General features: G+C 42.1%; 1 protein-coding gene and 1 non-coding gene across 2 annotated transcripts; both read right to left on the reverse strand.

Annotated features, from left to right (window-relative positions):
- Positions 1-10,873: 10,873 nt before the first annotated feature.
- LOC131239988 (4-coumarate--CoA ligase-like 9) lies at positions 10,874-52,570 on the reverse strand. The gene is made up of 6 exons (XM_058237958.1): positions 51,439-52,570; positions 32,159-32,348; positions 31,857-32,002; positions 31,374-31,441; positions 31,010-31,112; positions 10,874-11,244 (listed from the first exon to the last, which is right to left on the reverse strand). The coding sequence occupies exons 1-6, from the start codon at positions 52,459-52,461 to the stop codon at positions 11,116-11,118; spliced, it is 1,659 nt and encodes a 552-aa protein (XP_058093941.1). The 5' UTR covers positions 52,462-52,570; the 3' UTR covers positions 10,874-11,115.
- Positions 52,571-60,039: 7,469 nt separating this feature from the next.
- On the reverse strand, positions 60,040-60,146 carry LOC131241879 (small nucleolar RNA R71). The gene has a single exon (XR_009169445.1). It is a non-coding gene; the product is annotated as a small nucleolar RNA R71 (small nucleolar RNA).
- Positions 60,147-72,089: the final 11,943 nt, after the last annotated feature.

Genomic DNA, 72,089 nt, shown 5'->3' on the forward strand with positions numbered 1-72,089 from the left:
ATACTCTTCAACATTTTCATGCTCTTTCCAATACAATACACAATCATTTATACATACATGTATGGGGATGTAACCAAAGCCCAAGTCTCGCATCAAGGATTTTGCCTCATAATAAGACTTAAGTAATGTCTCACCATCCAGTAATGCTTCTTTCAACAAGTCAAGCAACATGTTAAACGATTTGTTACTCTAATGATTTATTGTCTTCAAATGAAGTAACCTTGTAAGAAAATTTAACTTAGAGAAGTTCTCACACCTCAGATAAAGTAGACGTTGCGTATCCCTCAACAACCTACTAAACTTTTCTGATTCGACATCACCCATAGGAGGAATCTCTTGGCTACTACTTGTCACTGTAAAATCAGTATTCGCAATTGTTCCCCTGAACACATCCCCTATGATATCTTGCATTTCGTCAATGTCTTCATCCTCGTCATCCGACACAATTGGGTCAGCAAGGACTTCAGTGGCCTCAACTCTTTGGTGGAACTCTTCACCATAATGGATCCACCAAGTGTAAACCTGGTCAATCCTAACTATGAACAAATCGTTTTTTACTTTGTTTAAAGTCTTATGAACCATGTTCTTGTATTTTCGACATGGACACCTAATCCTATTGCCTGAATTTGCCCGATTTCGCATAAATTCCATGAACTCTTGAATCCCTTATTTATACTCTAGGCCAAACTTGTTCTTAGCTCGCATCCAACTCTTATCCATCTCTACAATGAAAAGATTAGAGTCAGCTTATGGAAATAGGTTTAAGATTAGGTTAGGGTTATAGGTTTAGGATTAGGTGTAGGTTTAGGTTTAGGTGTAGGGTTTAGGGATTCGGGTTCGGGTTCGGGTTCGAGATCAGGTTTAGGTCTAGGTTTAATTGTTTAGGTGTAGGTGTAGGTTTAGGTTTAGGGTTTGAGAATAGGTTTAGGTTTAGGTTTAAGTTTAAGTGTAAGGTTTAGGGATTCAGATTTGGGTTTGGGTTCGGGATCGGGTTTAGGATTAGGTTTTCAAGTTTAGGTTTAGGTTTAGGTTAGGGTTATAGGTTTATGATTAGGTGTAGGTTTAGGTTAAGTGAATTAAGTTTAGGTTATAGGTTTAGGAATTCGGAGTTGTGGATTTGGTTGATTTTTCCTTGAGTGCCTAGCGTCAAAGCCAACTTAATGGATGTACTCAATGTCACACAGACACGATGATGGGTCCAAAAATGGTTGGGTGTTTCACCCACTACCGTTAGATTGTAGAGGATTTCAGTCCATGGTATGGGAAATGTGTTGCTAGGAGCTCCTACTTTACACGTGGCACGTGCCTCTGCCCAAAGGATGGGATACAGTGCAGATTGGTCATATCTCTAAAACCAGGTCGATCAGACCGGTGTGGATTAGGTGAGACGGCTGGACTGACGAAGATGGTGCAACCCTTATTATGGGCCCACATTATTATATGTATTGTATCCATGCTTAGAACTAATCATCAAGTGAAGTATACCATAGGAAATAGCGGTGAGTCCTTCATCTCCTTCAAGTCATTGGATTAAGGAATATCTTTTTTTTATTAGTGTAATTTCTTTTGTTTACGCTCAAGTCACCTATGTCGTAGATGCTGAATTATCATTTTTTAAAAAGATTTTTATTATTATTAATGTAATATAATTCATTCTACCTTCACATTACATAAATTATTTTATCTCTATTATCATGTGGATTTTTTTCCTTCATAAATTATCAGAATTTTTTCACATGTGATTAAATAAACAATTAAACTACTTAGCTCACATATATAGATAACTATTTATGGCCTATTTATTTATTTTAGTGCTGACATCATACATGTATATCAACGACTGAATTTTAAGCAAAACAATTATAACCTCAAATTATATTTTTTAAATTGCTTCAAAAGATTTTTTTTTTAATAAAACATGTTTGATTGATTTTTTGTTTTTTAAAAAATCAATTTGTTAAGAAAAAATAAATAAAAGATTTTTTATTTTATTTTAGAATGGGATTTTGGCTCAGGTCGTGGCCATAAGTGAGTCAGGTGTGCCGTGTGCGGGTCTTGTTTGTTGTGGTCCCATACGTGGAGAAGAGGGAGAGAGTAGTAGAGGAGAGACACACAAAGAGAGAGAGAGAGAGAGAGAGAGAGAGAGAGAGAGAGAGAATAAAGGAAAATGGGAGTTGGGTGTGGCGGGCGAGCTGGGCAATAGACGGGTCAACCGGTCAGGTGTAGGTACAGAGAGTAAGATGAAATTCAAAGAATAGGAGCTGAGGAGAGGAAGAGATGAGGCACTCAATCGGGTGTTTAGGGTAAATGAGAGAGAGAGGATGAGAGGAGGGTGCTCGCCACTCAGTTGGGAACTAGGTAGGGTTACAAATTTAGAAGTTAGAGGGTTTTTTTTTTTAAATTTTTACTACATGTATATTTGACCGAGCCAAGATTTGAGCTGAGCCAAACTAGGCTGGCATACAACTCAGGTTCAGTTTGATTTTTAAACAAGCTAGGATTTGTAGCCTCGCTCAACCTAGATAGGTTGTTCGAGTTAAACCAAGTCGAGGTAAATCGAGTAAACCAAGTGATCTAACCAAGCTGACTTGGTTTATGTTCAGCTCTACATCTAGAGAGACACTTACAAATCCTTGACTAGCAAAGAAGGAAATATAAGATATAAAAGACGCATTGCTCATATGCAATAAATAAAATAATAAATACTTTTTCACTCTTCTCATCCTACATTAAGATTTTTATTTTTAGTTTTTGAAAAAGTGGTGAATATTAGAGAAAACTCTTCTTCTGAGAGAAATCCTCTTTCCTTCCCTTCTCACCGACTTGCTAGCATAAAGGAAAATCCTTTTAGGCTTCTAGGAGTAAATACTCGTCTCTTTATCATTTGTACCATACCTTGGAGATACAAACCATAGGGAAAAGACATTTTTATTCTTAGAAAAATTACCATAAAGATATTTACACATAATGGTTACCCTTAGTAGTTGCCCCAACAAAGCCTGGCCTACCTTTGTCTGCTTAGAATCTCTCTCTCTCTCTCTCTCTCTCTCTCTCTCTCTCTCTCTCTCTCTCTCTAATAGAGAGGATCCAAGGAAAGGATGTTTTAAAACCCCGGCTAGACTGGTTAGACCAGTTTCGACTAGAATGATCAGTGTCCTTTCTAGCAGGGTACTGGGGATCCATTTATGGAATTGGACCTCCTCAATCACACGTGTTGTCCTGTTCAACCTTCTAAATTGAGGAATTGGATTGGCTAGTGTACCACACACCAGTGATATAGCTAGTGTGGGAACATGTTGTGCGAATACGAGCGTTGATGCTCATTGAGCTCCGAGTTTTACCAATAATTCAAAGGAGAGATCAAAGTTACATGGGCCTTGAGATGATGTATTTATTATATCCACATTGTTTATCCATTTTTTTTGAGATATAAATCTCAGGTACACCACACCACAGGAAAACGGTAGTAATTGAATGTCCACCATTAAAAACCTCCTAGGGCCCACTGTAATTTTTATTTGACATCCAACCTATTGATTAGGTCAAATGACCTGGATGAAGGGGAAAAAAACAAATATTATCTTGATCCAAAGCTTTTGTAGCCCTTGAGAATTTTTTAATGGTGGTCAGTCAACCAACACAATTTTCTGTGATGGGTCCACTTGAGATTTAGATCTATCTCTTTTTTCAGTCTCACAACATAAAATGATCTGAAAAAATGGATGGATGGCGTAGATGAAACAGATACGTAATGGTGGGCCCCACCATGTGCATTGACAAATCCACCAAAAAATCCCCAAATTCCTATTTTAGACAATCCACCCAAAAATCCCCAAATCTCTAAATCATCATTGAGATTGAGAGAGGTTGAGAGAGAGAGAGAAGGCGTGCATGGGTAGGGCTTCGGCAACAAGAGCGTGGGTGGAGAGAGAGAGAGAGAGAGAGAGAGAGAGAGAGAGAGAGAGAGAGAGAGAGATGGGTGCTGGAGTCATTTCGGCTTAAAACATAACATTATTACTGACGAAACTACACCAAAAATAAAAATTACAACTCAACATCCATGATCAACCACAAAAAGTGAAAAATATGTCCACCGTTCATTTTGTCCAAGCTCCTTTATTGATGATACGAGTCGTCGGTAAAACTTCTTTTATCGACAATATTGTATAACGTCGGCAAAAATAGCCTCTCCGTCATCAGAAAGGAGGATCTTTTACTGACGAACCAAATTGTTCATCAGGAAAAAATACATTTACCGATGAAATAATCGTCGGGAAAATATTTGGTCGTGGCGGGAATCTTTTGCCGGCGACATATGATTTCGTCAGGGAAAGTTCCTTTACTGACGATATTGTGTAACGTCGGTAAAAATAACCTCTCCGTCATCGCAAAGGACACCAAGGGACCTTTTGCCGACGAACTATTTGGTTCGTTGGGAAATATTATGTATTGTCATTTTCATCGACAATATATAATATCATCGGGAAAAGTTTCCAGGCCGTCGTTGTAAATGGTGGGGGGAACAAAGTTTGTCATGGCGGAAATCTTTTGCTGACTAAATATAATTTCATCAGGGAAAGTCATACGTACCGATGAAATCAAGTTCATCAGAAATAAGTTTGTCGGTATAAAGCCAATTTCTTGTAGTGACTCTACCAAACTATGAGGATCATATTCAACTTATTCCAATAATTTAACAAGATGGACAACCATACACCCATTCACAACAATTTAATTTCACATGTGTCAGCATGAATCATGAAATTCAGCGATGTAGCGGAAATCAAGTACAACTAATTTAGCAATTCAACACTTTGACAACATTTCACTCCTATGCCCAACATATTTTACATGTAACAAGGTTCAACAACAATTCAGCAACATTTGGGGAAATTGAATGCTTACACCCTAATTAAACATGCAAACCAGCATTCCACACATTCGGGGGTGTTCGGGACCTAAACCCCTTCCCACGTTTTCAGAAAATCCTAAGTCTATAGTCCCAATCATGCAGTCCAAAAATCCAGCAACATGCAAGGATAATACACCATACACATTCACTAAAATCTAAGCTAGGCACGATAATCGACCACCCAAAGGTAATGGTCTGCACCTATTGTTGACTGGAGGCCTTTGCAATCATCCTAACGTTGTCGAGTCCACAAACTCGAAATGTCGGGGCTTGCATTACATGGAGTTGTGGTAAGGTGCATGTATGTGGCTAGAGGCTAGAGAGGGATGGATTAGAATCCGAATCTTACCTTGAATCGGATGGGGTTTGTTCCTATGGCGATCAGGTCGGGATTCCTGGCAATAGGGGGGGCGTAGGTGCAGGGAATTTCAGTCCCCAAGCACCACACACCACTCTCTCTCTCTCTCTCTCCTTCTCTCTCTGCTTCTCTCTCTCTGCTTCTCTCTCTCTGTCCTTTTTCTCTCTCCTCTCTCTCTCTCTCCTTCTCTCAGCTACTGGATTTTTTTTGGGAGTGAGAGAGGTTTAAATGCTATATATCTTATGGAATTAAATCATTTGGCCCTATGTTTCACTAATTGCCTCTAGCAGCCCTGTGAGGCCCATCTCTGGTTGTTGGGGCTGCCTTGATAGCCCCCTAGCCCATCTAATTTGTGGAATAAGTGCCCCATGGCCCGATGAAGGGCTGGGTAAAGTTTGAATACAAGCGGATGCGGGGTATTGTCACAATGGGCCGATTTGCGATCAACAGTCACCGATCCTCGATCAAGGGTCAGATTTTGTAGGCGAGTGCAGGGAAATATTTCTAGCCTTTGGTGTAAATTTAGAAGAGATCCGATGGCTGAAATGTCCAAACTCACTGACTCAAGAATCGGTGCCAATTGATTTGAAATTTTTAGCTATTTATTCCCAAGCGGGGTGACTCGCATTTTCCAAGTGCCGACTAGAGGGCACGATTTGTCCATTTCTGGGCACCGTCCGAGCCTGACATCCGCGATGGACCACAAGCCCAGTGAGGCCCTTGGCCTCCCCAAGTTTCAAAATTTTTTGTCCTACCTCAGGCGGTGCATGGGTCGTACAGGCAGCTGCTAAGTACTATTGGACTGATCGGCTCTACGGTCTGTGCTCAGCCCGAATGTAGTAGGATTGCAACCCATTAGTGGCTTAATTCGGATTAATTTACCAGTAATACATCCGCATGTGTGACTGATTCATACGGTCCTGCGCCAATTTGCACGTGGGCGGCTTAGGACATTGTTCCGATTTGGGCTGGGTGTTACACTTATTCAATCAAGATTCCTCCCTAATGATTATAAGCAGGTATTATTCCAGCAATACCAAAATTGCCAATGGGGGAATAAACCGTCACAAATTACACTGAGAAATTACAATAGTTGGTAATGTGGAATGACCTGTTGGAAATCGAATCACAGAAGGTAGCATGGTTTATAGGTGGGTTATGATTGACAATTCATGACCGAGTTTAGATGCATCTGGTCAGGACCATGGATGAAGCGGTTCAGTTGGCAAGTGGTGTGAAAACACAGCTTGCAAGAGTCCCTACTTGGCCTTATCCTTCGACTCAGCCCCCTATGATGGGTCTCATGTAGGATTTAACGCTTGCACGGGAAAAGAAACTAGTAGGAGGACGTCCTTAACCTCCTGTAACCGCAAACCATGACACGGGGAGCGGTCCATCTAGGCCTCAACATATGACACCCATTACAGTGGGTTCGAGTAAGATTCTAAATCCTTATTATCAGCCAAGGCCGAACACTTGTTACCGATGCGACCAACCAGACCACCTATCAAACAATTGCCCTCAACGCCTCATAACCCACTTAACCATTAACGAATGGGGCAGTGAAGGAGATCCAACAGAAGAAGACCCTGGATTTGATGAAGATGAACAAGCCATTGAAGAAGGAGCTAGTATGAAGAATAGTTGGCCAAGGATCATGGTGAATCCTTGGTCGTGAGACGATTATGGTACACTCCACGAAAGGAGTTACATCCACAGTGGCACAATATATTTCATACAAGGTGTACCATCAATGACAAGGTCTGTGATTTAATCATAGACAATAGCAGTAGTAAGAACATCATCTCGAAAGTGATGGTGGATAAGTTGTGACTACTTATGACAAAGCATCATTCCCCTTACTTGATTGGCTAGATAAAAAAAAAAAGCCGTGAACGAAACTAAGGTAACCGGACAATGCACTGTCTTGTTTTCAATTGGTAAATATGATAAGGATCAAGTACTTTGCGATGTGGTCGACATGGAAGCATACCATATGTTACTCGGTCGACTATAGCAGTCAGACCATGATGCGACCCACCAAGGATGAGACAATGTTTACGTCTTCGTCAAGTGTGGTAGAAAGATGGTTCTTGTTTTTATGGTACTAAAGAACCACCCTAAAGCTTCTAAAGTGGAGGGGAGTTCCCTCCTAGCCATCTGGGATTTCATGGAGGAATTCAAGGAAACCGGCGAGGTGTACATCATAGTGGTAAAGGGTAAGGAATAGAAGTCCTTAAACATTCCCCCAAGTTTAAGGCCATTGATGAACAAATTCAAGAAAATTTTGCCCGATGAGTTACCTGATGGATTGTCCCTCATGCGGGACCTCATCCCATAGGCTAGCTTGCCCAACCACCTCACTATTAATGAGTCTGAAAGATTGTGCGATACTTAAGGGGTGGGTGGAGGAATTGATCTATAAGGATCTTTTGAGAGAGAGCAAGCTCATGTGCCATGTTAGCATTGTTAACACCTAAGAAGGATGAGAACTAGTGCATGTGTGTTAACAGCCGAATAATTAACAAGATTACTATCAAATATCGGTTCCCAATACCACGGTTGGATGACATGCTCAATATGCTAGAAGGTGCCAAGGTGTTCTCTAAACTAGATTTGAGGAGATGGTACCATCAGATTCGTATTCGGTCTGGTGATGAGTGGAAAATGACATTCAAGACTAGAGTTGTATGAGTGGTTGGTCATGCCCTTCGGTTTATTGAACGCACCAAGTACTTTTATGTGTCTGATGAATCAAGTGTTGAAGCTGTTCATTGGCCAATTTGTGGTAGTATATTTTGATGACATCCTGATATATAACCGGGATGAGATGGAGCACATGGAATATCTCAGGGAGGTGCGTATGCTATTGGAGCTGAAAGTTTTTAACAAGTTGTACCTCAACTTGAAGAAGTGCAGTTTTTTAATGGACAACCTATTATTCTTAGGATTTGTAGGTATCCGTATGAATGATGAAAAGGTGCGAGTCATCATGGAATGGTCAATCCCGATGAACATTCATGAAGTAAGGAATTTCCACGAGTTGACGACCTTCTATCATTAACTCGTGGGAATTTCAACACTATAGTCAAATACGTTTCAGTGGACCAATGAAGCTGACAAAGAGCTTTGCTGAAATCAAGCATCGATTATCCATAACACTGATTTTGATTCTTCTCAGTTTTGACAAGCTGTTTGAGGATGAGTGTGACGCATCATATGTCGGAATTAGAGGAGTCTTATCATAGGAAGGCAGGCCAGTAGCCTTTTATAGAGAGAAACTCGGCGAGGCCCAAAAGAAGTAGTCAACATATGATCTTGAGCTTTACGCAGTTGTTCAAGTGCTGCGACATTGATAGCATTATCTAATTCAAAGAGACTTTGTTTTCTACACTGACCATCAAGCCTTAAAGTTAATTAATAATCAAGATAACATGAATCATGTGCAGACTAGATGGGTTGTGTTTTTTCAGAAATTCATGTTCATTTTGAAACACAAGTTAGGGCAGAAGAACAAGATAGCTGATACACTTAGCCACCGTGATCACTACTACTTACAGTGAGCAATGGTGTGGTCGGCTTCGACTATCTTAAGGACATGTATGCCAATGACGAGGACTTTAAGAATGCATGGATGAGATGCCAAGAGAGTCATCCTAGTTACCTATATATGTAAGGTGGTTTCCTTTTCAAAGGGAATTGACTGTACATCCCCCAAAGTTCTCTAAGGGAGCATATTATTTAAGAGGATGTGGCGTTGGTGGATATCTTGGGCGAGATAAGATGCGGGCACTTGTAGAGGAGCGGTATTACTGGTTGCAATTGGTACATGACATGAGTAAAGTAGTGCAGCGCTCTCATATTTTTCAAACATATAATGGGTTGTCTCAGAATATGAGCCTCTATAACCCATTACCTATGCCTGATGACTCTCAGGAGGACTTATCTGTGGACTTCGTGCTTAGTATCCCACAAACACAACATGGCATGTATTCGATGTTCGTGGTAGTAGATCATTTCTCAAAGATGCCACACTTTATCCCATGTAAGAAGATCCTCGATGCAACACATGTGGTGAATCTATTATTAAAAGAGGTCATGCGGCTACACGGGGTTCCCAAGACAATTACTTCTATTCGTAACATGAAGTTCATTAGCCACTTCTAGCGGACTTTGTCGAATCGGTTCGGTACACAACTTCACTTAAGTAGTGCTTACCATCCATAGACCGATGAATAAACTGAAGTTATGAATTGTACATTGGGAAACCTCCTTCAATGTATTTCAGGTGACAAACCAATGTAATGGGATTTAGCATTGTCTCAAGCGAATTTGCATTTAACAACATAGTGAACCGGTCAACAGGGAAGTCCCCATCCAGATTGTTTATGGTCAAGTGCCTTGCCACACACTCTTGACTTGGTCCCTTTACCCAAGCTCCCGGGCATGAGTATTGCAGGAGAACATATGGTGGACCGAATCGTGGGCATTCATGTGGATATGCAAGCCAAGTTGCATGCCTCAAACGACAAGTACAAGGAGCAAGCTGACAAGCATCGGTGACAAAAGGTGTTCGAGGTAGGCGACATATATGCAAGGAGAGATTTCCAACTAGGACATATGAAGAATAAGAAGACTGGACTAGTACCGATCCTCCGAAAGATCAATAACAATGCTTAGGAAGACATGGAGATTTTGAGTACTTTCAAGTTGCGGACTTGACCGACTATCATGAATTGAAGTGAGATGAGAACTGGAAGACGATTTTTTTTTAAGTGGAGGGGATTGACGTAGAGCTGGTCGCAGACACTTTTATGGCCAAGATGGACCAGAGAAGGCCTTATCGGAGATGGAAGTGATCAAGACTGTCAGAACCTTAAAGCAGTCATATCTCGCAAACTAGAATGAGTTATTCAACATACAATATATGATTTTGGGGTAGGAGAAGCTACATTAGCCAACCAACCTGCTACGTCGGGTTTCCCATGCTAGATTTGAGAGATTCAATCAAATCGGCGGTCGAAACTCCATTTTAATTTCATTTTTACTGTTTATAGTAAGTTTTAATTTGATCATAACTCTTGATCCTTTAAGCTTTAGGAGTCGTGCCCAACATGAAAAGGGCATAGAAAAATTAGAAGAATAACATGGTTCGGTCAAATTGGACACTTACTATTTTTGGCCAAAAACCATAAAGTCTAGTAGAAATCATGGCCATCCATAAATAGAAGTTTACTATTTATAATAAGTCACGTTTCTAGGGAGTTCGAGTTAGAGTTGGATTTTGAAACTTCTTCCTAGGTTAGATATCACTATTGAAAGGATTGTAAATTTGTTTTTATCATCAATTATTTATTAGAATTTATTTCTAATTTTCTATTTTTCCTCGTGGATTTGAGGAATCTCTGTGAGGAGTCCAAAGAAGCTCCATGGATTTGGAGTAATTATCTCTTGAGGAAGATGGTAATCCACCTCATCACATCCATCCCTGCGTCAACCACACGCACCCTAAACCATTTTTTTTTTTTTAATGAAGAAAGCACCACAAAAAGTTTTTTTTTTTTTTTTATAAATTCTTTTAACAGAAAACTCTCTCACTCATATACCCTATAAATAGCAATGAAAAGCTATCTAGAATTTCAATTCCAGCAAAACCCTACAAATAGCACTGTTCTTCTGTCATTTTCTAGATACCAACAAGCGATACCCAGTTAGGATAGGTTACTCAACACCAAACTCTTGCCACAGATGTATTTTCTGAAATTGAAAAGCTTAAAAGCCACTTTAAAAAATTCAGTTTAATTGCAGTATTAAACAAAGGAAATATCATAAACAGTAGAATTATTTATAATTTTGAGGGCGCAGAGGCTGAGGTTGCAAGCTTTACCAAATCCTTCCTTAGAATTTTGCCAGCCGCAGTCTTGGGTATGGAATCAATAAATGAAACTCGCCGTATTTTCTTGTATGGTGCAACCTACACCAACCAATAACAACATCAGCCATCTAAATTATTCTAACCTCACTTTAGTGACCTGGACTCAGTGAGTTAACCCTCTGAGTCAGCCAATTGAGATAACACAATGCTGAGTTACACTGACACAAATCATTAAAGAGGAATGATATGGTGGTTGGAGGCCAGCTAAGATGATGATCATGCAGCCACATCTATATGTACATGTGGTACACATGTCTATAATAATCTGGATAGTCCATCCAATGGGCCCAATTGGGATGGCCACAATCCAAATCAATCAATGATTGCGTTCCACAAATGAATGGTAATGCTCAATCAAGCATCACGTTGGGCGTTCAATTACCACTATTTCTTGTGGTGTAGTCAACCTGAGATATAAATCTTCTTCTCTTTTAAGCTCATACCTTAAAATGAGCTGGAAAAATAGATGGACAAAGTGGATTTAAAACACATACATCACGTTGGGCCCCACAGTCACAGATCCACCAATCCCACTGCTGCTAGCCCGATTTAAGAGAAAAGTCCAACTCATCAACTATGCCCAGGCTTTGGTACTCAGTCAATTATTTCCAGCCCAACTATATTCAAGGGTCTTTATGATGCCTGGCTTTGAAACCACGTTAAATGCATAAAATAGGGAAGAATTTGAGATTTAAGTATGTTTTGGAAATGTTTCTTGCATGATTTTAAAAATTATTTTATTTTATTTTAGAAAGATGATCTACGCATGAGGAACCTATAGTTGTTATTGGTGTATTTATGAGAGTTGGTTGCAATTGATTCATATGATAACTTATTTGAAATGAAAAAGAAATCCATTTTTTAGTAAAAAAAATAACAATTTTCTGCAAATTTCTGACAAAAGAGAGTTGAGTGGATCTCTTTGGCTGTGACTTAGTCCAACCTACACTGGTCGAGTGATTCCCAATTCATCAGTACCAATTTGGTATTGTTAAAATTTTTAGTTTTGATACATCCGTACGTTGCTTGCAGTGTTTTTAGTACTTCTAGTTAATAAATGAATTTTATATAATAAAAAATTTTGATAATTTATCATCAAGCTTATTTTCATCCTACAAAATTTCATTGATTTGCACAAAAATTATTAAAATTCTTGTAGTACAAACTGTTTTAAGCTGATGATTTTCTGAACAATTTTAAAACATCTCAAAATCGGCATCATTTGACTTGTTGTATTTTATACTTTCTTTATTCTTTTCCAGAAACAAAACCCATTAAGTTTTACTTTGGTTTTGAATAATCTCAATCAAAGTTATATTAAACAAAATACACTATTTTAATTTTAGTGTATTTAAGCTATTTATTACCGTCCATTTACAACCACGTGGAGCAACATCATTCACCTGCATGTTATGTGATGGGTGGAGTATGCATGCTCATAGTGTGCACCAAAAGTTGGTATTCACAGATCTCACCGGCGTGCACTATGTGTGTTGATACAGTGCACCTTTTCTTTTCTGGCATGGATGCCAATTAATATTCCTATGTATAAACTATATCCTAATCCGTGCTGTTCCGTTAGCTTCCGCGATCCTTTCGGTCAAATTCCGGCAACCTTCGCACCGTATTCGGTATTTGCGCACGATCCTAAGCCAGGTCCCGCGCACCGACGTCGGCTTGGTCCGAAAGTTATATCATGGCGACCGCGTCGTCGCCGCGGTTCCAACGCCGTGACTTGCGCACCGAACCGATACCCATGTAAGAGATGCCGATCAGCGTTTATTCCGAAGAAACACCGCGCGTTGCGGATTTCGAAGGAATCTCTACAATTAGTCCCATCAATCAACCATTAAAGCATCCCATACCTCAAGTACAACAACCCATCACCACCTTTTACTAAAGTCCACCATTCTTTCCACCTCACCACTCCTCTTTTCCAAATTTCAACAACAACCATACCTCTTTTTGCCATTTTCAACCCAAACCATCCCCCATCACTCCATCACCCTATCTCTCTCTCTCTCTCCCTTACAAGTCTCTCTCTCATTCAAACTCTCCCATAGCAAGTCCCATACGTATGGTCTTCCCATGGTGAGAAAATTTTATTTGTGAGGTCCACCTTTCCCACCCCTTCATCTCTCATCTCAACCATCCATTTCTCATCTTCCACCATCAAAGGGTAGCCCAAGGAGCTAAGGAAGCCTAGGGAGCAAGAAGATCTAGCGGTGGGTGTTTGGATAGGATAGTTTTGATGTTTTTAAGATGGGCCAAGTGAGGCCAACCGATCAATGGTTTGGATCTCGCTTTGGACCCTATGATGTGGCCAATGGCCCACTTGGATCATCATGATCATTCCATGATGGGGCCATTCTCCATGGACCCCATCATGATGTTTACTTTCTTGCATATTTAAGGTCATCTAGACCATTTGTTTTAGTGGAGAAAGGATCTCCACCGTTGGATTTCAATTCCATGGACCCCACATGTAATGGGATCCACTTGATGTATGATTTAGTGCAAGGGAGGGCCCATAGTGCCGGGGTCCCTCCATCACACTGTCCTCACTCTCTATCCCTCTCCCTTTTTATTTTATTTTTATTTTATTTTATTTTTATTTTTTATTTTGTTGTATGATGGTAAGGTTGTATGGCTACTTGAATGGACCCCACCATGTAGTAAGCATTTTATTTGAGTGGGGCCCACCTTATAAGTATAATACCCACGCCGTTCATCAGTGGTGGCCCACCTGAACAGGCCCACCTCAAATTGCAAAGACAGTCCAGCGTCCCTGGACGCTGGACGTTTAAATGGAAAACATAAATATCTTTTTTTAAAAGGCCTTGGAGTGGTCCACTCACGTAGGCCCCACCTTGATGTATATATTAAATCCATGCCGTTCATTCCTTTCCCAAGATGATTTTAGGCGTTTAGCCAGAAGATGAGACCATCAGACCTTCAGGCGGGCCATACCATAGCAAATGGTGGTTTTCACCATTGAAAACTTCCTTGATTGGTTGTACCTTGAAATATGTCCAATATTGGACTTGAACTGCTCGTGGTGAGCCATGGGAGAGCGCTGGATGGTGTGGATCCCCTGGATATGGACCCCACCTGCTAATTCCTTGAAAATCAAAAAAAAAATAAAAAAACAAAAAACTGCACACAGCAGCGTTGCTGCTGTGTCAGGAAGTGCAGCAGGCGCTGCCTGCGCACGCCAGCGAAGCGACCACCCACGCAGTAGTGGCCCCACCTTGATGTTTATATGTCATCTAACCCGTTCATCGGGTGGGCCACTACCTGACGTGGGCCCACCCCAAAAATCAGGTTGATCCAAGATTCAGGTGGCCCACACTGTAGGAAACAGTTGGATGGGACTTCTACCCTTGAAATTCTTTTGGGGTCCACAGAAGTTTCGGATCAGGGTGAAATTTGTTTTCACCCTTCATCTTGGCCCACGTGGCCTTATCAATGGGTTGGATGGAAAGCAAACATTATGGTGGGCCCCACATGAAGCCCACAGTGATGTAAGTGTTTTATCTTCACCGTCTGCTTGGACGGTGGAGCCCAACGTGACAGTGGACGTGGAGCCCACTGTGATAATTGTGTGGGCCCACTGTGATAATTGTGTGGGCCCACTGTGCTGCGTGCGTGTGTGTATGTGTATATATATATATAGATATATGTATATATATATATATATATAGATATATATAATATTATGGTTCATGTAATATTATATGTATATTATATACTATATTATATATATATATATATATATGTATATAAATATTGTACTTATTTATGTTGAGGCCCATGATTGAGGCCCACTTTGACATATAGGTAAGGCCCACCTCAGTTGCTTGTGGCCCATGAATGAGGCCCACTTTGATGTATAGGTAAGGTCCATGGGTCGAGGCCCATTTAACGTATTAGGAGCCCATGGGTTGAGGCCCATTTTATGCACGTATGGGGCCCAACTGGCGAGGCCCATTTGATACATATAAGGCCCATAAGATTAGGCCCATTTGATGCACTCTAAGGCCCACGGGTTATAGCCATTGCAATGTACATAAGGCCCATTGGTACGGCCCATTGATATGGCCCACTTAATGAATATAAGGCCCTTGTGATTTGGCCCATTTGACGTATTTAAGGCCCAATGGGATGTACCTAAGGTCCATTGCAATGTGTGATCCCAACATGATTTATGTAATGATGTTTACGACGGGTAGTACCTTAGGAGCAATGGCGGTTTGACGTCCCCATTGCAAGTATAGTGTTGGTTAAACGTCCGCATTATGACCTTCCCTTGGGCTCATACGTGTAATGTGTAGGCCGTTTAGGCCCATCTTCATTATAAATATCATCTATCCTATATAACTTGTTTAATTCCATGATTCATGATCATATGCATCATACGTATGCTTGATATGAGAAATGAGTGATAGCATATGCCTTTGGGCGGATTGTTTAGGGGCTCCCATACAGGGGTGTTGCCCTACATGAGCGCACGATACGCGCAGATTGCTGCATGATGGTAGTGTGATTCATGCATTTGCATTGTGTGATATTGTCACCGTACGCCCTAGCGACATCGGGGCCATAGCCTCCACAGACGCATCGTGGTTGGCGGGATTGGATACCGGAAATACTTTCTACATGGGGTGCGATAGATATCCTGGGTGAAAGTCCCTAAACCCTTATGGTACCAGGAGGTTGCTCCAACGTCTAGACCGAGTGGATGCATGAGCGCTGAGTGCCGATTACCAGACGGTTGCGCTTTCCACCGTGTCGTGGTCGGTTGGAAGGGGGTGCGGCCTTACCCGCCCGAGAGTAGGGGCAATGCTAGGCTGAGACCAGCTCGAGGAATGGGTCCGCTATCGACGAGCCGAGCCCGATATTGGCAGGCGGATAGTGAGGTCTTTTCCACTCACCTTATTGCGCGCGATGGGGCGGCAATCCGGCTTGGAGTGTACTAGACTTGATATTCCCGATTTGAGCCGTATTGACATGTGGACTTAGATGAGGATTTGTATGCTTGACTTGCATTTCGCATTGCATGGCCTTGGTATGGCCGACATCATTCTTTGCACCGCATGGCCTTGTACGGCTAATGGGATTCTTAGCATACATTAGCATTTTCCGCATTACTCCGATATCGCATGACTACATTATCACCTCGAGCATACACTTTCACCACCCTCTAAGCTTATGAACGACCGTTGCGTGCAGGTGACGTTGGATCTCAGCAGCGCTGAGGCTTTGACGCGTGGCTGATCTTCTTTTGGAGTTTTGGTCTATCTTCATTGTATTTCCCTTATGCTCATTGTACTTGGAAAGTTTTTGATTATAGTGGAAATGTGATGGAGTTTTTGGTTGTTGTTTGTGGGTTATGCCTTTGGTTATGCTTATTACGAATCAAACTGATGTACAAAATCCTCCTTGTAGCATCCCAGGATCGGAACCTGGCGAATGGGCGCTGGGAGCCGAGAATGGGGTTCTACGGAGGCTGTCGGCGCCGGATTCGGCGATCGGGAATTTTGTGAGCCCGGTTTCCGAGTTTGGGGCGTGACAGAAGTTGGTATCAGAGCATAACTCGGGAATAACCAAAAACAACATTACATGTCTGCTATGAATGATTTAAGTCCTAAGTTCGAGTAGCCTAGCGATCTTTTATTACCGACCCTTAACGAGTGTGCCTCCGAGAGTTTTCAAGGTTGATTAGGCACCTTTGCTCTTTCCTGTAGGACATGGCGCGCAGGAGAGTGACCCGATCGACTCCGGCTCCACCACCTGCGGCTCCCGCACTACCACCTACGATCCCTGCTCCTCCACCCGAGATCCCTACTGCCCCGCCTGAGGATGCCGCCCATCTACCAGGGATTCATGCTGCCCAGCCTATGGGTGCAGCTCCTCCACCAGAGACCAGTGCGGAGCCGACCGTATCTGTGAGTGCTTCCCAGTTACAGCAGATGCTGCAGGCTGTGACGGCCGCACTTCAGGGGCAGGGCAGACCCCCAGTCGTTTCTCCAGCACAGGCAGAGCAGGAGCGCTCGAGTGCCCTCCTTCGAGAGTTTCGACGCCTTGATCCCCCGCATTTCCAGGGTGAGCCAGACCCGACCGTAGCTGAGAGGTGGCGCGCTGACGTAGAGAAGATATTTGAGACGATGGGATGCGCGACCGAGCGGCGAGTCCGATTAGCCGTATTTCTTCTCCATGGTGAGGCTGAGCACTGGTGGATGTCAGTCTCTGGCTCAGCCCGATTTTGTTTGGACTTGGGAGGATTTTGTGGATCGGTTTGACCGACGTATTTTCCCGATCACATCCGACGTGCGAGCGTTGGAGTTTGAGGCCTTGTTCAGGGCGATATGACGGTGGCTCAATGCCGCTCGTTTTGTAGCGTCCCGATTTGCACCTTACTTAGTGGATGATGAGGAGCGGAGAGCCCGCCGATTCGAGGCCGGCTTACGTTACGGTCTTCGAGGCCGTGTTATTGGGCATGAGCTCCCTACCTTCGAGGAAGTGGTGCGGAAGGCCCATTTTGAGGCCGAGTGGGACGGTTCTCAGTCTGATCGAGGTCAGAGGAGGAAGAGGCAGGCTCCTTCCGGTGATACGCAGCAGGGTCGACCTCAGAGAGGCGCACAAGTCGCCCAGCCTTTCGAGCACCGAAGCACCCTCCAAGACCACCTCCGAGCAGTTCTCGCACTTGTTTTAGGTGCGGTGCGACAGACACCGTATGTGGGAGTGTCTCCCCCAGCAGCAGAGAGGTCCACAGCAGCCTCCACCACCGCAGAGCAGCAGAGACCCCCAAGAAGCAGCAGAGGCCCCCACAGAAGAGCCGACAGCCCCACCACCGAGACCACCTCAACAGCAGTCAGCACCAGCCTCCGAGGTCGCAGCAGCAGAGGCGCTAGCTGACCGCCTCGCGACCTCGCAGCAGCAAGATGCTCGAGGGGACAGCACCTCCCACCGGCTCAGCTCGATTCTATGCGGCCCACCAGGATCCCAGTCATCTGGAGGAGTCGCTGAGGGTATACTTCCGTATCCGCATGCATTGCACGTGTGTTGTTTGATTCTCGTGCATCGCATTCTTTCGTGGCCGAGAGTTTTTGCCGATTGATCGTTTACCGTGGAGTCTCGCTCATGAGGGGCCGATGATCGACTCCCTCGGGAAGACCGCATGTTGGGCCGATTTTGCTTGTCTTGCCCTCGTTGGGGGATATGTTTTTGCCTGCCGACCTGTTTGCTTTGCCTATGTCCGAGTTTGATGTCATCCTGGGCATGGATTGGCTTGCCGAGTATCACGCCATATTGGATTGTTCCGCGAGGACAGTGTATACCCGGCTTGCCGCAGTTTCAGTTTGTTGCCGAGCGCAGAGGAGAGCCGTTGTCTTGCTTTGATGTCTTGTGCCATAGAGGAGCCTTTAGCGGTGAGCGTCGACCAGTTGCCCGTGGTTTGCGATTTTCCCGATGTGTTTCAGAAGATCGGGATTACCGCCTCATCGACTCACCGAGTTTCGATTGATCTCATGCCCGGTATCGCGCCTATTTCAAAGGCCCCATATCGTATGGCACCATTGAAGTTGCGGGAACCACTTGGACGAGTTGCGTGAGTTAGGCTTTATTCGTCCGAGCAGTTCGTGGGGAGCGCTGTACTCTTCGTGAAGAAGAAGGATGGCTCGTTGAGGCTCTGCGTAGATTACCGCGAGCTCAATAAGGTCACGATCAAGAACAAGTATCCGCTCCCGAGGATTGATGATTTGTTCGATCAGCTGCAGGGTGCACAGTTCTTTTCGAAGATTGACTTGCGTTCCGGTTATCATCAGATTCGGGTCCGAGAGGAGGACATTCCGAAGACAGCATTCAGGACGCGTTATGGTCATTTCGAGTTTCAGGTCATGTCCTTCGGACTGACCAATGCGCCAGCAGTCTTCATGCAGTTGATGAACGAGGTCTTCCGCCCGTATCTCGATCAGTTTGTTGTAGTCTTCATCGACGACATTCTGATTTATTCGAGGACTCGTGAGGAGCATGAGCAGCATTTGGAGGTTACGTTGCAGACCCTCCGCGCACACCAGTTGTATGCGAAGCTGGAGAAGTGCGAGTTTTGGCAGGAGGAGGTGAAGTTCCTCGGTCACGTGGTGACGAGGGAGGGTGTCGCAGTGGACCCCTCGAAGGTTGAGGCAGTGCGTCAGTGGGGCCAGCCCACGACTGCGTCCGAGATCCGTAGTTTCCTTGGTTTAGCGGGCTACTATCGGCGTTTCATTGAGGGCTTCTCTCGTATTGCGGCCCTGTTGGGTTGACCCGGAAGGGCGCAGAGTTTATTTGGAGTGACGCCGCGAGCGAGCATTTATGGAGTTAAAGGACCGTCGACGTCCCGCTCCTGTCCTCACTCTTCCTCTGGGAGTGACGGATTTATTGTATTCACCGATGCCTCGCATATTGGTTTGGGTGCTGTCCTGATGCAGCACGGTAGACCTGTAGCCTTCGCGTCTCGCCAGCTCAAGATCCATGAGCTGAACTACCCCACGCATGATTTAGAGTTGGCTGCAGTTGTTTTCGCACTGAAGGTGTGGAGACACTATCTCTATGGGGTTAGGTTCGAGCTCTTTTCTGATCATAAGAGCTTGAAGTACCTCTTCTCTCAGTCTGAGTTGAATATGAGGCAGAGGCGTTGGATGGAACTCCTGAAGGACTATGACTTCGACCTCCAGTACCACCCGGGTAAGGCGAACGTGGTGGCGGATGCCCTCAGCCGTCAACCACGAGGCCTGGTGGCGCATATGATGATTCAGGAGTGGCGGATGCTCGAGGATATAGCAGAGTACGACTTTGAGTTTGGCTTGCAGTCTTCTATTGTGCAGTTATCGAGCTTGTCGATTCAACCCTCTCTTGTCGCAAGGGTGATCGAGGCTCAGCAGGCAGACGAGTCGTTACAGGATTACCGAGCAGAGGCAGCATCTGAGAGTCAGACGGATTGGCAGATTGGTACGGATGGTGGACTTCGCTTCAGAGGCCGATTATGTGTCCCGGATATTCCTGAGCTACGCCGAGATCTTATGACCGAGGCACATCGATCGCGGTTTTCTATCCATCCTGGCTCGACGAAGATGTACCGCGACATGAGGCGACAGTATTTTTGGGCGGGGATGAAGCGCCAGATCGCCAGCTTTGTGGCCGAGTGTGACACGTGCCAGCGTGTCAAGGCCGATCATCAGAGACCCCTCTATTGCTGCCGTTGAGTGTCCCGATGTGGAAGTGGGAGCACGTGTCGGCGATTTCATTATGGGCTTGCCGAGGACTCGGCGAGCGGTCATGACGCCATCTGGGTTGTCATTGATCGACTAACGAAGTCGGCACATTTTATTGCGATACGTGCGACTTGGCCTTTGGACCGGCTTGCGAGATTATTCATCGAGGATATTGTGAGACTGCATGGCGTTCCAGTCTCGATCATTTCTGACCGAGACCCGAGGTTCACGTCTCAGTTTTGGGGGAGCTTCCAGAGAGCGATGGGTTCTGATTTGCAGCTCAGCACCGCGTACCATCCGCAGACCGATGGCCAGATCGAGAGGGTCAACCAGATCCTTGAGGATATGCTTCGGGCCTGCGCGATTGATTTCGGGGGTAGCTGGGATGAGCATCTGCGATTGGCTGAGTTCGCATACAATAACAGTTATCAGGCGACCATTGGCATGACTCCTTTTGAGGCATTGTATGACAGACCATGCAGTTCTCCAAGTTGTTGGACCGAGGTCGGAGAGCGGCGTCTCCTAGGTCCCTAGCTTGTGCAGAAGACGTTAGAGGCTATCGATATCATCAGGCAGAGGATGTGCACAGCTCAGAGCAGACAGAAGAGTTTTGTTGATTGCCGGCGTCGTCTTTTGGAGTTTGCTATTGGGGATATAGTGTATCTCAAGGTCTCGCCATGAAGGGCGTGGTTCGATTTGGAGTGAAGAGCAAGCTTGCTCCAAGATTTATAGGACCTTTTGAGATCACTGGGCACGTTGGTGCCATGGCTTATCGGCTTGCCTTGCCATCTTAGTTGTCTGACATCCACAACGTTTTTCATGTCTCCATGTTGAGGAAGTGTGGGTCGAACATCATTCCTATTATTGAACTGTTAGAGGTTCGTGAGGACGCTTCCTATTTTGAGCAGCAGCCAGTATCCTTGATCGGAAGGAGCAGTCCTCCTGACTAAGGTCATTCCCCTTGGTGAAGGTTCGTGGGGTCACCATTCTCTTGAGGAGGCTTCGGGAGCGTGAGGTTGAGATTCGAGAGCGTTATCCCCATCTTTTTGATGATTGATTGTGTTGCATGTTGTATGTTATCTCTGATTTTATATAGTGATGTGATGTTTCTTCTCCCTCTTGAGTTCTGCCTAGTTGCGGTGATTGTGTAAATTTCGAGGACGAAATTTCTATTAGGAGGGGAGAGCTGTAAGACCCGTGTCCTAATCCGTGCTGTTCCGTTAGCTTCCGCGATCCTTTCGGTCAAATTCCGGCAACCTTCGCACCGTATTCGGTATTTGCGCACGATCCTAAGCCAGGTCCCGCGCACCGACGTCGGCTTGGTCCGAAAGTTATATCATGGCGACCGCGTCGTCGCCGCGGTTCCGACGCCGTGACTTGCGCACTGAACCGATACCCAGGTAAGAAGATGACGATCAGCGTTTATTCCGAAGAAACACCGCGCGTTGCGGATTTCGAGGAAATCTCTACAATTAGTCCCATCAATCAACCATTAAAGCATCCCATACCTCAAGTACAACAACCCATCACCACCTTTTACTAAAGTCCACCATTCTTTCCACCTCACCACTCCTCTTTTCCAAATTTCAACAACAACCATACCTCTTTTTGCCATTTTCAACCCAAACCATCCCCCATCACTCCATCACCCTATCTCTCTCTCTCTCTCCCTTACAAGTCTCTCTCTCATTCAAACTCTCCCATAGCAAGTCCCATACGTATGGTCTTCCCATGGTGAGAAAATTTTATTTGTGAGGTCCACCTTTCCCACCCCTTCATCTCTCATCTCAACCATCCATTTCTCATCTTCCACCATCAAAGGGTAGCCCAAGGAGCTAAGGAAGCCTAGGGAGCAAGAAGATCTAGCGGTGGGTGTTTGGATAGGATAGTTTTTGATGTTTTTAAGATGGGCCAAGTGAGGCCAACCGATCAATGGTTTGGATCTCGCTTTGGACCCTATGATGTGGCCAATGGCCCACTTGGATCATCATGATCATTCCATGATGGGGCCATTCTCCATGGACCCCATCATGATGTTTACTTTCTTGCATATTTAAGGTCATCTAGACCATTTGTTTTAGTGGAGAAAGGATCTCCACCGTTGGATTTCAATTCCATGGACCCCACATGTAATGGGATCCACTTGATGTATGATTTAGTGCAAGGGAGGGCCCATAGTGCCGGGGTCCCTCCATCACACGGTCTCACTCTCTATCCCTCTCCCTTTTTATTTTATTTTTATTTTATTTTATTTTTATTTTTATTTTGTTGTATGATGGTAAGGTTGTATGGCTACTTGAATGGACCCCACCATGTAGTAAGCATTTTATTTGAGTGGGGCCCACCTTATAAGTATAATACCCACGCCGTTCATCAGTGGTGGCCCACCTGAACAGGCCCACCTCAAATTGCAAAGACAGTCCAGCGTCCCTGGACGCTGGACGTTTAAATGGAAAACATAAATATTTTTTTTAAAAGGCCTTGGAGTGGTCCACTCACGTAGGCCCCACCTTGATGTATATATTAAATCCATGCCGTTCATTCCTTTCCCAAGATGATTTTAGGCGTTGAGCCAGAAGGTGGGATCCATCAGACCTTCAGGCGGGCCATACCATAGCAAATGGTGGTTTTCACCATTGAAAACTTCCTTGATTGGTTGTACCTTGAAATATGTCCAATATTGGACTTGAACTGCTCGTGGTGAGCCATGGGAGAGCGCTGGATGGTGTGGATCCCCTGGATATGGACCCCCACAATCTCAAAATCAAAAAAATAAAAAAAAATGCAACAAGCGCCGCCGCTGTGTCGAAGACCAAAGCCTCCTCTTTTTACCGTGCTTCCTTTCTTTGAAAAGGAATAGCTAGGGTGGCCCCACCTGATGTTTATACCATCTAACTGTTCATCGTGGGCCACTACTCGACGTGGGCCCACCCCAAATCACTTGATCCAAGACACGTGGCCCACATGTAGGAAAGCAAATTGGATGGGACCTCTACCCTTGAAATCTTTTTGGGGTCCAAGTTTTGGATCAGTGTGAAATTTGTTTTCACCCTTCATCTAGGCCCACCTCCTGAACAGATTGGATGGAAAGCAAACATTATGGTGGGCCCCACATGGACGTGATTCCACCGTCCATGTGGGGCCCACCGTGATAATTGTGTGGGCCCACCGTGTTTGTGCGTGCGTGTGTGTATGTGTATATATATATATAGATATATGTATATATATATATATATATAGATATATATAATATTATAGTTCATGTAATATTATATGTATATTATATACTATATTATATATATATATATATATATATATATATAAATATTGTACTTATTTATGTTGAGGCCCATGATTGAGGCCCACTTTGACATATAGGTAAGGCCCACCTCAGTTGCTTGTGGCCCATGAATGAGGCCCACTTTGATGTATAGGTAAGGTCCATGGGTCGAGGCCCATTTAACGTATTAGGAGCCCATGGGTTGAGGCCCATTTTATGCACGTATGGGGCCCAACTGGCGAGGCCCATTTGATACATATAAGGCCCATAAGATTAGGCCCATTTGATGCACTCTAAGGCCCACGGGTTATAGCCATTGCAATGTACATAAGGCCCATTGGTACGGCCCATTGATATGGCCCACTTAATGAATATAAGGCCCTTGTGATTTGGCCCATTTGACGTATTTAAGGCCCAATGGGATGTACCTAAGGTCCATTGCAATGTGTGATCCCAACATGATTTATGTAATGATGTTTACGACGGGTAGTACCTTAGGAGCAATGGCGGTTTGACGTCCCCATTGCAAGTATAGTGTTGGTTAAACGTCCGCATTATGACCTTCCCTTGGGCTCATACGTGTAATGTGTAGGCCGTTTAGGCCCATCTTCATTATAAATATCATCTATCCTATATAACTTGTTTAATTCCATGATTCATGATCATATGCATCATACGTATGCTTGATATGAGAAATGACTGGTCATAGCCTATGCCTTTGGGCAGATTGTTTAGGGGCTCCCATACAGGGGGTGTTGCCCTACATGAGCGCACGATACGCGCAGGATTGCTGTATGACTGGGTAGTGTGATTCATGCATTTGCATTGTGTGATATTGTCACTGTACGCCCTAGCGACATCAGGGCCATAGCCTCCACAGACGCATCGTGGTTGGCGGGATTGGATACCGGAAATACTGTTCTACATGGGGTGCGATAGATATCCCTGGGTGAAAGTCCCTAAACCCTTATGGTACCAGGAGGTTGCTCCAACGTCTAGACCGAGTGGATGCATGAGCGCTGAGTGCCGATTACCAGACGGTTGCGCTTTCCACTGTGTCGTGGTCGGTTGGAAGGGGGTGCGGCCTTACCCGCCCGAGAGTAGGGGGCAATGCTAGGCTGAGTCTGACCAGCTCGAGGAATGGGTCCGCTATTGACGAGCCGAGCCCGATATTGGCAGGCGGATAGTGAGGTCTTTTCCACTCACCTTATTGCGCGCGATGGGGCGGCAATCTGGCTTGGAGTGTACTAGACCCCGGTGATATTCCAGATTTGAGCCGTATTGACATGTGGACTTAGATGAGGATTTGTATGCTTGACTTGCATTTCGCATTGCATGGCCTTGGTATGGCCGACATCATTCTTTGCACCGCATGGCCTTGGTACGGCTAATGGGATTCTTAGCATACATTAGCATTTTCCGCATTACTCTGATACTGCATGACTACATTATCACCTTGAGCATACACTTTCACCACCCTCTAAGCTTTCTATAAGCTTATGCACGACCGTTGCGTGCAGGTGACGTTGGATCGCAGCAGCGCTGAGGCTTGGACGCGTGGCTGATCTTCTTTTGGAGTTTTGGTCTATCTTCATTGTATTTCCCTTATGCTCATTGTACTTGGAAGGTTTTTGATTATAGTGGAAATGTGATGGAGTTTTTGGTTGTTGTTTGTGGGTTATGCCTTTGGTTATGCTTATTACGAATCAAACTGATGTTGAAAACCCTCCTTGTAGCATCCCAGGATCGGAACCTGGCGAATGGGCGCCGGGAGATCTCACCGGCGTGCACTATGTGTGTTGATACAGTGCACCTTTTCTTTTCTGGCATGGATGCCAATTAATATTCCTATGTATTAACTATATAAATAAATTTGGTGTATATGTTGTTATCGGTAAAAATGGACAGACTAAAGAGAAGAGGTTAGCTCGGACATCTATGGGGGACGCGAGGTCGGCCAGTGCCGGTCATGACCAATGACCTAACCAATGGCTAAGGAAGAGAGGTCGATCGGCAGGTCTACCACCTACTCAATGATAAGAGGAGGCTCAAAGCTCATCCTAATACCTAGGTCAGGTCGGCATAGTACCCCCAGGTCAGGTCGGCCATAGACCTTAGCCTTAGCTAATTGCCTTAACTTTCTCAAGGTTCGACCACTCAATCTTATCTTCACCAGAGATCACGCGAAACGATTGAGAGATGTCCGCATGTCCGTTGAACGCACGCTTATAATTCACGAAACATCTCCACCCACATAATCAATTCTTACTATATAAATAGAGGGCTTATTTACGGTGAAAGGTACATAGAATCTCTCACCCAAAAGCCCTCGATATTACCAGACCTAGATTCCTAGCTTGACTTTGGCATTAGGAGGGTCCCTTGCTTTAGCCAAGGTCTCCTTTGTCTTCTTCATGTGCAGGTACTTGAAGGTATAAAAAGGGTGGACCGGATTTTTGCATCAATAGTTTGACGCCGTCTATGGGAACAACATCAAAGTTGTTCCTACTTTACCAAAAAACTACAATAGCGAAAGGAAAGAAAAAAGCTCTAGCTACCATTTTGCAGCCATCCCAGCTCTTCCTGGATCATCAGTCGAGAAGGGTGCCTAGCCCTACCAGTAGCGGGCCGACTCTACTCCCGCAGCACCCGCTCCTTGATCCCCCACCCGGGGTGGTCGATTAGTCTTTTTGGAGAACTAAGTCAAAGCCCTAAATAAAAGCATGGATCGACTCATGCAACTCTTGAAGAGACAAAATCCACTGCTTGGTTGCAATGCAGAAGAGGGTGCTACCACTGCACCACCTCAAGCACCGGTTAACTTGTAAAGAAACAAGCAACATCATGAGCTGCCAGCCCAAACTCTTTCCCACACTTCGGGAGCAGCCATGCTCGCAGACTCCAACCTACGCCACGCGCTAGAGAGGAAGAGCTGTGGAAAAGCACTCGAAGCAGTGTCTGAGAACGAGGGCCCTTGGGAGATAGAGCTTAGGAAACTTCGAAGGCAAATCAACGACATCAGACAAGCCTACCGTGCTCGAGTGCCGACCTCAGTAGAGGCCATTTTAGGAGAAACTGAGCCACCATTCACCAACGATATTATGGCACCTCTGCTTCCGCCCAGGTTGTGGATGCCGCAGATGACCCCCTACTCTGGAACCGCCGATCCGGTTGAGTATCTCGAGTCCTTCAAAGCCTAGATGGAGCTTCATGGCGCCTCGGGCCCCATAATATGCCGAGCATTCTCCCATACCTTATCAGGAGGTACTCGACAGTGGTTCAGGTAGCTGAAGCCGAGGTCTATTAGTTCCTTCTCGCAACTCAGCAAAACCTTCCTCACACAGTTTATCGGTGGAAGAGACAGAAGAAAGCCATTAGCACATCTTCTAACGATCAAACAGAGGGAGAACGAGCTATTAAGAGACCACCTCATCCGTTTCAATGCCGAAGCTGTCCAGGTCGATGATTATTCTGACCAAATAACTCTGATAGACATGGTGACTGGCCTCAAACAAGGAAAGTTCTTCTCTATTGGTAAGAACCCTCCGACTAGCATCGTAGACTTACTTAATCGAGTTAAAAAATATTCCGATCCCAAGGAGCTCTTTAGTTCACAAAGAGTTGCTCGAAGAGAAAATAACTCGATTGAGTATAAGAAGTGAAGGGAAAAAGGGGAGCATTTTGTCGTTAACGTCAAAAGAAAGAAAGAAGACGACCAAGACCGAGGCCAGCATACCAACAAGAAAGTCGCTTCCATTGGTACACTCCCTTGAACACCAAGCTAGAGCAAGTACTGGAAGAAGCTGAGTTGAGTAAGGAAACGTGAGACTGAGCTGAACTAATTAACCAAGCTCGGTAATAAGGCTCATCGGCCAACTCCGACCTCGATATCAAATATTGAGGGATGTATTGACAAGAAAACATGAGAGGGGGGTAGGGCTTTTACCATGGAATACTGACTACTTGAAGATCTACTACTCCTGAGGACTCAAGAAATCCTTCGACCAGGAGTGCATCGATTGACCGACCTACTCGATAAGGGTGACCTCCCTTTCTAAAAGGGAAAAAGGTACTCATGACAATACTGTCGTGCTTTTCACTTTTCGACAATTTCTACAATAAATGAACTTCCCCAGGTTAGGGGAAGAAAACTTCTTTCAAATTTTGACTATCCGAACTATAAAATCGACTATGAGGACTTCTTTTCCCTTAGTACAAGGGAAAAAAGTTCTCTACCATGAATTTTATTATGGAAGAGCTTCCCTAGATCGGGAAGAAAATCTCTTTTTCTATAATCCGAACTACACGAACTATTTAGGACTTCCTTTAGTGCAAGGAAAAATAATCCTCCTAAGTAAACTGCTCGACCTCTCATAAAGGGGTCATTGCAACTAGCACATTTGTTCGACAAAAGCAGAATTTTCCTAGTAAAAGGAAGAGCTCAAGAGCTCACCCCAACGCTCCTACTTAGATAAAATGCCTGACCTCACCAAAACCAATTTACTTTCCAAGCCCACTGTGTGAGCTCGAAAGTAGGGGGCTTACTGTTATGGGTAAAAATGGACTGACTAAATAGAAAAGGTTAGCTCAGATATTTCTGCAGGACACGAGGTTGGCTAGCGTCGGTCATGACCAACGAGCTCATTAATGGCTAAGGAAGAGAGGTCGGCAAGTTGGCAGGTTCGCCATTTGCCCAATGATACGAGGAGGTTCAAAACTCATTCAAGTACCCAGGTCAGGTCAGCATACTACCCCCAGGTCAAGTTGGCCAAGACCACCTCAGCCTAGGCAGGTCGACCTCGGCAGGTTTGGTCGACTATAGACCTTAGCCTCGGCTATCTGCATCAAATTTATCAGGGTTCGACTACTTGATCTTATCTTCACCAGAGATCACGCGAAACGGTTGAGAGACGTCCATCTGCTGAACGCACGCCTATAATTCAGGAAACGTCTCCACCCATGTAATCAACTCTTACGCTATAAATAGAGGGCCTATTTATGGTGAAAGGTATGGAGAATCTTACACCCAAAACTCCTCGATATTACTAGACCTAGATTCCTAGTTTGACTTTGGCATCGGAGGATCCCCCGTGATCTAGCTAGGGTCTCCTTTGTCTTTTTCTTGTGTAGGTACTTAAAGGTCTAAAAAGGATGGACCAGATTTTTGTATCAAAATATACCATCTCTAGCATCGAGTAGGCACCCATGGCCATTGATCTGAACACTTCATTAAGGGGCCAACTCTTAAATGGGCCATAAAAATTAAAAAAAATAAATAAATATAAATAAAATACACTTTTTGAGGAAATAATCGCAACACTCCAACCAATAGACTTTATTTATTTATTTAAATTGTTTTGTGGAGTGTTGGTACTAACTTTCCACTCCAAGACAGGCCTCAGGGAAGAAAGAAGAACGAAAGAAAATAGAATGAGCAAGATTTGAGTGAAAGGTTCACATACATGGGCACATGCATTGATGGTGGATAGAAATTGTTGAAGAAAAGCTTTCATACTCCTGCAGAGTGTGATGGATGACACACAGACACTAAGGAATTACTTAAAAATTGTGGAGTACATGCAACTTATTCAAATTAATCCACCTAATTACGTGTCACAGTCTAGATATATCATAAATACCACATTAGGCTTATTTGGGCATGTAGCTATCAGATTGGGAGACATTTTATTGGACGGTTAAAACTGCAAAGTATCATCCACAATCTATTCAGTTTAATTTGAGTTAATGTATATATGTTGTGCCTACAATTTCGAAGTGCCTACATATCAAGCATCATACGTGTGGGAGTTTACTGAGTTTGCTAGTTGGAGATTTCAAGTCACAACTGATCTCATATTTAACTTTACTAAGCAACAGTTTGACCAGGTGAGTGATGCAACCTGAGTTTTTGTGAGTCGAATTGAGTCGACTGTGTGCTTTGTGAGCGAGTACCATAGACAATATCATTAATTCACATGATTCATTTCTTCTTCTTTTCAAAGTATAATCATGGCGGACTCAGTTGGGACTAGTGGGCCACTAGGTTGACTCGATGCTGGAAACAGCGAGAACAAGGGGCGTCAAGAAATTATTCTTTTAGTAATATTGATAATTTAACAACAGGAAAACAACAATAACAAATGAAGTATTGTAGGCTCGCATCTACGGTGGATCCATCAGAATGACGAAGGGTTATGATCACCCAATATAGGGGAATTTTTTGGGCATCATGATCCATGGTATGACTATTGAAAAGATTGGAAGAATTGTCTTCTTATTCTTCCGTCTGCTGGAACCGGGATATCCTCTTGGAATCAGGGCTGCCCTCATGGTGTGCCAGGTCTGGGATTGGAAAACCGGTTCAGGCCTTGACTAAACCAGGACATGGCCGTCGTTTTCCCACCGGCCTATCTAATAAGTGACCCAGTCAAGTTGACTTCGAGCAAGTGGGTTGACCAGCCCAGCTAGCCCAGGCATTACAGATTATCGGTCATTAGAATTTTGTTTTGCTAGGGCCGAAATGAAAATGGTGCTGGTTTTGGCACTTCGCATGCATGCATGCATGCTTGTCATAGATTATGCGTACTTGATGCATGTATGCATATGAACAAGTAACTGCATACTTATGTTACGTAGAACAAGTTGCAGACTACTTTATGGAACGCAATGCTCGAAAGAAGTTAGGTTAGAAGGTTAAGCAGTCAAAATGGCCTAACACACATTATAGCTTTTAATAGTTATAACCTTGTAACTAGTTATTGAAATCACACATATTAGATATCTTTAAAAAATTATTGATGATTCACAATGGACATTTTAGAAAAAATCAGTTTGTGTAAAAAATCCATTTGAATTCAAACTTTAGTACTCTATTACGTTTTGAATTTTCTATTTAAATTTTTTATTCTTTTTAGAGTGTTTAACAAGTTTGAGTTTGGTTTTAATGTCTTGAATATTATTAGCAGAGTTCTACTATTTCAGGTCAAATCGGGACTCTCAACCATCTTTACTTATATAAACTACAATGAGAATGTTGTCAAAAACAATTCATTCATTATTATTAAATTTATTTTCCTTTTTAGAATTTTTTTTTTCAAAATCTGGATTGAAGGCTTATTGTAGAGAAGAAGATGTTGATCTTTTCTCTCCTTTTCTCCATGCATTTGCTACGAAGTTATGTACACATATACATACATTTGCATGCATTTATATATGTATGCATGTCCGCCTATGATTTATTATTATGTGTGCTTCGGTCATAGAGGAGACATGCCTGTTTGGTGACAAAATCCATGACTTGCTTATCGTCGAGGGTGCTTTGAGGTTTTCTCACCACAAAGGCCATGGGCACTTGTCCCGCTTCTTCATCTGGGTACCTGCCATTTCAAAGTATCATCACAGCCATCGAATATACAATTTCGGTGCAATCCAAAAAATGAGGCAAATGGTCCTAGTAAAAGGATAATGCGGCTCAGTAAAAGCTATTGACTGTGGTCTATTCATATGATGAGTGGACCCACTTTGATGGGCTCCACTAATCACCATCAGGCAATGCGGCCTTCCATTTACAAACAAGGAATGTGGTTGCTATCACATCGAGTTAGCACAAGAAAGAAGACTAATCAGATAATACTTACGGAATCACAGCCGCTTCAGTGATTTCTGGGTGTGATTGAAGCAAGTGCTCCAATTCTGCTGGAGGAACCTGATCGCCAGGAGTGGAGAAATTTAAAAGAAAGAAGACCTATAAAACGGTTTTAAGGATTGAGAATGATCAAGCACTAGATCATGATGTACACTAAAATGATCACCAGCAGATTGTGAGATCTTGTGGCCCATCTTGGTGAATGTTCATGATCAGACCATAACATGAATTGACAACATTGTTCTGTACACCAATAATCCAATGTGTTTTCCTCTCCATCATCTTCAGCCCCATCGAGTCGGCCGCTCATCTCCAAACTTAAAACAAACGGTCAAGTTTGCTGACTCCTTGAGTCAAATGAACCAAAGGCGAGTGAGAAGAGTATTATTGCTGACTCAGAAAAATTGAGTTGACTCAGCCAAGTTCTGAGTCGGGTTACCGAGTTTTTGAAGTATGGTATTTATGCTGTAATTACCTGGTAAGCCTTGTACTTAATTAATTCTTTCAACCTATCGACGACGAACAGAAATCCATCGTTGTCCATGTAACAAAGATCGCCAGTTTTCAACCACCCTTCGGAATCAAATGCTGCGGCCGTTGCCACTTCATCTCCAACATAACCTGCACTAAAAATCACAGAAATCTAAATATAAATCGACTGATATTACTGAAGTTATACCCAGCTCCCAACTAGTTCAAAACACGGACCAAAGCAATGAAGATCTGGTCAATAGGCCCCACGTAATGAAAGAAAAATCAGTGGAAGTTTATACTAACCTCTGGTGATTGTAGGGCCTCTAACCCAAAGCTCTCCTTGCTTGCATGGAGGCAAAGCAATGCCGGTTGCAGGATCCATGATCTTCACTTCCATGTAGGCTGAAAGCCGCCCCACCGAACCATAGTGCTGGGTTTCTTCCGGTGAGGTTGGCCGGAAAATTGGTCCAGTCGTCTCCGTCATTCCATACCCCTTTATCAAAATTCAATAACCATCACCATCATCGGGGTCTTAGACATTCATTTTCCACAATAATTAAAACGATCATTCCATCTGGACGATATATTTTGCATGCCCCACTCTTCATAAATAAAAGAAAAAAAGAAAAAGAAAAAGACAACAATTAACCGGATAATACGCGATAACTCTGTCCTCCTCTTCTGTAACTGATGTGGAGCGTGTTGCAGACACTTTCATGGCAAAGATGGACCAGAGAAGGCTTGATTGGAGGTCAAAATGATCCAGACCATTAGAACCTTAAATCGGATGAGTTTTTCGACATATTATATATGATTTGGGTAGGAGAACCTACTTAAGCCAATCAACCCTACTATGTCAGGTTGCCCACGCCGGATTTTCGAGATTCCATCGGGTCAAAAGTCCCATTTAATTTCATTTTTACTATAAATAGTAAGTTTTAGTTTTAGTATAACTTTTGATCCTTTTGAGTTGTAGAAGTCCTGCCCAACATGAAAAGGGCTTAGAAAAGTTAGGAGAATAATGTGGTTGGGCCAAATTGGACACTTACTATTTTTGCCAGAAAACGATGAAGTCTTGCTCCAGCATGAAAGTTCCATTTCAGGGAAGGACAATGTACCATGATACTTTCTGTTTCGTCGAGCCCTGCTTTGGTCTCTGGTTTGATGGTTGCACGTGCTAAAAATCTGGTACATCCCGTTTCGTTTCCCATCCCAGTCTTTCGCGACACTTCAAGTTTACTTCTTTTGTTAGGTCTTGACTTCTCCGCTATGATCTCCCCAGTAATTCATATAGGAGCTATTGCGTAGGAATAGAGGTCATCTATAAATAGTAAGTTTACTATTTATAATAAGTCACGTTTTTAGTTTGAGCTGGAGTCTAAGTCTAAAACTCCATCATAAGTTTGAGTTCCTTACTTAAAGAGTTGAAATTTCATTTATTTTTATTTTTATTTTTTATTTTTATTTTTATCATCAATCAAGTTATTTCAAATTTATTAGGAATTATTTATGCTTTCACCACTCATGGATTTGAGGAAGCTTTATGAGGAGTCCAGAGAGCTCCGTGGATTCGGAGTAGTTACCTCTTGAGGAAGATGGTGATCGACCTCATCATGTCCCTCCCTCCGCGAGTAACCCATGTATTTTAGGAGAGCAATGGACTGATGCGAAGTTGTGAGTGTCCCTCCATCCTTGACCAGTATGTTCCCGTGAGGAGTTTCACCCGCACGTGCAGGGGAGTGTTAAAGTCCCTTCATATATATTGATATACTATCCTCTAATGGCTCAAGCTTATAGAGATATTGATTATTTGAAATGGTATTGGGGCAGAAGGTCTTGTTTGCAAATAAGCAAATATGTCTCCCTAATATATTCTAATATGACATTCTACCCTTGCCTAATATGTTCCCGTACAGTGTTGCACCCCACACGTTAGGGGGATTATTGTCACCAGAATGCTTATTTTCCATCCAACATTCTGATACGGTCATAAACACATAGATATCAGCTTGATCCAAAACTTTTGTGACCTACAAGAAGTTTTTAATGGTCAATCACCACTTTTTCCAGGGGTGTGATCCACCTGAAATTTGTATCTGCTTCATTTTTCGGATCACACCCTAAAATGATCTGTCAAAATGGATGGATGGCGCGGATGTAAGGAACATACATCACAGTGGGCCCCACAGTTAGGGATCCACTCACCTCGGTGGATCCCAGGATCCACCGAAGCCGCACCCGTACTTCAGAAGTTACAGGCTGAAGGTTAAGATTGGCTAATCAAAAGTGATGCTTGAGTATCATAGATAGTCCAAGGTGGGGCCACATGAATCGATATTTCTGATTGTTTAGATGACTTTTTATTTAACAAATGATCTGGATTTCTCTATCTCTTGGTTCCCACGTGGTTATGATAATCTAACTGGTGTTCTTATTGTAAACATGAACAGGTAGCCCACAAGTGAATACGGAAGTTTTTTTTTTTTTGGGCGTGGTGTCCAAATTATTTTTTTAGGGTTTGGTTCACCTGTTCATAATGCTGGGGTGCACCTATTGGATGGCTTGGTGGGCCCACAGTGCTCAACTCCAACACTTTTTTCTACAAAAAGCAGGAAATGCGTCCTGTTATTTCAACCTCCAACGCTTTCATAAGTTGAATCCTAGCTAGATGAGGGGAAAACACAAATGTTGGCCAAATGCATTTGCGGGGCCCTCATGGTGGGTGTTCAATCTTCACTGTTTCTTATGGTGTGGCGCATAATTTGAATGTTAGACTAAACAAATCGCTTATACACCAATAATATAGATTCTACTGTCATTTTAAATGTGTACCGTGTAAGGAAAACATTTTCAATGCTACAATGTTGCTGAGAGGTGATGTTTGGCTTTTTGGGCCTTACACACTTAGGGCCTGTTTGATTTTCCATGATACCGGTGAATTCCTGGTAAACAGGTAATTATTACCTTTTCATTTGTTTGATGATGAGTGAGGAATGCCACCTAGAAAATCGGTCAAAAAATGTTTGACTTAAATTTGTGGGCCCCACCATGATGTATATGATATATCTGTGTCGTCCATCTGTTTTATTAGAATATTTTAAGGCATGAGCCGAAAAATAAGGAAGATCCAATGCCCAATTGGCCCACATGAAAGGAAAGTTGAAAGTTGATTCTTTTATTAAGCTCACGTTGAGGTTTATTCACCATCTAACCCGTTCATAGGGCCACATAGGCATGGATAAGTAAAAAACATAAATATAAGCTTGATCTAAAACTTCCAAGGGCCCTAAGAAGTTTTTAAAGGTTTGCATTCGATTCTCACAATTTCATGTGGTGTGGTCCACGTGAGCTTTGGATCTGCCTAATTTTTGGGCTCATGCCTTAAATTCAGTTGTCCTACTGAATGGACGGAGTGGATAAGCCACACAAATTACGGTGGGCCCCATATTTATTTTGCAAATTTCTCGATTTAAGTGTTTAAAAAGTAACCGGTCAAGTCAACATTAGGAAAGATGAAGTAATTACCTTGGTAAATAATGATTACTAATCTACATGGTAATTACACATGAGCTAGAAAATCAAACAGGCCCTTAGGAAAACTTGTCACTGGGACTAGAATTTTTTGTCTTTGTGGGTGAGGAGACTAAGACATATATTTATAAGAAAATGGGGTTGGATGAAGCTTACCCATCACACTTCTCCCCTATAGGATCTCTAAATCTTAGGAAAGATTCTTGATTTAAGTGTTTAAAAAGTAACCGGTCTAAGTCAGCATTAGGAAAGATGAAGTAATTACCTTGGTAAATAATGATTACTAATCTACATGGTAATTACACATGAGCTAGAAAATCAAACAGGCCCTTAGGAAAACTTGTCACTGGGACTAGAATTTTTTGTCTTTGTGGGTGAGGAGACTAAGACATATATTTATAAGAAAATGGGGCTGGAGAAGCTTACCCATCACACTTCTCCCCTATAGGATCTCTAAATCTTAGGTTTTCATATCCGACTTAATAACTATATATGGGGACTACGGTTCAAGCGTCCAGACCCAAACCTATCTGATCACAACCATAGTGGGGTTCATTGAATTGCTCAATTTGAATAATCCAACAACCAGATCTAAACCGGTGGTCAAGTATAGCCCATCTAATAGGAGTCTTACATTCTCCCACTTGAGCTACATTGATCTCTAAAAAACAAATAACATTTTATTTTATTTTGTGAAAAACATTTCACAAAATGTATTTGTTTCAAAGTTTCAAATGGGCATCCTATTGTTTTTCAAATAGCATTGTTGGGAAATTATAAGCAACACTTGTCAAATTTAATCGATCAAGACCATTGATATTGAATCGTAGCAGTGAACACAACATTTAATCTTTTTGAAGTGCAGAAAATTATAGTCACAAATACCAATAACCTCAATAACATGGATCGAGGACATGGGGTATGGTATGAAGATTACACATCTAATGTGATCATGCATGCCTATCTTCAAGTGGTCCTATTATTATGCGTCTCCAAGACGCAAATTGAAGTCTTGCTTACTCAAAACTGAATATGTATACTGAAGAGAAATAAGATATAAACTAAATAACAGAATCATCAATGTATATAAAAGAGATCTCTAAAATGTATGTACATAATCGAATTAAAATTTAAATTTCCACTACTCAAGAACATATTTGAGATATGCAATTCCCATAAATTTTACATATTCCTTAAAAATCATGATAGGAGGGCCTTTAGTGAGTGGATCCGCTACCATCTTCCTAATGCTGATAAGTTCTACGGACACTTGGCTATTTCAAACCTTCTCCTTCACAACAAGGCACTTAATGTCAATATGCTTTAACCTAGATGAGTGCTTGTTGTTATTAGATAATTTAATTATAACTAAACTATTGTAGAAGATTTTTAATGGCTTCGGAATCATCTGTATAACACATAAACTAAAGAAAAAGCTTTGAAGTCAGATCACCTGACTCGTGGCTTCATGACAAACTATATACTCTGCTTACATGGTAAATGATGCCATAATAGACTATTTCACATTCTTCCATGATACGGCTCCATCAACCATCATGAATAGCCCGGGTAGACTTCTTGCTATCGAGTCAGCCCGCAAAATCTATATCTATATATCCAGCTAGCTACAAACGGTCGGATCTTTCATATGTGAGTGTGAAGTCCTTTATCTTTTGTAGGTAGCATAACACTTTCTTAACAACTATCTAATGGTTCATTCCTAGATTACTAAGGTACTTGCCCAACATTCCAACTACAAAAGCGATATCTAGACGTGTACAAACCTGAGCATAAATGATTCTCCCTGCTGCCAACACATATGGAATATATTTTATCATGTTCGTTTTTAGATCATTCTTAGGACAATAAAATTAGCCAAATTTATCGGCTTTTATAATGGGTGCTTGATCAGGAGCATTACATGCCAAACTTTTCAAGAACCTTATTAATATAGGACTTCTGCAATAGGCCAAGCAATCCACGTGATCTGTTCCGATGAATCTGAATGTCAATAACAAAGGAAGCATCACCAAGATCTTTCAACATAAAATTTTGAGATAGAAATTTCTTAGTCTCACATAACAATTCAATATTAGTATTGGCTAACAAAAAGTTGTCAACATACAAGATTAGTATAATAAACTTACTCTCACTAACTTTTACATATATACATTTATTTGTAGTATTTACAATGAAACCATATGAGGAAACGACTTCATAAAATTTCAGGAACCACTATTACCATGCCTATTTCAACTTATAAATAGATTTTTCAAGCTTGCAGACTAGATGTTCTAAGCCTTTAGCTTTAAAACCTTCTGACTGCAACATATATATGTTCTCCCTTATATCTTTATTGAGAAATGCGGTTTTTATATCCATTGATGTAGCTCCAAATACATATGAGCCACAAGAGCCATAATGATCCTAAAAGAGTATTTCTTGGATACAAGTGAGAAAATCTGCTTAAAGTCAATGCCTTCTCACTGACTGAAACCCCTTGTAACTAGTTTGGCTTTATACCTTTCAATATTGCCCTTAGGGTCCCGTTTGGTTTTGAATATCCACTTATAACCAATTGGCCTAATCTCTTTAGGTAATTCAACAAAGTTCCAAACTTTGTTATCCTTCATGGATTTTAATTCATCATTCATGGTATCGAACCAATAAGAAGAATTCACACTTTGTTTGACTTGTGAAAAGGACATAGGAATTCTCTCTCTCTCTCTCTCTCTCCCCCCCCCCCCCCCCCCTCATGTCAAATTCATGCTTCTGCAAATAAACAATGTAATAATCCAGAATCACAAATTTTCTCTCTATGTGATCATCTTAAGGGCTCATTATTCTAAATTCGATTTTCCATTTCCTCATCAGTGGGTTGTATTTGAGGCTTTACATGGTCATCCATAAGGATCTTAAGGTCCACTGCTGGACGGACGCCTATGCTACCCTTAATGATTGTGGTGGGAATCATAGTATGCTCTTCTTCAAATACAATATTTCTCAAGTTTGTGCTCCCACTATCTTCAGTGTTCTCAATAAACCTAACATTCACAGTATCAATGACCTCATGGAATAGAATTAAAAATAAAATTTGAATCCTTTAGAACTTTCTGGGTATCCTACAAAAAAGCAACTAACTGTTCTAAGGTCAAGCTTTCTTTCATATAAGTTATATGGTTTGGCTTCTGTAGAATAACCCCATCCATGAAAGTGTTATGACTAGGCTTTCGCCCTATCCACAATTCATATGGAGTTTTCGATACAACCTTACTTAAAACTCTATTTAGGATATTCACAACCATTTTAAATGCACCACCCCACAAAGATTTTGTAAACGGTGAATTACAAATCATAGATTGCACCATGTCATTTAGGGTTCGATTATGCCTTTCCGTTACATTAATTTGTTATGGAGTATTATCATAGTGTACTAAGCGATAATGCCACAATCATCACCTTGGTCGGATTTGACAACTTTGATCTTTCTGTCGAGTTGATTCTCAACTTAAGCCTTATACATCTTAAATGTATATAGGGCATCTAATTTGTCATTAATAAGGTACAAGTACCTATGATGAGAGTAGTTGGCTATAAACGTGATAAAATACATCTTCCAATTCCAGGATGTAATGGGAAACGGTCCACAGATGTCTGTATGAATCACTTCTAAGAATTATACACTCCCAGTGAAACCATTTTTCCTGATTCTAGTTTATTTACCTTTAAAGCAATCTATAAAGATCCTAAAGTCTAAGAAGTCTAGAGAGTGCATAATTCTTTCACACATAAGCCTTTTCATTATCTCATGAGAGATGTAGCCTAATTCGCCTGTGCCATAGCATTGTGGAATTTTCATAGTTTAAATTTCATTTGATGCCTTTAGTGTTTCTATGTAAATAGTTAATGTTGTACACATATCAAACATCCAAATCTAGCTGATAGATATTATTAACTAAAGTATCAGAACCAATCACAACTGATTCATAATAAATACTTAATTTTTCATTTCCAAATTTAAACACATGATGACGCTTGTCTAAACAAGATACAAAAACTAAATTGCACCTTATAGAAGGCACACAAACAACATCTACTAGATCAAGAAAGTCTCCTGACAATAACTTAAGCCTATATAATCCAATAGCTTCATGTCTATTCTAATGTCAGTCCCCATATAGATCGATCTTTCAGCATTAGTTGGCATCTGTCTTTGGAGCATATCCTACATGAAATTACATATGTAAATAGTCGCACCAGAATCTATTCACCAAGAGTCTATGAACATATCGGGTAAATTAGATTAAAAAAAACTAAAATTTAGTTCTAACCCTTAAAAATGAGCTATTCTTTAAACTCTATACAATCATTCTTTTGATGACCAGGCTTCCAATAGAAGCAGCCATCCTTAGGACCCCACTTTTTCTTCTTTGAGTCTGTAGATATATCAGGTAAATTAGATTCAAAACAAACTAAAACTTAATTCTTACCCTTAAAAACGAGCCATTCTTTAAACTTTGTGCAATCATTCTTTTGATGATTATGCTTCCAATAGAAGAAGCAACCATCCTTAGGACCCTGCTTTTTCTTCTTTGTTTTTCCTTCAGACTTAGGCTGATTGCCACCCACAGGAACCATGGAACATTTTTCTGAATTATGCTTTCCTTTCTTATTACCTTTTTGTCACTGATCAAATGTCAATAAGTACGCATTCTGTGTCTTGCTAAACCTTCCGAGTCTCTCTTCCTCCTGAACGCATTTAAATATCAAATCATTCAATGTCCACTTTTCTTTTTTGGGTGTTATAGCTTATTTTAAATTGTAAAGGGAGAGAGTTAATTTTTTTTTTTTTTAAAAAAAAAAACAACAAAAAACTAGGAATCTGTCCTCAATCTTAAGACCCAATGCTCAGATTTAGTGACCATATTAGACAACTCAACGATGTACTTCCTCATATTTCCTTGACCGTTATAGGTGGCTTGAGTTAGACTATGTAGAAGAAAACTTGGCTCAACTTTATCTGATTTCAGGAATTGGTTTCCTATTTCAGATAAAAACTCTTTAGTTTTCTTGATATTAGGCATGCCACCCTACATGGTGTCAAAAATCGAGTTCTTTATGATATTGAAACATTTTATTTGACTTAGTTCGAGCCTATTAGTGCATTGATTTGTGCATCTTGTTTGTCAATCATGCAAGTCCTTGTGTCATATAAGCCTCTGTAAGATGAAAACCGAAAACATAAGAAATCAAGACCATCAAAGAGTAAAGAACATGTAAATAAGATGCTTTGGTGGCCCTAACCCTTGACTCAAAACAACCCTAAAACCTTTAGATGATCTTGACTTAATAAGTAAATCTTTTTTTTTAATCATCCATTAGCCTTAAAAACTTAATTGAAATATGATAATGCTAGAAGATGTGCAAAGCTACTGTGAAAACATACGCCCAAAATAACAGATTTCGAGTGGTGCCAGATCTCATTGAGCAGACCTCAAGGGGTCTTCGATGGCATCGAAGACCCCCTTGATGGCATTGAATAAGAAGTCAGATATGTCCAACAAGAATTGATTATTTTATTTGATTTTCTCAATGACATCGAGGTCTCATTCAATGACATCGAAGGGAAACTTCAATGGTATTGAATAGGTAACTCAGATATGTCTAGAAAGAATAAATCATATCATCTAACTTTCCTGATGGCATCAAAGGTATACCTCAATGCCATCAAAGCCCAATCGATGGCATCAACAGATCCGTTATCTGCTCATTTTTTTGCCGTTAGAACTCAAACTTCTTATAAATGACATTTGGATCTTGGGTATTTAGATGAGCTTTTTGTATAATAGAAGCTTAGGTGAATCCATGATCATATCCCTCATCTCAAGCCTCTAAACCAATAAGTTCTAAGTAATCTTTATTAAGATTAAGACTCAAATGAGGATTCCAACCTCCACCTTGAAGATGTGCTTGAACTCCTCTATTTTCTAAAGATTAGACTCAACCTTTATATGTATACCGTTGTCTAGATCCTCTAGAATACTCATCTACATGAATCCCCTAAGAATTACAACTTTCCATTAGTTGTAAGAGATTCTACCATCCTCCTATCACTTTGGTCACTACATCGGAGCACTACATGCAAGGTGTTTAATCTTAGAGATGGAGCCTTGGCAAAGCATCAACATCATGATCAGGGGAGCAAATGGGAGCTGATTGAAACACGAAAGAGCATTTAAACCAATTAGTTCTAAGTAATCTTCATTGAGATTAAGACTCGAATGAGGATTTCAACCTTTACCTTGAAGATATGCTTGAACTCCTCTATTTTCTAAAGATTAGACTCAACCTCTATAGGCATACCATTGTCTAAATCCTCTAAAAAAACCCATCTAGGTGAATCCCCTAAGAATTACAATTTCTCATTAGTTGTAGGAGATTCTACCATCCTCTCATCACCTTAGTCACCGCATCGGAGCACTACATGCAACGTGTTTAATCTTGGAGATGGAGCCTTGGCAAAGCATCAACATCATGATCAGGAGAGAAAATGGGAGCTAATTGAAACATGGTAAAGCATCAATAAAGCTACCCAAGAAGGCATTACAAAAGAGGCTCAATCCAACAAGTAAGTTGTTAATTGTAAGAGTCCGTATATTCTTTTTTCCTTGTGTAGGATTGAGGGTAAGAGTTTATGACGAAACTCGACTAGGTTCTTGTGTAGGACATTGGCTCTTATGTAGGGCCTAGCTAAATCCAAGTTCTTGTGTAGGATCTTGGCTCCTGTGTAGGGCCTAAATTAAGTCATTGTGTAAGCCACCGGACACGGTTGCCGTTCGTGTTAGTCTCCGTGAGAGCTTCTAGCAGGAGTAAACGTAGGTCCTTGAACTAGGGCTAAGGTTGTTAGTTAGCCTAAGAAAAATCAACTAAAGTCTCTTACGAGAGCCTCCGATAGGAGTGTACGTTAATAAGTTCTTATGTAGGACCGACATTTGTAGCAAGCCTATAGAAAACTATATGAAGTCTCCTGTGAGAGCCCTTCCTTGTATAGGATTGTAAATATTAGAGGTTAACTTGATTTAAAATTTCTGATAGCAAAATCCGGTACACTCATGGGTTGAGTGCGTCCGTCGGGAGTGGGTAGGGAAACCGAACTACTATACATGCTTGTGTTTGAGATTGTCATTTGCGCACTTATTTGAATATGCTTATGTTTTGCATGTTTAATTATATGTATGCATGATTAGATAAATTCTAGGAGTTAATAGTTAGTACATCCCACACACACATGTATACTATTGTTTATAGACTAGTGGCTTAATTGACATATCATTTGTAGTCTATGTGATTGGACCATCTATTGGCTTGGAAGCCTTGAGTTAATTACGTTGCTTAGCTTAATTAGCATTTTATCTTCATTAGACAATTGGGCTTAAAAAGATATAAATTTTATTTGGTCTTAATCACCCCCCTCTAGGACATAGCCATCATTCATAAACTCCATCAAGCTTTCGCATGCACAACCGCGGTAATCCCATTACACCACAGGTGAATTTTCAAGCCTTGTAGTGTGCATTTTATGATTTAAAACTGGAGTCAGATGAAATGGGAGGCTTTACTTTCTCTAGGGCCAAGTCTAAGTCCATGCAACCTCAGATTATTTCAATAGACGACTTCCATTTTGGATAGTTAGTCCCAGTAAGGAAATGTATGGAATTGAATTGGGTTGGAATATTGGAAACAATTATAATTGGACACACAAAGCATAATACCCACATTAATAAATAAACAAGCCACATATAACACTACATGAATATAAACCAAAAGCATCATGCATGTAGTAACATATGATTAATTGGGGCCTTCGATCAAATGACTTACAATGATGATATGGCATAATCATCAAATCTTAGTAAGAGCCCGACGTATCATCATAATTCCTCCTTTGGGCAAAATTATGACATACAAGAGGCTCTACTGAACATGAGTTGACCAATACTAGTAAAATAAATCTAATACACTCATCACCTTTGGGTAAAATGGATTTCTCAAACTTATATCACCAATCACTCCACCTCGCTCTCATCTTACCAAGTAATGATACATCTTTGTTCTGACCACTGTTCACAATGGATACGAATAGAACTTAATGCAATCCCATAATGAAGAGTCACAAAATCCCATATACATGAGTATAAAAGTAAAGATCTTCTCCGTTGAGGTCACTTTGGTGGTTAACACAACCATCTTCAATTCCCACTCCTAAACTCAAGGATTGCCTCATGGTCTTACCTACAATGGACCATTCCATAAGAGTTCTAATTCAGCCCAAAATATAGTTGATATTGAGCACTCATAGGCTTAAACAACTTTAACTAAATGACAGTTGGATTATACTTAATGGTCAACCCTAAATATCAACCATGAAGAATGGGTAAGGGCCCTATTTCAAGCTAGATTAGAACTCAATATCATCATACCATGTATATTGAAATACCAAAGGTCGTCAATCAAGTTAAACCCATCAACCATCCATGAATTTATTTTAGTTTTACTTGTACTGAAAAAATTGGCCCGGATATAATTAAATTTAATAGTTAGAAAAACAAATAGCATCTCAAGACATTGAACCCAAGACTCCAAAGTGGGCCTCAGACTGTCCAAAGAAGTAATGAATGATTAGGCCCCATGGATTTGGCTTAGAATGAGCATGAAGGAGGCCTAGATTAGGGCCCAAAATTGGCAAAAAAAAAAATGGCCTTGAAAATGGGCATTGGATAGGCTAGGAACGGGCCCACGACATACTAAAAATAAGCCTAAAATTCGGCCCATTTTCTAGCCATTCAAGGAGCCCATCAACTAGCCCAAAATTATCATCAAAGTACGCCCTAAAGTAGGGCCTGGGATCTACCCAAATAAGCCTAAAAAAGCCAGCCTAAAGATAGCTAAAAATGGGCCTAAAAATTGCCCGTTGGAAATGGTCCATGCCCCCCTTTTTTAAAATCTTCAACAAGAGCCAGAGTCGTTGTTATCGCCTTCCAAAATTGGATTCCAAAATACAACCAAAATCCAACTTCTAGACCATGTCCAAAACATTAGACCCTATGCATGCAAGCCCAATCGAAATGCCGAAATTGCAGCCTATCTTTGATCAAAGACCTAAAATGAAAACCCTGGTATGTCCAAACCCTAACCTCTACCATCAGTAGGGTTGAAACCCTAATCGTTACTGCCATGTCTTCTCTTTTGCTGTTAACAACGAACAACAACCATCATCATTGAAGAATCTAAAATCCACACAGATCTGGAGAAAGAAGAGAAATAAAGGTGTGGTCACAACTACAGTCCTTAGCGACGACTGCCAGCCCAAACAAAGACCTATTTTCGATCTTAATGAGGTTTTCCCCTTCTACCATCTTCCTCCCTCTCTTTTTATTTTTTTTAGGAGCTATAATGGTGGCAACTATGGCTACCGGTGCAAAATCCAAAGAAGGGGGGGGGGGGGGGGGAGAGGAGTCGGCAGGTTCTACTGTTGATGATCACCAATCATGATCCAAAAACCATGGCTGCCGGTTAGGGCAAGGACAGTTGGCTTGTGCGTGAAGAGATGGGTAAAGGCAGTCAATTTGGCATGAAGAAATGGGTCGGGGTAGCTGGTTTCCATGGCCACTGCGGCCCTAGCCAACACGAGAAAATAGGGTAGGGCCTAGCAATCAGAATGATTTTATGGATTTTTTAAAACCTCAATGCCAACAACAACAACAATTATCGACGATGGCCAACAACCGTCAATAATGGTTGTGCACGGTCTGTCAACTATGGAAAACATGGTGGGTTGTGGACATGGCCATAGAAGCCCTACACACGAAGGCTCAAAATCTGATTTTCAGATTCGACTCGGCCAATGACCCACATGAGGTCCCAGAGAAATCTGAAGTTTGGATCACCCTACGATAATATATATATATATATATATATAAATCCACAAAAATTGATGCATAGGACCTCTAATACCATCTATAATATGAACATCATATTAAACGGATAGTCTATGCATAAATAATGGAGATCATATGTTGTAATCTTAAACGCATACCTTGTAGGAAAGACATTCCCAATGCCATGATGTCACTAAGAGAACCCTGAGGAAAACATCTCTATGGGATTAGGGTTTTCTGTATATGTGGGTGAGGTAACCAAGATATGTATTTATGAGAAAAGAGGGTCAGAGAATCTTACTATCAAACTTCCCTCATATAGGGTCTCCATACCGTAGATTCCCATATTCGACATCCCACCCTAAACCTGTCTTTAATGATCACAACTTTACGAAGCCTACTGAATTGCTCAATCTGAATAATCCAATAGTCATATATAAACTGATGATCAAGTGTGGCCCACCTAATAGGAGTCTTACATGGCTCACTTGAGATTTAGATATCTATCATGTTTGGGATCATGTCCTAAAATGAACCGGTGAAGCGGATGGATAGAGGGAATATAATACAAACATCATAGTGGGCCCTACAAAGAGAAAGTCACGTCCCTTCTAAGGAAAACCCTACCTTGAACTAAAGTCAGAGGAGATATTTGTTCACAGTAAAAGAAAGATAGAAAGAGACTTCTCAACTCGGTGCCCTCTCCTTCAATCTCTAAATTTTTCTTAATTTTATAACTAAGAGTACTGTAAGTTGTAACACTTCAGTTACAACTAGGGACTTAGTTCAATCACTTGATTTGAACTATCCATTAATACCAAAATATATTTCATAAGCTACCATGCAAAAAATCACACAAGTAGTATGATCCAATCCATCCTTGATTTACACTTACAAGCCATGGATAAGATCATTACAATTTCTTAACATGCATGAAATCATTTCCGTCCATTAGGTACCCTCTCTCCTCATTTGTCCTTAACCCCAGTGTGCAAGTTGATTCAACACTCATGTGGGCCACCCACAAAAAATTATATCGAAAATCTCTAAGTTCACATGGTATGCCCCACTCGAGTCCCATAATAATTTTGAGTTCTTTTCATCCTGATGAGACTCATCAACGTGTTGACCCTTTTTTCGGTTTCAATTTCGATCACGTGATTTGTGTGGGCATGCTAAATTGAATGTGCAACTCAATTCAAACTAAACAACTATGACCCCAAGCACCGAGATAGGCACATATGTTGGAAATTGATCGTATGTGACCAAGATCGAATAAGATCGATCGGCTATTCAACCACTTGCATAGCATTGCTTAACATGATCAGGTGATTATTAGAGGGAGGGGTTCATCCTTTGAAAATGGGTTACACCTTTGTCTTCCATACAAAAGGACTTGTTTTCAATACAAATAAAACAAGAAAGAAATTCTTATAGTCGGCCACGAAGAACAACTATATAATGCTTTCTGGATGGAGAATTTGTTTGATACTCGAACTGCATCCATCGTATGAGCGTAGACTTGAATTACAACTAAAGTTAATAGCTACTTAATTAATGCTACCATTACACCAAGGAATGTAAATGACATATAATTACACTAAAGAACATAAGTGATTGATAATGCTAAGGAACATAAGATAATTGAAAGATAGATTTGGTTTGGTTTGGTTGATATGAGACGCCTTCTTTTGCTGAATTCCATTTCTATTTATAGCCTTAAACTAACTATCTAGATGCTTCCCACGTTCTGAAAGTTTCTATAATCATGTCAGCATTATTAACCTTCTGGAGCCATCCTTCTAAGCCTACCATCTGTCCTATAACCGCTCCAAGCTTCCTTATCGACTCAACCACGTTCCACTTGGCTATCCTTGCTTTGTGGATGACGCGTCATCGCTCAATATATGTCAGTTGTATCACTGCAAAATCCTCTTCAGATATCTCTACAGATTTCAAATACATCACACAACTCTTGTAAAATTACATGTCCCTCTTTGATTGGCACTCGTAGGAACGAATAGAAATATGGCATAACATTGCCCCCCATTCCGCTTCACCTTTGGTAAAAGGTGAAAGCGACATGTGACCCCTAAAAAATGTAGTTGTTCTTTAGGCCACGTGGTGATGCTTCATTTATTACGCATGACCGAGATAATTCTGAATGACGGTTGTGTTTTTTATGTAAAAAATAGAGAGTATTCCCGTAGCGACACATGTATAAGCATCTTACAATACGAAATCAAGATTTACACTCTAATTAATGCACACGATTATGGATGATATAAACCCCATTTTCACACGTTTCTAAGTTTCTCAACATTTCTTTCTCGTTTCTTCATTTTCAAAACCCTAATTCTCTCATCCCGACACTGGCTACTTCTTTATCCTTTGTCTCTCCAACCTTACAACAAGTTTCTAAAAATTTCACTAACAAGATCATCTTCAAATTGTCGCTCAATAATTATTACTGCCTTGGCCTAGCCCTCTTTATTGAAATTGAAGTTGATGAGATCCACCCAATGGGCCATTTCTTTCCAAACTGCACTGGCGAGAACATACTAATCCAATCCTAATCAATTCCCGATCCTTCCAATGCCCTAAAAACTTCATGATCTTGGGCAAAACCCGTATTAGGATGGAGTGATTGGTTTGCCAGTATTGCTACACAATATGAGGTTTCTTGGAGAGAGATTGACATCTATAAATGCATCAAAATGTCACTCTATAATTACGCACTAGATCCCCCTCTGTTCATTGCAGCACCATCATTTTAAAATTCATCCACAAACACCTTCGGATGCGGCTCCATGAGTCTGACAATTTTGGATGTTTGTGCTCTTACCCAGCTTCTTTCCTTCAGTAAAGGCCAATGTAACACTTGAGCTGAAATGACATTGGACCCTAGGTCGTCCACCAGTGAGCCGCCCCAGGAATGTGTTAGGCAGTTTACATGGGGCGCACGTGCGTAGCATCAGAAAGTGGGAGTAAATAGGATCAAACGACGACCTTCACAAATTATGAAAAGGTGACGTTGTAGACACAACTAGTCCTAGGTACGACCGGGACCCGAAATGGATCGCGAGGGCTAGCCCTCTCAAGATCCTTTCCGATAGACTAAAGTAAGCATAGGACACTCGTCGAAATTCTGCTAAGTTCGAAACTATAGGGAATCATCAGCCTCACTGGCCTTAAGGCCCATCGCGGATGGCTAACCAAGATGGTCTCTAGAATTGCTCAACTTGGGCAGGCAGGCAGCTACGTGCTTGAAATGCACGATTCTCCTAGGCATGAATCTGAAACTTAGGCAGGCAGGCAACTAATTAGTTTAAGGTCTCTAGATTTGATTTGGTTTGGTTGCTATAAACGCCTTCTTCAATTAAATTTCATTGCTATTTAAAGCCTTAAACTAATTATCTAGATGCATTCCATGTTCTGGCAATTGTTATAACCGTTTCAACATTACTAACCTTATAAAGCCCCCCTTAAGCCTATCATCTATCCTTTAACTAATTCAAGTTTCCTTATCGAGTTGACCATGTTCCGCTCGTCCACCCTTGCTTTGTGGATTACATTGCATCATTGAATAGATGCCAACTATATCACCACAAAAACCTTTTCGGATATCTTTACATATTTCAAATATATCATGCAACTCTTGTAAAATTACATGTGGCCCTCTCTAATTGGCTCTTGTATAAATATGGTACAACAATCAAAGAAGAATGTATTGAATTGAACGTAAAGCCATAATAAGCCGTACACAAAATTAATCGTGGGCGTTCTATCTCAACCATTTCTCATGGTATGACCTCCAGTTTTAGATTTTCATGATTCTTGGGTTGAATGGTAACTACGTGAATCTCGTGAAAGTTTCACCAATCTGACTCTAGGTTCACAAAAGTAGCCCTAGTAGGTACCTGGGTGCAATCTATCCGCAGAATCGGCAACATGAATTTCATGCAGGGTAGAGGGTGCGTTTGATAATCTAGGGGCGCATATGACAATTGTTAAAAAGAGCTTATAAATTGTACCCATGCCATGACAAGTCATATTAAAGCGTCTAACTATGATAAGATTGGTTAATGCATTCTACCTGATTTTTGGACAGTTGTTTGTTGAATTAAGGACCATTGGATATCCTCAGTTCTAACAGTAATAAATGTCCTCTAATCCATTAATTAGATGGTCGAATGATAATAAATTTTGGTTAATGCATTGCTTGTTGAAAGGGAATTTCGTTATTTACAAAAAAAGAAAGAAAAAGAAAAAGAGTTACCCACGTTGTGTAACCATTTTTAACAAAATTTAGGGGAAAGTAGTCAATGAAACTCAAAATAGTGAGGTAGCTTAGTAACAACATTTTTAAAAATGTACCAAAATGTAAATTCTATAAAAATTAGGTAGTAAATTATAAATTATTCTTTTAAACAGTGTCTTTCCCTAGTTACTTGGTAACATCAGTGTTAGTGAGAATTTCTGCCATAAAAAAATGGTAAAAAAAGGTGAATTTATGATGGAAATGGGCTCGTTTGGGCTGGGCCGGGCTTCGCCCGGCTTAACCCCAATCGTCCGTACTCTTATACCGAACTAATTAAAAAATTGACAGACTCCCTATTTTTCAATTTGAGCTTACCCGGTCGTTGATTAAGTGAGGTCCACGTGCACAACAGTAAATGCTTAGAAGGATGGAACCGAGGACACGGATTAACCACTGACAGGTTAAGTAAGGAGACTCACAATTGACGTGACGTCAAAGTGTTATGTGGCCCACGATGATTTTTTATTTTTTTTGGTATCCACACCGTCCATCCATTCAAAGTGATCATTTTAGAGCACGAGCCAAAGAATGAGTCTGATCCAAAGCAGTAGTAGATCCCACCACATAAAACAGTAGGCAAGATTGACGCCCACCATTAAAACCTTCAAAGAGCCATAAAAGTTATTGATCAAGCTGATATTTGTGTTTTCCCTTTTTTTCCATGTCTATATTAACTTATAAACAGGTTGGATCTCAAATAAACATCATGGTGGACCTTAGGAAGGTTTCAACCGCCGGCGTCACTCTTCCCCACTGTTTTCTGTGGTGGGTCTACTCCAGCTTTCGATCCACCTCACTCTTTGTCTAATACCTTAAAATGATCTCTCCAAATGGATGGACAGTGCGGATATAACACATACATCGTGTTAGGGCCCACAGAACTTGGTGACGTCACTTCAATAGTTAGTCTCGCTACTCATCCTGTCGGTAGCTAATCGGCGTCCATGGAACGAACGGTCTATATTCAATAGGCAGGTGTTGCCCAACCAAGGATTGAAATCGGATATAAGTGGTATGCAACGCATGTGCGTGGTAGGACCGGACCATTGACACCGATCGGGAACGGATTGGCTACTCCCCCCTGCCACCTGACACCAGCCATTGACTAGTAGTCTGTACTCTGTGGGCCCCACTATGATGTATGTGTTTCATCCATGCCGTCCATCTATTTTTATTGATCATTTTAGAGTATGAGACAAAAAATGAGATATATATTAATCTCAAGTGGACCACATTACAGGAAACAGTGTTGAATTAACTTAGACAATTAAAAACTTTTTTGGTGCCATGAAAGTTTTGGATCAAGCTGATATTTGTTTTTTCCCTTCATGATATTTGTTTTTTCCCTTCATCTAGGTCTGTATGACCTAAAAAACACTGGAGTTTTGGGGCCCATAAAAGTTTTGGATCAAGCTGATATTTATTTTTTCTCTTCATTTAGGTCCGTATGACCTAAAAAACAACGGGATATCAAATAAACAGTACATTGGGCCTCGGGAGGATTTTAATGGTGGGTATCCAATCGATATTGTTTTACTGTGGTGTGGTCCTCTTGATATTTATATCCCGCTCCTTTTTGGGGTCAAGCCCTAAAATAATCTTTAAAACTGGATGAACGGAATGGATGAAGGCCCGCAGAGCACCGACTATCAGCCACCGGGCGGGTGGCAGGGGGAGTAGCCAATCCGTTTCCGTTGGACAAGTCACACAGAGTCTAGAATGGCCCAGCCAATTGCCAAACTTGATTAAAATAGCCCACTTCAATGGGTACAACGCTTCCCTCATCCACTCACCTGGCCTAGTTGGACGGCTGGGAACCTGGACTTGAACCGCTCGATCACCTCTTTGCCTAGGGGCGCTCCGCCGGAGAGCACCCACTTGAGCGACCTCAACCTGTACGGATCCACCATATCCCCTTTCGTCATTGCCAACACCACTGGCGGCGCTGCTGACAAGTGCGTGACCTGGAACTCGTCCACCGCCCTCACCATCTTCCCCACCTCAAACCTCTCCATCATCACCACCGTCTCTCTCATCGACACCGCCTTCAAACAGTAGAACAAACCGACCATATGGAACAGCGGCATCGTCACCAGCACAACCGCCGGCGGCGCCCTTTCCTGCCTGACGGCGTAGATCCCGGCCAAAAGTGATATGATATTCCGGTGGGTCAGCACCACTCCCTTTATTTTACCGGTCGTCCCCGACGAGTATAGGATCGCCGCGGCATCCGACTGGTTGGGCTCATCCGAGGCGGGATTGACGGCAACCGAGGCGCCACGTGGTGCGATCATGGAGAGGAAGAGGGGGGAGTCGAGAAGGATGGTAGGGAGGGAGGGAGGGAGCTTTGGCGCAGACGCTGACGTGGCGAAGGCAATGACAGGGCGGCTGATGTGGATTTGGCGGGAAATCTCGGGAGGAGTGGAAGCGGGGTTGGAAGGGGAGACGACGACGCCGAGGGAGAGGAGAGAGAAGTAGAGGACAGGGATGTGGAGAGACGGAGTGGCGAGGATGAGAGCAGTCTGTCCTCGGGAGAGGAGGGGTTTGAGTGCGGAGGACAGGGATTGTACGCGGAGGATGAAATCGTGGTAGGAGAGGGTCTGTCCGGAGGTTGAGTCGATGAGAGCGGGAGATGAAGGGAGTGGAGATGAAGAGAGGAGGAGAGAGAGAGAGTAGGAGCCGGAGGAGAGGGGGAGGGAGAGAGGAGGGAGAGGAATTGTTGGACGGATACTGTGGAAGGTCTTGGTTGCAGCGCAGAAGCCCGTGATGGGGTCGATGGATGGACGGTTTGCATTAACGCTGTCCTTGTCCGCCATGAGAGAGAAGTAGCGAACGAGCGAGCTAGCAAGAGGGGATTTAAGCGGATGCGGTTTGCGTGGTGTGCCACACGACACCGACGTCCGTGTGTGTTGACGTCACCGAATTATGTGTACCATCATACGTATATGTTGTATCCATCCTTTTCATCTATTCTGTAAGATTATTTTAAGTCACGGCCGAAAAAATTATGACAGATCCAAAGCTCAAGTGGATCACACCACAAAAGCTTTGAAATTTAACACTTTTTATTGAAAAGTTCTCGGGACCATTGAATTTTTGGATCAATTTAATATTTGTGTTTGGCCTTTACCGAGCTCCACGTGACATTATGGACGTGGTAAATTTGAGTCGGGATGCTCTGTTATCAAGTCAATAGAGAATTCCTGATACCCAAATTCTCATTGGTCCACGTCACCACTTACTAAAAAAATAAAAATATAAAAAACAGCTTCGGATGCCAAACCATTAGGGTAACAGCAAGTCTCTATTGACCTGATAATAGAGGATCCAGACTCGGTAAATTTTAGAAAAGTTTAAACGGTAAGTGTCATTGCTAAAACTATTTATGGTGTAGTCCGGCCGCAGATTAGGCCAGGTAACGGGTGTTACCATTGCCGTAGGATCCACATGATATGTTGTATATCCACTTGGTATAACCAATTTTCTTAGTCATTTTAAGACATGATCTCAAACATTAAGCATATATTCAAGTCTCAGGTGTACCATACTATGATAAACAATGATGATTGAATGCTCACCTTTAAAAACTTCCCAAGGTCCACCATAGCTATATCCATAACATTTATTTTCCATCCAACCTGTTGATAAGATTTACTAGAATACGAAGGGAAACTACCAAGACTATCTTGATACAATGCTTTTGTGGCCTATAAAATGTTTTTATTGGTCATTTATCATTTTTTCTTATTGTGGTATGGTCCACTAGAGATTAGTTTTCAAATAATATCCTTAAATGAGCTGAGAAAACCGGATGGAAAATGTGGATATCAAATAAATTCATCAAAGTGAGCACAACATGGTAAAGATAATACCCACTAAGCTGTTACTTGGGTAATAGCTAATCCACTGCCGTGTGGTCCGCTTGAGCTGTGGATCTGCCTCCATTTTAAAGCCATTCCCTAAAATGATCTCAAAATATTAACCGACAGCGTCCCAAAAACCTCCATGACAGCAACACTACCAAAGTTGTGCACACGATGCAATCAATCTGCTTTGAGTTGCAGCTGGCAGAAAAGCTGTGGGCCAACCACAGGGCCAATGTGGGGAATGGATTAGGGGCGCGGATTAGTTGTTCCTAGGTAAGAGCTTAATTAGTGGGTGTTGCACTGTTCATTTGTTTCTCACGCTCATTTGATGACAATCTTGGATACTAAGCATACCCAAATCTTAGGGAAGGCGACACTGTAAGAAACAATAATAATTGAATGCTCTTATTAAAAGCTTCCCAAGGCCCATTGTAAGCAGATCCATAGATCCATAATATTTATTTGCCATCCAACTAATTGATTAGGTCAAATAGAACTAGTTGAAAGGAAAATACAAAGATTAGATTGATCCATAACCTTTGTAGCTTAGAAAAGTTTTCAATAGTCATTCACCATTTTTTTTTTTCCATTAGTGTGGTCCACTAGAGATTTAGATTTACTTAAGTTTTGAGATAATGTCTTTAAATGAACTGCAAAAATGGATGAGTGGCATGGATATGAAACAAATTGATCAATGTGAGCCCCACATAATACGGGTACCACTGACTAAACGGTTACCTGGTAACCGCAAGCCCGTTCCGGTGTTACTCGAGTAAGTGCATGCTTAACCCTGTTTTTACTGCAGGGTTAAGTCCACTTGAGTGCAATACCTTTGGAATGTATTTGAGCAAACCTATTTCTTCCTAAATTCATTCATACACAAATGCCTTTGCTAAGCTCACTTGAGTGAATAAGTGAACTAATGCACATGCCACCGTGTATTCCAGCGTTGTATAGATGTTAAACATTCAGGCCACCAGTCGGTTTGTGATCATCCGTTATGTTGCTGCTCAAAGATAGAAGTAAAAGTAGCCCTGGCGTGCCATGACATTCGAAAGAAGCTGTGCGCAAGATAACTTTTAATTATGGCCCACCTGACTAGTGCCATCTTATCAATGAGACAAGGATTCTACAGTGGTGCCCTTTTGAGGGTTGATGTTGCACCTGTCGGCCATGTGTAGCATGTGGTAGCGTAACGATTGGCTGACTCGGCTTTTTTAATTGGGTGGCCCACATGGCAGAGAATTCAAAAAGACGGTCACAATGTTAAATTTCTTAGGTGTCCCGCATGGCATAGAGTCCAATAATGAACGGTTATGATTATTGGACCACCCTGCGTGTGGTTTTTGCCAATTGTGAGTTGTGACAAGTAAAATCTCCTATATTCATTCACACCGAGTATTGATAATAGTGAGATTTTCAAAATATTATTGATTTTAAATTTCCGTAGTTTTTTAATATATAAATTGTTTATACCATTTTGGACGATGCGAGGTGGGGGTTTTTTTTTTTTTTTTTTCTGGGTTAGTTTGTTAGTACACACCCATGTCAGCACACACACTCCATGTTAGCCACCCCGGCTGCGAGGTTGAACGATAGGAACATACATAGTGTTTTCACTTGGTGTTTGGAATATGCATAATTTATACTCATACCTGAAGAGATTTGCTTTTGATTTTCTTCGAAGTTACATATTTTGTCATTTAATTATACAAGGTTATATAATACTTTTATCAGACTCTTTAAGGGAATTTATCGTCATATGCCATGTGGCCACGATTAGTATGCTCATTAAATAAGGAAATGTGCCTAGCACATCTATAAAACACCAGTCAAGCGAGTGTATCCTATCTCATTACTACATATGATCTCATCACCGAGGTCGTCTCTCACAATCCTTCAAAAATAGGAGATCTTCTCATAGATGTTCAAAGAATCAAAAATGATCTAGAAGATTTTGAAGATCAAAAAGTCGGATCAACATCCAAGCCAACCCAGATGCGGTCCAAGACCTGGATCATAAAGGACAGCTGGACCTATGTCAAGTCCCATTCCATACGATGATCAAAATTAAGAGAATGGGAGATCTGCTCTGTGCAAATAGAAAATCAGTATCATGGGTTAAATATAGGGGGTGTTTTAATATGGACCATCCAACACCTCAAAGTGGACAAGGTGGGCCACCAAGAAGCATCACGTGGCCCTATTTGATAGAGATTAGTCCTTGGGTTCTCCATACCTTGACCTGATTGTCTTCATCGAAGGAACTATGGCAGTCCCACACCTAGCCTTTAGTAGGTCATAAACATATCCACAAAGGATTAATTATGGAAGAAGATATAAGTAGTTAGTGAGTCTGGAACCCTTTATTTTCAAAGGAAGTCCTGGTTTACTAAGGAAGAGATTATGTAGGGCCCGTATCCTACACCGTACCATTCCATAGGCTTCCGCGGTCCTCCCTGTCGAATTTCGGTGACCCGCGATTTATTACCGGCATTTGCGCGCGGTCCTGAGTCATGTCCCGTATATCTGAGTAGACTCGACTCGAAACTTATACTCTTACGACCGCGCCGTCGTCGCGATTCTGATGCCGCGTCTCGCGCGGCGAGGCATACCCGGGCCAGAAGATGTGGGCCCGCATTCAGTTCGAGGAAAATGTCGCGCGTTGCAAATTTCAAGAGAATTCATCACATCAAATGTCAAGTACACTCCCATCACTGACCATCACTCTCACTCACACCCATCCCCAAGTACAACCACCCTTCCCAAAAGTCAACATTTTCTTACAACAAAGTACCTACTTACATCACTCACCATCACTTCTCTCCCATCATCTCTCTCTCTCATTTCTCCCAAGCTCCATGGGAGCAACTCATGTCCATGGCTTCCATGGGAGAGAGTAGTGTGGCCCACCTTTCTACCATCCGATCCCACCATCCTAAGCCCATCTCAACCATTGAAATTGTCAATTTGGGACTCTATCATGCATTGGCGGTAGAAGGAAGGAGAGATCTCGAGGTGGGTGATTTTATTACTTGATTTGTGATTTGAGGGCCCACATATGTGGGACTCATCTTGATATATGTTGAGGGTCACATATTGCATATCAGACCCATTTATTGCATGGATTTACAAGCATGACACCGTTTAATAGCCTAATTTAATTATATTTGTGATGCAGGGCGTCTTCATGAGCTTGGACTGGGAAAGGACACTAAAAAAGCAGGGATTCACCGATCTGATGACACTAAAGCATGGGACGGACCTTAGGAGACCAAGATCGATAGATTTGCACGCCAGGGATCCAAGAAAATCGAGGAATTGAAGCTTAAGTGGCCTGAAAAGTGTCCAGAATGCAAGATCATAGGGTTCTCACCATCTGATCAGTTCGAAACTCCATATGTGGCCTGAGGACCATAAAGTAACCGTACACGTCAAATTTCAGCCCTCGGATCACTATGGAAGTGCCCCAACTGATAGATCAGCCCATAAAACCATTGATTTTGGGCCCGCCTGCTATCTAGATATACTTGAAAATTGGTCTCAACGCGTTAACTGAGCTGACAATACGGATGGACGGAGCGGATTTCTCACAAACATCTCTGTGGGACCGCGTGTGCATCACGTGTGCACAGTACATAAGTGCACCAGCCGTGCACTGTATCCTTCAGAGTCGGTCAGCGCACGCTGACCGACGTCTCCCTCTCCAACTCGACTTCGTCCAGCGGAGGAAACGGAGGCTGCGGGTGAGTTTTGTGGCCCACCACCGTGATGCAATGAGCTAATCCGGACCGTCCATGAGTTTCGTATGACCCATGCCACTAAGGCCTAGGTGGCAAAATGCGAAGAAACAGTAATGATAGGGTTCCAACCGTTCAAACACAGAACGAACGGTAGTAAGAAAGATTCTCTGGGCCGCACCAAAACTAATCCAAATGACCCATGCTCGACTGAAATTTTTAAGGGAATCTGGTGGACGGTTTGGATTTCTTAAAACACAAGTGAAGTGGGCCCCACCACGTGTCAGCGCTGCCCTGTTACGGGCGTTCGTGAAAGCCGGACGCCGTCCGACTTTCGCGACGGGTTGTACGCCCTTGGGGGCGGTCGGACGGCTAATCTGAACCGTTCATCATGTAGGTGGGCCAAAAATCCCCCAAGGGACGTTGCTTCTTTGCAAAGAAAGCGAAGGAAGTGGAGTGTCGGTGCGGTTTCTGTAGCTGTGTAAACCGTTTCTGCGACGCAGTTGTAGTGGCTGGTTGCAAAATTCTCTGGAAGGACTCCAGCAGCATCGGTTCTCTACTGCGATCTCTCCACCGCCCTTTGAAGGATAAAAAGAGGGGCTGGGAGCTCGTCTTGGGGGAAAAAAAAAAGTTGGGAAACAGGGAGAGGGACGTGGAGTGCACGGCTGATCTTTGGTTGGAAAAAGGGCTGCATGTCAGGGAGTTCTTCACGTCAGGGAAAGGAAAAGAAAAGAAGGGCTGGCACGTGAGAGAAGTTGTGCGGCTGATTGGAGGAAGGACGGTTTTGGGGCTGGGTGGAGACGCCAAGAGAGACAGAGACAGGGAGTAGAGTTTGGTTTTTTTTCTTTTCTTCATTGTTTTCTTCTTCTTTCTTTTTCTCTATTTTATTATGAGATCTAGCCCATTAATGTGTGGCTAAACCCCTTAGCTAGGGCTAAGGGGTGAAGCTTGTAGCCTGATGGGAGAGATGTTGCTGGTGCCCTTTGATTAAGATTGAAGAGATTATTCTTGATTTAATTTTATGGGAATATTTTTAGTTTTTTTATGGCATGTTGTGACTGAAATTACAATGGGCTTGCAATGGCTTTAAATATTTCTTTCCTCTTTTTTGTTTATGAAGTCGGGAAGCCCTGTTGTTCATCATTGTCCCATGGGCATGGTAGGATGATGGTACCCTTTCTAACTTGCATGCACTGTTGATTGATTGATAATTAGATTAATTCTGTTGTTTGCTTTGTCTCTTGGGCATGGTTTGGTGATGGAATCCATTCTAATTCATACACCTTTCATCTCTTGAAACCTATATCAATGGCAGTTCAGTAAATTTCCATCCTGGCATACGATCTCCCTGATCTCTACAAGTGGATCCCCTGAATCCCTAGTTTCCTTCCTCTGAATTCCTTAAAGTCTTAGACAATTCTTCCACAATTATTTCTTAAATTTTATTTGGTTTAGATCACATCTTAGTCTAGTTCTAGTTCTACTTGGTTTCAGATAACGTACAGGTATCAGTCCCTGTGGATTCGACCTCGGTCTTACCGAGTTTATTACTACATCACAACCCTATACTTGGGGAGTGAACAAGTTTTTGGCGCCGTTGCCGGGGACTGACGGTTACGATTTTCTGAAATTAATTGGTTTTAGGATTAGTTTAAGATTAGGATTTTACTAACCTTAGTTTTATTTATTTATTTATTTATTTTTATTTGAGTTCAAAACTAACTTGTTTCCTATTTTATAGGATCTGGACATAAGTTTCTCAATTGGTAATTCCTTTCTAATCTCTCTACAATTTCATATTTTTAGAATTAGGGTTTAAATTTTAGAAATTTTCTAATTCCAGCACTTTTAGAATCTAATTTATTTTCCTAATTTATTTTTAGAATATTTTTAGGAACTAACCTTCTTATTTTGTAGGCCTTTAAGATAGAAATTTCTAATTTGGTAAGCTCTTTCCCTACTCCCTATCTTTCAGTTCTCTTTTAATAATCTACTCTCTAGTTTAGATCTTTCCTAATTTACTTTAGAAATTTTTCACTTTCTTTTAAGAATTCCTTTTTTTAGAAATTAATTTACTGTTATTTTTCTTCTCTTTTTAGGACTTTAAGATAGAAATTTCTAATTCGGTTTTTAACTTAGGACTCCAATTTGGTAATTTCTTTCCAACTCTCTCTTTCTTTCTAGATTTTCCTTCTTAGGATTAGGTTTTTTCGAGGGCTGCGAGTGTTTCATGCCCAAGTGGGCCCGTGACAACACTCGACGTCTCTTGACTGAAGGAGGATTAGTTGAGGGGTTGACTATCCATCGCAGGATTAGACACCGCTCGAAATCCCCTGAGTTAACTGAGGTTATGGCTGAAGACCAACCTCCTCTACTTCCACCCAGGGTGGAGGATACCCAGGATGAAAATGAAGTGCAACAGGCACCCCCGCCTCGTACTTTACGAGATTTTTTACAACCGGCGGGAGTGAGTACGCCCTCATGCATGATTTTTCCTGAAAATACAGGACAAATGGACATCAAGCCAGGAGTTATCCAACTCCTTCCCAAATTCCATGGACTTGAATCAGAGAGTCCATATTTGCATTTGAAAGAGTTCGATGAAATTATAACTACATTATGTTTTCCTAATGTATCTGAGGATACAATTAGGCTGAAACTCTTTCCTTTTTCCTTAAAAGAGAAAGCTAAGACGTGGTTACATTCACTGCGTCCTAGATCCATTGGCACATGGAACGACATGCAGAGGGAATTCATAAAAAAATTCTTCCCACATCATAAAACGATTACCCTCAGAAAAGCGATCATGAACTTTGCCCAAAAGGAAGATGAAACATTCTTTCAATGTTGGGAAAGGTTCAAAGATTTGGTCAGTTCATGCCCACAACACGGATTTGAAACGTGGCGCATTACAAATTTTTTCTATGATGGACTGACATCTTCCATGCGCCAAATGGTCGAGACAATGTGTAATGGAGAGTTCATTAATAAAGATATCGACGAGGTATGGGACTACATCGATAGTTTGGCTGAAAAAACACAATCTTGGGACTATTACCCAAAGTCGAACACCACGTCTAGGCCGACTCAATTAAAGGAGAAAGGTGGATTATATCTCTTGAAAGAAGAGGATGATCTCAAGTGTAAAGTGACTACGCTCATAAGGAAAGTTGAGGCCATGGAAGGAAAGAAGGATAAGGTCAATGAAATTGTTTGCGGCATCTGTGATTGCAACATTCACACAATTGAAAACTGTCCTACAATACCCGCCTTTCGAGGAGTGTTGAATGAACAAGCCAATGCCGTAAATAACTATCACAGACCATGTCCTGGACCTAACTCCAACACATACAATCCTGGCTGGAAAAATCATCCAAACTTTAGTTGGAGGAATGGACAAACGGCGACTCCTCCAGGTTTCTTCAATCAACATCCAAATCAAGTGAAACCTCAAGAGGAACCGGTTCAAAATCCCATACAAGAGCTGGCTCAGGCAATGCGGGGAATCACGGATAGATTCTCGTATGACGGTTATAGAAAAGGGGATGCTTCCTGCACAACCTCTCCCCAATCCTAAACCGCAATGCGAGAATAATGATCCCAGCTCTTCAAATCAGATGGGACATGCTAAATCCATCACCACTCTTAGGAGTGGGAAGATCATTGATAAAACTCTTCCGGTTAGGCCCGAAAAGCCTCAAGAACCAAAAGAGGACAACAATGATGGATCCAGTGATGCCCCACAAAAAGTAGAACCGGAACTTCTAGAGAAGCCAGTTGCTCCATTCCCCCAACGGTTGGTTTCACCAAAACCTCTCTCTAACTCTCAGGATATCTTAGAGGTGTTGAAACAGGTGAAAGTCAACATTCCTCTACTTGATGTCGTTAAACAGATACCTTCATATGCCAAATTCCTAAAAGACTTATGCACGACCAAGCGACGGAAAATTAGTCAAAAGAAAATCTTCTTGACTGAGAAAGTGAGTGCCATCCTGAAGCAAGACGTGCCGCAGAAATTCAAGGATCCCGGTAGCCCAACCATATCATGTGTAATCGGGAACCATCGAATTGATCACGCACTTCTTGACTTAGGAGCGAGCGTCAATCTGATTCCACTCGGTCTACAAATGATTAGGTTTGGGTGAATTAAAACCCACCCTAACCACACTACAACTTGCTGATCGCTCTGTTCGTGTACCAAGAGGGATAATTGAGGATGTGTTGGTCCAAGTTGATAGATTTTACTACCCTGTAGACTTTATCATCCTGGACACCGAACCCATCAATAACATGAGCACTCAGATTCCCGTCATTCTTGGTCGCCCATTCCTTGCCACGTCAAATGCAATTATCAATTGCAGGAATGGTATCATGACTATGTCTTTTGGAAATTTGACATTGGAGTCAAACATTTTTTTCAATAACGGCAGCAATTCAGAGGATGATGACGATTTCCACGATATTAACATGATTGACTCTTTCGTGGAAGATATGACACCTCTGACCTTATCCTCCGACCATCTAGAGACGTGCCTGGGCCACTCCCATGATTTTGATGATGACATGATCAGGGAGACTTGCGCCTTGCTTGATACTGCACCGGTACTTGAAGTTAACCGATGGAGGCCACAATTTGAAGAATTACCACAAACTGATGTAGTGCCTCTACCGTCTAACCTCAAGCCGCCGAAGCTTGACCTAAACCTTTGCCCTCTGATTTGAAATATGCATATTTGGGTCAAGATGAGACATACCCGGTGGTGATCTCTGCCCACCTGGAGAAAGAACAGGAGAGTATGCTTATATCTACTCTCATTGAGCATAAAGGAGCCCTGGGATGGACGATAGCGGACCTCAAAGGAATCGATCCCTCGATTTGTACTCATCACATATACCTTGAGGATAATGCAAAAACCGCTCGGCAACCACAACGTAGACTAAATCCCAACATGAAGGAAGTGGTTAAGGCCGAGGTTCTTAAACTATTGGATGTGGGTATTATATACCCTATATCTGATAGTCAATGGGTGAGTCCAACTCAAGTGGTCCCTAAGAAGTCCGGAATCACCATCGTAGCCAATGCTAATAATGAACTCGTGCCAACTAGAGTCACTACTGGTTGGAGAATGTGCATTGACTACAGGAAGTTGAATACCGTCACGAGGAAAGACCACTTTCCTTTACCATTCATTGATCAGATCCTATAAAGGTTAGCTGGTCATTCCTAATACTGTTTCCTTGGACGGGTATTCGGGCTACAACCAGATAGAGATAGCCCCTGAAGACCAAGAAAAGACCACATTTACATGTCCCTACGGCACCTTTGCCTATCGAAGGATGCCATTCGGACTATGTAATGCCCCTGCCACCTTTCAGCGATGTATGCTTAGTATCTTTTCTGATATGGTGGGGCAATATCTAGAGGTCTTCATGGACGACTTCTCTGTTTATGGTCCATCTTTCAGCAAGTGCTTGGAAAGTCTTAAATGTGTGCTGAAAAGATGTGAAGAAAAGAACCTGGTACTTAATTGGGAGAAGTGCCATTTCATGGTTCAGAAGGGAATTGTCCTTGGGCATATCATCTCGTCCAAAGGAATCGAGGTAGATAAGGCAAAAATCGATCTTATCTCTAACCTACCTCCACCCAAGAACATCAGAGACGTGCGATCCTTCTTAGGACACGCAGGATTTTACAGGAGATTCATAAAGGACTTTAGTCTTCTCTCTCGCCCTTTATGTAATCTTCTTCAAAAGGATGCTCCGTGCGAGTAGATTAGCAGTGCCAGGAAGCTTTCACCAAGCTTAAGGGCACGTTAACCACGCACCTATCATGCGGCCACCCGATGGAGCCTCCCTTTTGAACTTATGTGCGACGCTTCGATTATGCTCTTGGAGCGGTCCTAGGCCGAGAAAAGATAAGAAGCCCTACGTCATTCATTACGCAAGTAGAACTTTAAATTCTACCCAGGTGAACTACTCGACTACGAAAAAGGAACTCTTAGCTGTAGTGTTCGCCTTGGACAAATTTAGGTCCTACTTGATCGGATCCAAGATCATTATCTACACAGATCATGCGGCACTTAAGTATCTTCTTTTTAAGAATGATTCTAAGCCCTGCTTGATACGATGGATCCTCCTACTCCAAGAATTTGATTTGGAAATTAAAGATAAAAAGGGAGTAGAGAACGTAGTGGCCGATCATCTGTCTCGCCTTAATACCTCTGATTCCCTTGAGATGACTCATATCAACGACATATTCCCTGATGAACAACTGTTCAGAGTCTCCTATTCACATTGGTTTGCTGATATTGCTAATTATCTTGCTACAAGTGCCATACCGACACAGTGGACTGCGCAAGATAAGAAGAAAATTTTCACCGAGGTGCGCAACTTTTTCTGAGATGATCCTTATTTATTTAAATATTGCCCAGACCAAATCCTAAGGAGATGTGTACCAGACGATGAGCATCAGAGCGTCATCTCCTTCTGTCACTCACAGGCTTGTGGTGGTCACTTTTCTGCTAAAAAGACCACGGCCAAGATTCTGCAGTGTGGCTTTTTCTGGCCCACTGTTCGGGGACACTCATGAGTTTTGCAAAGCTTGTGAGCGTTGTCGAAATTGGGAGCATTGTCCCTTCGAAATATGATGCCTTTGAATCCCATCCTTATCATTGAAGCATTTGATTTGGGGCATCGATTTCATGGGACCATTCCCCCAATCGTTTGGAAATCAGATATTTTGCTCGCCGTGGATTATGTCACTAAATGGGTTGAAGCGATTAGTGTCGAAAGAATGACCATCGCACGGTCATTAAATTCTGAAAGAGAACATCCTTTCTCGATTCGGACGCCTCGAGCCATCATTAGTGATGGGGGCTCACACTTTTGTAATAGACCATTCGAGAGCTTAATGAAGAAATACGGTATCTCTCATAAGGTGAGCACCCCATACCATCCGCAGACAAGTGGACAAGCTGAGATTTCCAATAGGGAGATTAAACACATTTTGGAGAAAACGGTTAACCCAGATCGTAAGGATTGGTCAATCCGATTGACCGATGCCTTATGGGCATACCGTACTGCCTTTAAAACCCCTATTGGAATGTCTCCCTTTAGACTTGTCTATGGAAAAGCTTGTCACTTGCCTGTGGAGTTGGAACATAAAGCGTACTGGGCGATCAAAAATCTTAATTTCAATCTGGACAACGCTGGCTCGCTACGCAAACTTCAATTGAATGAACTTGAAGAAATCCGGAATGATGCGTACGATAATTCGAGAATTTACAAGGACAAGATGAAAGCATTTCATGACCAAAACATTTTGCGAAAATCATTCACGCCCGGCCAGAAGGTCCTTTTATACAATTCTCGATTACATCTCTTCCCGGGTAAGCTTCGATCTCGTTGGACCGGCCCTTACATTGTTGTTACTGTTTTTCCTCATGGGGCCGTTGAGATAAGAGATCCCGACAATGGCAAGGAATTTAAAGTCAATGGCCATCGATTGAAACCATTTGTCGAGAAATTTGATTCAGAGGACATGTCCATGCCTTTGACTGATCCTGTTTACCAGGATTGATCTCCTAGTCTAATGGAGGTATAGGTAGGTTTTTTGTTTTCTTAGGTCTAGAGTAGTTGCTTTATTTGTCTGGCTGAAGACGGTAACTTAGCGCTCCTGGGAGGCAACCTAGCTCTTCATCTCATTAGTTAGTTCAATGTTTGTGGGTAACATTACTGCAAACCCTCACGAGACTACAACTCGTCCACTAGGGGTAACTTAGGGGTTTAAAGGCTTGTTGCATACGCTAAATGCAATCGAGAGCACCTGCGAAAGTGGTATAGGTAGGATTTTATTTTTGTTAGTTTTGTGTTATTTTCTCTCTCGTGCTGACTGGATTCCATGCTGCGATCTCTTGGAAAGTCTCTCACGATTCATCATCCAGGTACTATCTTCCCTTCACTTTTTCTTTACTTTTGTTGTCCTATGCGCATTCCATACACATATACCTTGAGGACAATGTAGCTTTTAAGTTGGGGGTGGGAGATTAGGTTACCTAATCAGTGTTTTTTTTTTCATCTTGAGCAAAAAGTGTGAAAATTTTTAAATTTTTCTAGACTTTCTGGTGAACTCAAAGTGATTTGACAACCATCTTTGATTTAGAATCACAGGATATGGAATGTTGGTGATTTACTGCTCTTGGATGCAGTTGCTCGTTAGATGCCACAGTTAAGTTTAATTATTAATCCATGATTAGAAGTTGTAAACATTGATTGAGTCATGATTTCACATGTCACATCTCGCTTACACATCAAGATTTCAGTTTAAAACTGAAGGGTTAATTTGGGGATCAGTAAGCATAGAAGGAACCAACTTGAACAATTGCCCGTCAAGATCAATTAAAAGGAAGAGATACCGTTGAAAAAAGTTAGGCAAAGAATCTTCACTATAGGTTTGCTCCCTATAAGTGTAGACTTCATTCCCCTTCTTGGCTTTGAAAAAAAAAAAAAAAAAAACCTGAAGGAATGAAAAGATGATCTTTGAGGCAAGCTTTGGTTATTATGAATTCTCTTGTTAATTACCAACGATATCCTGAAATAAAGAATTGAATATTAATGTTGAAAGTTGGGATTACACTTTACATCTGTGGAACTCAATGTTTAGGATTATTTCTAATTAAGGGACTAATACTTTGAATGAAGTTTACCGTGTGTTTGAGTCTATGAGAGAGTAAGGCCCAACATTCATGAATTGTTGAATTCTGAATATCTAGATTGTTTTCCAAAATCACTCGAGTTCATAAAAATTCTCCTGTAATTCTCAACTTATTTTTCGCATACTTTGCTCGGGACTAGCAAAATGCTGGTTGGGGGTTGTGTTGAGGGTCACATATTGCATATCAGACCCATTTATTGCATGGATTTACAAGCATGACACCGTTTAATAGCCTAATTTAATTATATTTGTGATGCAGGGCGTCTTCATGAGCTTGGACTGGGAAAGGACACTAAAAAAGCAGGGGATTCACCGATCTGATGACACTAAAGCATGGGACGGACCTTAGGAGACCAAGATCGATAGATTTGCACGCCAGGGATCCAAGAAAATCGAGAAATTGAAGCTCAAGTGGCCTGAAAAGTGTCCAGAATGCAAGATCATAGGGTTCTCACCATCTGATCAGTTCGAAACTCCATATGTGGCCTGAGGACCATAAAGTAACCGTACACGTCAAATTTCAGCCCTCGGATCACTATGGAAGTGCCCCAACTGATAGATCAGCCCATAAAACCATTGATTTTGGGCCCGCCTGCTATCCAGATATACTTGAAAATTGGTCTCAACGCGTTAACTGAGCTGACAATACGGATGGACGGAGCGGATTTCTCACAAACATCTCTGTGGGACCGCGTGTGCATCACGTGTGCACAGTACATAAGTGCACCAGCCGTGCACTGTATCCTTCAGAGTCGGTCAGCGCACGCTGACCGACGTCTCCCTCTCCAACTCGACTTCGTCCAGCGGAGGAAACGGAGGCTGCAGGTGAGTTTTGTGGCCCACCACCGTGATGCAATGAGCTAATCCGGACCGTCCATGAGTTTCGTATGACCCATGCCACTAAGGCCTAGGTGGCAAAATGCGAAGAAACAGTAATGATAGGGTTCCAACCGTTCAAACACAGAACGAACGGTAGTAAGAAAGATTCTCTGGGCCGCACCAAAACTAATCCAAATGACCCATGCTCGACTGAAATTTTTAAGGGAATCTGGTGGACGGTTTGGATTTCTTAAAACACAAGTGAAGTGGGCCCCACCACGTGTCAGCGCTGCCCTGTTACGGGCGTTCGTGAAAGCCGGACGCCGTCCGACTTTCGCGACGGGTTGTACGCCCTTGGGGGCGGTCGGACGGCTAATCTGAACCGTTCATCATGTAAGTGGGCCAAAAATCCCCCAAGGGACGTTGCTTCTTTGCAAAGAAAGCGAAGGAAGTGGAGTGTCGGTGCGGTTTCTGTAGCTGTGTAAACCGTTTCTGCGACGCAGTTGTAGTGGCTGGCTGCGAAATTCTCTGGAAGGACTCCAGCAGCATCGGTTCTCTACTGCGATCTCTCCACCGCCCTTTGAAGGATAAAAAGAGGGGCTGGGAGCTCGTCTTGGGGGAAAAAAAAAAGTTTGGAAACAGGGAGAGGGACGTGGAGTGCACGGCTGATCTTTGGTTGGAAAAAGGGCTGCATGTCAGGGAGTTCTTCACGTCAGGGAAAGGAAAAGAAAAGAAGGGCTGGCACGTGAGAGAAGTTGTGCGGCTGATTGGAGGAAGGACGGTTTTGGGGCTGGGTGGAGACGCCAAGAGAGACAGAGACAGGGAGTAGAGTTTGGTTTTTTTTCTTTTCTTCATTGTTTTCTTCTTCTTTCTTTTTCTCTATTTTATTATGAGATCTAGCCCATTAATGTGTGGCTAAACCCCTTAGCTAGGGCTAAGGGGTGAAGCTTGTAGCCTGATGAGAGAGATGTTGCTGGTGCCCTTTGATTAAGATTGAAGAGATTATTCTTGATTTAATTTTATGGGAATATTTTTAGTTTTTTTATGGCATGTTGTGACTGAAATTACAATGGGCTTGCAATGGCTTTGAATATTTCTTTCCTCTTTTTATATTTATGAAGTCAGGAAGCCCTGTTGTTCATCATTGTCCCATGGGCATGGTAGGATGACAGTACCTTCCTGACCTTCATGGCATGTTGATTGATTGATAATTAGATTAATTCTGTTGTTTGCTTTGTCTCTTGGGCATGGTTTGGTGATGGAATCCATTCTAATTCATACACCTTTCATCTCTTGAAACCTATATCAATGGCAGTTCAGTAAATTTCCATCCTGGCATACGATCTCCCTGATCTCTACAAGTGGATCCCCTGAATCCCTAGTTTCCTTCCTCTGAATTCCTTAAAGTCTTAGACAATTCTTCCACAATTATTTCTTAAATTTTATTTGGTTTAGATCACATCTTAGTCTAGTTCTAGTTCTACTTGGTTTCAGATAACGTACAGGTATCAGTCCCTGTGGATTCGACCTCGGTCTTACCGAGTTTATTACTACATCACAACCCTATACTTGGGGAGTGAACAATATATGTGCTGTATAGAGGGGCCATAGTAGCGGGGTCCCTCCTATTTCCAACGATCTTTCCTTCTTTTCTCTATTTCTCCCTCTCATTCTCTTTTGGTGTTGGAATGTGGACCCACCTTGAAAGATAGTGTTGGACGTGGGACCCACCAGTCATGTGTGTATTATCCACACCATCCAACCATTGGTCGCCCACCCTGATAGCATGTCTGTGGGTGGGGCCCACCTTAAATATATGTGTGATCCAACCGTCCAGCGTCTAGGGACACTGGACGTTGCCATAAAGTGAAGAGTGAACTGACAGTGTTGTGTACTGACAAGCAAACAAAAGTGTCAGTTTGATTTTTAAACTTTGGGTGGACCACTCCTACAGGCCCCACCTTGATGTATCAATTCAATCCATGCCGTACATTCTATTCCCCATGTCATTTTAGGCGTTGAGCCGAAAAATGAAGTCAATCTGACTATCTGGCGGGCCATAGCTTAGAAAACAGTAGTTTTCACCATTAAAATGCACTCTGATATTCATACACCTCCAAAACATTTTGAAATTTGGGCTTGTTTGGTCTGTCTTGAGACATGGAATGCAATGAATAGGTTGGATTCACCTGATGTGGGCCCCACGTACAAAAAAAAGAAAAGAAAAGAAAAGAAATATATATATATATATATATATATATATATATATATATATATATATATATATATATATATATATATATACACACACATTAAATCCATCATTTGATGTACCATATGATACTATATTGAGTAGTCATTTGCTCTTAAAGCTTGATCAATTGAAGGCTGGTGTATCATTGTAAAGGACTTTAACAGATTTGACGTCCCTTTCTGAAGTGGGCCCCCTCCAAATTTCAGCCGTATACGTGGTTCAGGTGGCCCACACGACAGGAAACATTGTGATTGAACGGCTGCCATTGAAACCCATTTTTGGGTCACAGAAGTTTTGGATTAATATGAAATTTGTTTTTCCTTTCCATCCAGGTCCGTATGACCTTACCAACGGGTTGGATTGCACATAAACATTATGGTGGGCCCCACGTGGGACCCACAATGATATATGTGTTTTACTCACACCGTGGAACCCTGCATGTGTTCTGTCCACACTGTCCCCATCACTGGACGGTGGGACCCATGATGCGTGTGTTCTCTCCATGTCGTCCAGCTGTGGACCACCGTGATGTACGGGTCTTATCCTCACCGTCCATTACTTGGACAGTGGGACATACCCCACGTGCAGGCTACACCTTGATGTGTGCATTCGTCCAGGCCCTGGAACATTAATTTAATATTATATATTTATCTATTATATATATATATATATATATATAATACATATATTCTGTATATTTGTGGGTCCCACCTACTTCATCCACACTGTCCATCAGTGGGACCCACCCGTTTGATTGGCTGGAGTATCTCACACCAGCTACATAGCTGCTATATTGACGCCACCAAGTTCTGTGGGTCCCATCTATTATATCTATGCGGTTCATCCCTAAGGACCCACAATGATGCATGTGTTGCATCCAAACCGTCCACCATTTGGCAAGCTTGTCTTAAGGCTTGAGTCTAAAAATAAGACAGATCTAGGATTAGGTGGACCACACTATGGAAATCAGTGGGTTTGACCATCCACCATTAACACCCCTTTCAGGTCATTGTGACCTTATGATCAGATTGGATGGGAAATAAATAATACGGTGGGCCTTGAGAATTTTAATGGTGGAAATCATTGTCACCACTTTTTTTTTTTGGAGTGTGGTCCAGTTGATCCTTTGAGATGATTCATATATTTATATTATATATAATGATGTACTTATGGCCATTCGTCGAGGCCCACCTTGATATATACATGAGGCCCATTTGAGGAGGCCCACCTTGATGTATTTGTGGCCTGTTGTTGAGGCCTACCTTGATATTTGCGAGGGCCCATTGTGATGTAATCAAGGCCCATGGGTTATGGCCCATTGCTATGTACATAAGGCCCATTAGTGCGGCCCATTGATGCAACCCACATGATGTGTATGAGGCCCATGTGTAGGGCCCACATTTGATGTATACTGGGCCCATGTGTAGGGCCCACCTATTGTGTATTTGAAACCCATGGGTTGTGGCCCATTGTAATGTATTTAAGGCTCATAGGCAAGGCCTGATGTGATGTGATTATGGCCCATATGATGAGGCCCATTGAGATGTATTTTTGGCCCATGAGATGCGGCCAACTTGATGTATGCGACCCTTGTGTGAGGCTATGGACCCACTATATGTTTGGTTCTATGTGGGACATTCCTTGGGAACAATGTTGGTTAAACGTCTACATTGATAGGCAATGATGGTTGAATGTCCATATTGTGACCTTCCCTTAGGCCTCGTTAGGCCCATTCTCATCGAAGTCGATTTCAATTATCGGGGTCGAGGCCGATTTCGACTGTCGATTACCTTGTCGTGACCGATTGTCGATTCTGATTGACGTGACTGATTTACCGATTATGATTATCGATCGATTCTGATTAACGTGACCGATTTGTCGATTTTAATTATCGATCCATTCCGATTGTCGTGACTGATTGCCAATTCTGATTATCGTGACCGATTTACTGATTCTGATTATCGATCGATGCCGATTGTCGTAACTGATTGCCGATTTCGATTACCGTGACTGATTTACTGATTACGATTATCGATCGATTCTGATTAATGTGACCGATTTACCGATTTTAATTATCGATCCATTCTGATTGTCGTGAACGATTGCCAATTTCGATTGTCATGACCAATTTGCTAATTCTGATTATTGATCGATGCCGATTGTCATTACCGATTGCCGATTTCGATTACCGTGACCGATTTTCTGATTATGATTATCGATCGATTCCGATTGACGTGACCGATTACCGATTCTGATTGTCATGACCGATTTGCCGATTCTGATTATCGATCGATTTCGGCTGTCATGGCCGATTGCTGATCAGCGATCGAGGCCGATTATTATGACCGATTGCTGATTTCAATTGTCGTGAACGATTTGCCGACTCCAATTATGTCGTGGCCGATTGCCAATTCCGATTGACGTGACCGATTTACCGATTTCGATTGTCGATACAGGCCGATTGCCGAGGCCCAATGTGATATATATGCGGCCTGTATTTGAGGCCCATTGTGATGTGCATTCGGCCCATATTTAGGGCCCATTGTGATGAGTATTCAACCCGTGTTTAAGGCCCAATGTGATATATATAAGGCCTATGTGATGAGGCTCATTGTGATGCATTTGAGGGCCAGGCGATGTAACCCACTATGATGTATGTTAGGCCCATGTGAAAGGCCCATCATGATGTATTAAGCTCTTGAGTGAGGCCCATGTGAAAGGCCCATCGTGATGTATTAAGCTCTTGAGTGAGGCCCATGGTGTCGTATATTTTGCCTTTGTGTGAGGCCATGGGTCTATTATATGTTAGGCTCTATGCGAGCCATTCCTTGGAGGCAATGTTGATTAAATGTCCACATTGTCGAGGCCGGTTGTAGATGCCGGTTATTGATACCGATTATGAGTATGTGACAGCATAGTACCATGATACATGCCCATACACATCATCTGCATGTTTGTTATGAGATGTGATTGACCATTGCATATGTCATTGGGCAGGTTGATATGAGACTCTCTGATAGGCAGAGGTGATCCCACATGAGTGCACGACATG

Source organism: Magnolia sinica, chromosome 3 (assembly GCF_029962835.1).
Source record: "Magnolia sinica isolate HGM2019 chromosome 3, MsV1, whole genome shotgun sequence".
In the NCBI taxonomy this organism is placed as follows: Eukaryota; Viridiplantae; Streptophyta; class Magnoliopsida; order Magnoliales; family Magnoliaceae; genus Magnolia; species Magnolia sinica.

What these genes read in the sequence shown, in the direction of transcription:
- LOC131239988 (XM_058237958.1), bottom strand. Translation starts at nt 52,461, where the DNA reads ATGGCGGACAAGGACAGCGTTAATGCAAACCGTCCATCCATCGACCCC. An exon ending in AGGCCCTACAATCACCAGAG is followed by an intron (nt 32,003 to 32,158) that starts GTTAGTATAAAC and finishes TTTTTAGTGCAG; the next exon opens with GTTATGTTGGAGATGAAGTG. An exon ending in TTAAGTACAAGGCTTACCAG is followed by an intron (nt 31,442 to 31,856) that starts GTAATTACAGCA and finishes CCTGGCGATCAG; the next exon opens with GTTCCTCCAGCAGAATTGGA.